At 41.8% G+C, this 60,948-nt stretch overlaps 4 protein-coding genes and 1 long non-coding RNA gene across 5 annotated transcripts; 1 reads left to right on the plus strand and 4 right to left on the minus strand.

The window, feature by feature from the left end:
* Window positions 1–14,081: 14,081 nt before the first annotated feature.
* LOC141942182 (alveolar macrophage chemotactic factor-like) lies at window positions 14,082–16,002 on the minus strand. Its single transcript, XM_074865124.1, has 4 exons — window positions 15,922–16,002; window positions 15,622–15,748; window positions 15,449–15,532; window positions 14,082–15,233 (listed from the first exon to the last, which is right to left on the minus strand). The coding sequence occupies exons 1-4, from the start codon at window positions 15,989–15,991 to the stop codon at window positions 15,215–15,217; spliced, it is 300 nt and encodes a 99-aa protein (XP_074721225.1). The 5' UTR covers window positions 15,992–16,002; the 3' UTR covers window positions 14,082–15,214.
* An 892-nt stretch (window positions 16,003–16,894) lies between these two features.
* LOC141942186 (uncharacterized) lies at window positions 16,895–45,485 on the plus strand. The gene is made up of 3 exons (XR_012628558.1): window positions 16,895–16,969; window positions 30,401–30,512; window positions 45,409–45,485. It is a non-coding gene; the product is annotated as an uncharacterized LOC141942186 (long non-coding RNA).
* On the minus strand, window positions 40,680–43,942 carry LOC141942183 (interleukin-8-like). Its single transcript, XM_074865126.1, has 4 exons — window positions 43,787–43,942; window positions 42,910–43,045; window positions 42,106–42,189; window positions 40,680–41,520 (listed from the first exon to the last, which is right to left on the minus strand). The coding sequence occupies exons 1-4, from the start codon at window positions 43,845–43,847 to the stop codon at window positions 41,490–41,492; spliced, it is 312 nt and encodes a 103-aa protein (XP_074721227.1). The 5' UTR covers window positions 43,848–43,942; the 3' UTR covers window positions 40,680–41,489.
* A 4,951-nt stretch (window positions 45,486–50,436) lies between the features above and the next one.
* LOC141942184 (interleukin-8-like) lies at window positions 50,437–53,565 on the minus strand. Its single transcript, XM_074865127.1, has 4 exons — window positions 53,490–53,565; window positions 52,564–52,702; window positions 51,412–51,495; window positions 50,437–50,810 (listed from the first exon to the last, which is right to left on the minus strand). The coding sequence occupies exons 1-4, from the start codon at window positions 53,551–53,553 to the stop codon at window positions 50,735–50,737; spliced, it is 363 nt and encodes a 120-aa protein (XP_074721228.1). The 5' UTR covers window positions 53,554–53,565; the 3' UTR covers window positions 50,437–50,734.
* Window positions 53,566–56,289: 2,724 nt separating this feature from the next.
* Window positions 56,290–59,057, minus strand: LOC141942185 (interleukin-8-like). The gene is made up of 4 exons (XM_074865128.1): window positions 58,938–59,057; window positions 58,624–58,759; window positions 57,738–57,821; window positions 56,290–57,130 (listed from the first exon to the last, which is right to left on the minus strand). Exons 1-4 carry the CDS (start codon window positions 58,999–59,001, stop codon window positions 57,100–57,102), a joined length of 315 nt encoding a protein of 104 aa, XP_074721229.1. The 5' UTR covers window positions 59,002–59,057; the 3' UTR covers window positions 56,290–57,099.
* Window positions 59,058–60,948: the final 1,891 nt, after the last annotated feature.

The raw sequence follows: 60,948 nt of genomic DNA on the forward strand, positions 1-60,948 counted from the left end.
CACCCTGTGGTTCTTCCTCCGCGACCATGGGGAAAACATGAGAAGGTGGCTTGGACAGCCCACTTCCGCCCTAGCTGCACAAGTACAGCAACTGAAAGGGAAGACCACCATGAAAGGGGAGTCTTCCAAGAGAGATGCAGCTCCAGTGTCTAGTCAGAAATCCCCTAGACAGAATAGAATGGCCAACACTATGCTTGACCCTCTTGAGGGGACCAGGAAGTCATTCTTGCAGGAGTCACTCTTAGATCAAGTGAGTGATGGTAAGCAGGATTAGAGGGGCCCTGCCTCCAGCCAGGTGGAGGAAAGGGATAATCGGATTTACTGGAAGGTGTGGATCCGATGGCCTGGCACATCAGAACCACAAGAATATAAGGCCTTGCTAGACACTGGCGCACAGTGCACCCTGATGCCATCAAGCCACAGTGGGGTCGAATCCATCTGCATCTCCGGAGTGACAGGGGGATCCCAACAGCTGACCCTATTAGAGGCTGAAGTAAGCTTAACTGGGAAGGACTGGCATAAGCACCCCATTGTGACTGGCCCAGATGCCCCGTGCATCCTAGGTATAGACTACCTCAGGAGAGGGTACTTTAAAGACCCAAAAGGGTACCGGTGGGCCTTTGGTATAGCTGCCCTGGAGGAGGTTGAGCAATTGTCCACCTTACCCGGCCTCTCAGAGGACCCCTCAGTGGTGGGGTTGCTTAAGGTTGAAGAGCAGCGAGTGCCAATTGCCACCAAGACAGTGCACCGGTGGCAGTACCGTACTAACCAAGATTCCCTGGTCCCCATCCATCAGCCGATCCGTGAACTAGGAAGCCAGAAGGTGATCAGCAAGACTCATTCACCTTTCAACAGCCCTATATGGCCAGTGAGAAAACCTAATGGCGAATGGAGACTAACTGTGGACTACCGTGACCTGAATGAAGTTACGCCAGTGATGAGTGCTGCAGTGCCGGACATGCTAGAGCTCCAGTATGAGCTGGAGTCAGAGGCAGACAAGTGGTATCCACGACTGACATCGCTAACGTGTTTTTCTTGGTTCCAATAGCACCAGAGTGCAGGCCACAGTTTGCGTTCACTTGGAGGGGTATCCAGTACACCTGGAATCGATTGCCCCAGGGGTGGAAACACAGCTCCACCATTTGCCATAGACTGGTCCATACTGCACGCGAGAAAGGTGGGGCTCCAGAACACCTGCAGTTCATTGATGATATCATTGTATGGGGGGACACAGCTGAGGAAGTCTTTGAGAAAGGAAAGAAGATAATTGAAATCCTCCTGAAGGCTGGTTTTGCCATCAAGCAACAGAAAGTTAAGAGGCCTGGCAGATCGACTACATCACACTGCCACAGACCCGCCGAGGCAAGCGCCACGTGCTCACAATGGTGGAAGCAACCACTGGGTGGCTCGAAACTTATCCAGTGTCCCATGCCACTGCCTGGAACACCATCCTGGGCCTTGAAGACCGAGTCCTGTGGCGACACGGCACCCCAGAAAGGATTGAGTCGGACAACGGGACTCACTTCCGAAATAACCTCATAGATGCCTGGGCAGAGGAACACGGCATCGAGTGGTTCTACCACATCCCCTACCACGCACCAGCCTCCGGGAAGATCGAGCGCTACAATGGACTGTGTAAAAACTACACTGAGAGCAATGGGGGGTGGAACCTTCAAACACTGGGACATGCATCTGACAAAGGCCACTTGGTTAGTGAACACAAGAGGATCTGCCAATCGAGCTGGCCCGGCTCAGTCAAAACTTCCACGTGTTGTAGACGGGGATAAAGTCCTTGTGGTGCGCATGAGGGAACTGCTGGGAAAAATGGTCTGAGTTAGTCCTGCACCAGGCAAAGGCAAACCCATCCACGGGATTGTCTTTGCTCAAGGACCTGGGTGCACCTGGTGGGTGATGCAGAAGGATGGAGAGGTCCGATGAGTACCACAAGGGGACTTGATTGTGGGTGAAAACACACCGTGAGTTATACTGTGCTTTTGTCAATTTTTCTTTGTCAATGCTAATTGCTGAATGGCAGCTGGATGTGACGCACATGGTATAGAATAAAGGGGTGGATTATGTCCTGGTTTAGCCAGGATAGGGTTAAGTTTCCCCAGCAGTGGGGGGGAAGCTCTAGCTGGGTTATTCAGATACCCTGCGGACGTCACATCCTGGCGCCGAAGCGGGACAAGGGGTTACTGCGTGTACTGTGGGATTTGCTCTATTCTCACTGCTGTATTGGTAGCTATTTTGCTCTGTTCATTGCTATTACTGTTATTGTTATTGTTGCTGTTTGTTGTGTTGCTGTTGCACTGTTGTATTAAACCTTTCCTTATCTCAGTCTTGGGGCTTTGTATTTCACTCCCTTTGTGGGGGAGGGGCAGTGGCCGCATGGTCTCAGACCCCGGCAGGGGCTAAACCACCACAGCAATGTGGAATATGGGCGAGAACTCCGAACATTTTTGTCTGACAGATAGTATTGCAGTCATTTGGAAGCTGCTGGTTTTCCTTATAGCCAGATTTCACCATCTGACTGAACCAGTAACACTGATCATACCTTCAGCTTCTAGGTGGTTCACGTTATGACCCAGTGGAATAGCCAGTTGGGTATAGAATATCTATCATTTGAGTCATTTTGTGATTTCATAATATGCAGTTGATCTAAGTAGATGTGTGCAGGTATATATATATATATATATAGTTTTAATACTGTAAAATCCACCCTTTGATAGACATTTATTTAATTATATGTATATATGTAAGTAAACCCTCCAGTTCTCTGTTGGTTTTTGGCATGTAGCTTTGTCCAGCTTACATTCTCCCCTAATTTCTTCTCTCTTTAATGTTTGCAAAGTTGCATAATCGGATCGTTTTTCTCAGATGCAGGACATCTTTCTAGCCCTTTACTACTCTAAATTTCTGCACTCATCTGATGGATAAGTCAGGCAAAATAAATTATTTCCCTGCAAAAGTTTTTAATATAGTAACACTTTTTCCCTTCAAGAGCAACAGTAAGAGGATGGTATCACTAAAAAAAAGTAATTTCTCCTTTTCTGAGTGATGTAACACTTTCTCATAAACACAACAGCCTAAATATTTGACTTCAAAATTTCCGCATTACAAAGAGAAAAGCTATTTTATACATCACGAAGTTTTCAAAATTCAGTAAATTTTTTCTCTATGTCCACTACTCAAAAAAGTAACATCCAGTTATTTGCTAGGTAAAGAGGAAGAAATAAGGAACAAGGACAATCCTTGTTCATATGAATTTGCTTTCCAATGATCTCGTTCAAAGAAAAGCTAGACTGTTATGAGGATGAGCCACCTTTCTTCACGTGTCACAGGAGAACACTATGACTCTTAGTTGTGTCAACAAGGCCAGGATATGGTTTTATCTTCAGATAAGGTTCTATTGAACTTCAAGAGCAAACAGCAATTGATTTTTCTGTCACTAAATAGGTACTGTTCACCTAGTCATTGAAGATATTGTTTGGACTAGAAATGTGCACTGAAGAAGAATCCAGAGGTGGAGATTCTTTGCTTTAAAAGGTGTCAGATCTCCTTGTTACAGCTGGGACCCAAACAATTTCTTTTCCTGGAAACTATTGTTGTAAACTTCATGTTTTCTTACCACAGCATACACTGTTGCTCCCTCCCATCCAGCAAAACATGTTTTAACTTTAAACACAGCCCAGCTTTTAAATTAAACCAGAATACATGTTCCTGCAGATTGCAGGGGCTTACTTGGATTCAATACCTGCATCCTGGGATTAATCTCTCTTCACACTGGCAGCTCCGAGTGAAGGTTTAAAAAATGTGCCTCTGAATCTAAAAGCACGTTTGCTCAGTACAAAATGTCCCTGACACTTCAGGGAGAGCTGGACTGCAGGTGTGCCCGGGAAGCCCTGGGCATGCACAGAGGTTACTGCTTCCCTGCCTCCCAGCTAGCCAAATGGGCACAGGTAGACAGCTCCATCTTAACATGGAATTCACAAAAAAACTCAGCGTATTTTTCAACAACAAAATATTTTTATTACATTATATTTCATTACATTATCATGAGAAATCCACCTTTTTACATAAATACATTTTTCCAAAGCAGAATAAGAAAAATTACTTATTCTCTATGAATTATGACAGTATGTCATACAAGTAGACATAAAATATCTAAGCCTCTTCAGAACATTTACTGTTCCTTTACATCTTGTGTATAAATATGAAATAATTAAATGTAAACTCATTTAAAAACAAACAAACAAACCAACCCCAGCATTATCTTGTTAGAAACCAAAACAATTTCAGTATGAAACCCCACAATTTCATGGAAATTCTTAAACTGTCGTAAGTATTGAATAAAGTGAGACTTCAGGGGCAAGCTTTCTCCAATTCCATTGCGCAGTATCTTGTCCAAAAAGATCCTAGATAAATGCTAGTAAGTTACAGTGGCAAAAAAGATTTATCAAGACATTCTGAGCCCAAGGCTCATTTAGGCACCTGAGGCAGCAGATTGAGTATGGCAGCACAGCCCTGCGCTTGCTTCAACCAGTTTTTATTCCCATGTAATCCTGAACGGGCACTAAAATGCTAACTGCACTCAAATTTAGCAATCTCACTATTCCTAATGGAAGGATTACTCGCTATCCTCAACACTACCCACTCAAACCTCTGTATATCAGACTACCTGCAGACATTTGCACAATGGTCGCCACAATGGACTCATCTTATTTTTGGATATTAATGCCGTATGTAAGAACTTGTTGGCAAATAGTATTTGGAGAGAAGGAGCTTGCACAAAGGTGGGGCTACTCAAATTGTGAGAACAGCAGCAAGGTTGCCGAGAGGTGCCTAGCAAAGCCTATGCTGTCTTATCAAACCGATCCAATCACTTTAGCTAAGTCAATAAATACATACATAGCAATAGGCAATAGTAGGTATGAGGGGAGGGGAGACTCTCAGAGGGATTGAACTGGAGAGTTGGGCTATTTTCTTCCAGCATCCACTTCCCAGTATCTTCTGTCAAACACAGGTAGCTTCATTTGGAGATGTTTCTTCCCTCAAAGCTGGTTATGTGAACTGAAATAGGCAGAATTCAAATTATAAAGCCAGTCAGGGAATCCTTCCTTAAGTCTTCTTGCATGCTCCAGCTAATAAGTCCCACAGACCTATCTTCTGGAAAAGATGCCTGATGGTGATGGTGGACCACACTGGCCTGATCCTGCAGCTAGATTTGCATTTAATCAGGCATTTGCTGTGGATACTCTGCCTGACCCACAGGGTTTTCTTGTCCCAACAAAGATGCCACTTCCTGGGCAAGTTTGTGGCATAACTAACCAGATTTCCCCATAGAAACCAATGGCAGAATGTGGCTTGTTATTCCGGTGACACCCATACTGGTTTCAAAGCAGCCAAAAGCTAAACTTGGCCTCCAAAGGGGCTCGCGTTAGCCTCGGCTGCTGCGCGGGGCACGTCCCCATTCCCCCACGGAGAGCAGGCACGGCCCCGGCGGTACCTGTTGAGGATCCTGGTGACGAGGAGCTTGACCCAGGGTGCGGAGGGGCTCAGGCAGACCGTCTGGCCCTGCTTCGTCGTGGCTCTGTGGGGCGAGGGAGGGGCTGAACCCGGGGCCGGAGCCGGGGTCGGGGCCGGGGTCGGGGTCGCGGCGGGCCGGGGCCGGGCACTTACATGACCTCGGGCACGGCGCAGTGCGGCCCCTCGGCGACGAGCTCCACGCGGGCCAGGCGCCGCGGCGGGATCACCTCGGACACGGCCCGCACGCAGCGGCAGCGCAGCTCCCCGGCCAGCGGCGAACCTGCCAGGCGGGAAGCGCCGCCTGAGCCCCGGCTCCGGGACCCCCGCGGCGCCCCCCGCCCCGTCCCGCCCCGCCCCCCCCGCCCGGGCAACCCCGCGCAGCGCTGCCGGGCCCCTCCGCGGACGGTGGGGTGCCCCCGGCTCGGCCCGGCGGGCCAGCCCGCAGCCGCTTACCGCGGCAGGGACCGGCGGCCAGGAGGACGAGGAGGAGGAAGAGGAGGAGGCGGCGGAGGTGCGGGCTCATGGCTGGTGCTGGTGGCGGAGGTGCAGCGGCAGCCGGCTGTGCGGCCCCCTTGTCCGCCGGTGCTTTTATCCCCCACCGGCAGCTGTCGGGCAGGAGAAACGTGATTCACACGCCGTCGCGCATCTTTCTCTCCTCCCTTGCACATCCTCGGGCGGCTGCTGCTCGTCCTCTTCCGTGCCGCTGACCCGCCCGGTCGGCCCGGCCCGGCCCGGCAGCCTGCAGGGTGCATAAACGGGCTGCGGGGTCGGTTCCGTGCCCCGGCCAGTCTCCCGGCCCCGCTGCTTCTGGCCGGAGGTGTCCGTTCAGCTGTCTCCACTCACCGGGAGCCCAACAAATGCCAGACAACCAGCAGCGGGAATATGTACAGGAACGGACTGTCGTTTAGACACCAGAATTTGGAGGTTAAATTTAGCCCAGACCAAGTTTTCTTGAGGTTTGTAAACCTGAAAGATGCTAGTGGAAACTGAGACATAAACTCTTTTGCATCTAGGGATCCTTTGCATCCCTGGGCTACCCAGGGAGGTGGTGGAGTCCCCATCCCTGGAGGTGTTTAAGAGTAGGGTCTACTTAGCACTGAGGAATATGGTGTAGTTGGGAACTGTCAATGTTGGGTTGATGGTTGGACTGGATGATCTTCAAGGTCTTTTCCAACCTAGACAATTCTGTGATTCTGTGATTCTGTGATGAATTCACATTTAATCTTAGCACCTGGGTTTCTCTATCAAGGACACAGTAATTGCACTGTGGGTTTAGTTGTTAGCTGAAAAGCAAAGAGCCCTGAATGTTATGCAGAGCAGTGAGTGGTAGGGGCCCTGTGCAGCTCGCTGGAAACATGTCAAGGCTTGAAGTCTGCCAGAGGATCCAGGGATGCCTCTGAGCAGCAGATGCAGTCCAGCGGTGCCACAGCCGTACCACCCTTTCTTCCCAGTCTTTGGAGATCATGCACTGCTTTATTTCAGTCCTCCAGCTTTTCTTTGGATTGCTGTTGTTCTTTCTGGGACAGTGAAGAGTGATTTAAAATTTTCCCCTAAAATCGTTACAAAGATGTAGTAATTGTATTAAATTTTTTTCCTTGGTCTGGGCAGCAAAAGAATCAATTTGATATTAGGCAATGGACACCTCATTCATTTTAACGCAGCCAAGGGGAGATGACAACACAGACTGATTTATTAGTGCAGTGTCTGCAAGCTTGTAATCTCTCTGCTTAATTTCAAAATATCCCCAGGAAGAGGGAAGCTGAGAACAGAAATAATTTTGTGTTCATAATTAGTCTGTCAGGTATTTCCCTGCACACTGACCAATTTGACTGCCTTGCCATTAATGAGCTGACTTTTCTCCTCTTGGAGCTGGGTGTGAACTCACCAATTTGGTCATTGCCAATGCAGTCTCTGTGGCTCTAGGTCCACCAGACCTGTAAACCTTGGGGCACTTGACTATTTCTTGCTTTTGCCGTGCTGCAGGAATTACGGAAGTGCTAAAGTAATCAGGAGGGGAAGATCTCAGAGCAGTGGAGGTTTGTATTTATCTCCAAAGTGCCTGTTTCTCATTGTGCTCTGTCTGCCAAAGAGCAGGGAACAAATACCTAATTCCTACCCATCTGTAATTCCTTCTGCCTTGCTCATGAGTTTTCTGAAAGAACTGTAGGTTCTAGCTCAGTTGGTAAGCACCAACTATCAAACGCTAGCCTGGATACTAGTCCTTGCTCCTCAACACCAAAACTCAGCTACAACCCTGCCTATTATTATGAGATTTCCTTAAGAGGTGTCGAAGGAAAAATGGCATTTTCATGCTGATAATCCTGTTTCTCCAATACAAAAATATTCAGAGTAGAACCTGCAGTGGTATGTTAGGTGTGCCAGATGCAAAGGTATCATAAAGACAGGGACTAGTTTTAAAATGTAAGGAATGGAGTCTGTGTGAACCATTTTCTGGTTTTTTTTCTCCCTCACCCCCCTGCCCCCTATATAAACTAATGTTTCATGGCTTGTGGCTGTTTATAAGATAGAGCATTATGTGCTGGCTTTTGTTTATTTGGGAAAAACCTTCCTATGCTATCAGTTTGTTTTTCTTTTTGTGACAATGTTCTGTGCAAACAGGCTTTCTGCTTTGGAAAGCGCCAGCTCAATAGCAACCTGGTTCTGAACACAGTCACCTCGGATTTCAGGGTAAAGACTGAACTTGTTGCGTGAAGTCCTCATCGTGCTGACGTCAATGGCAATGTAGATGAAGCCAGTTTTCATCGCTGACTTCAGTTGTCACTTTAAATAGACCAGGTATAGAAGAACAATTGGGACTGACCTGCATTTTACCCCTTTTCTGAGCAATTCATGGAGGGCAGAAGTGGCTGAGCTCTTAGAATATTGCTATGGATTGTACGTTAAGGGCCCATCTCATGGAGAAAAAGCATTTCTCTGTAGGGAGTGGCCAATGCCTTGTGTTACATAGAAATCTGCATTAACAGAGCATATTTCGTTAACTACTTCAGTTTTATCCAAATCTCTCAGCAGGAATTTATGTCCAGGAATAGGCTGAGCTAAGTGAAATATATAGCAATAGCAATGATTACATTAGTTTGGCAGTTAAACATGCAAGTGATAAAACAGCAGTGATGAACTCCACATACAGGGAGAAACTCCTCAATGGGCCTTCTGTCCTGTGGGTTTCAAACTGTCAACTCCAGCAATAGAATCTTAAATTGCATCACTTTCCTCTGCCTTCTCAAACATCTGGAAAGCTGCTTCCTATTCTTTCTTGTCTCCAGTGAGAGATTTCATATCAAATAGTCAAGAGGGCCTTAAAAAAACCAAGCTACCTTCAAGTAAAGCTATGCTTCTTGTGAAGTGGAAAAGTTTCCATCTTTTTGGTAGAACAGTTATGTACAAAATCCAGAGGATAGGTGTATGTGGGATTTGGAACTTAATCTGTTCAGGACTGATAAAATCAAATGAACAATGTGCCCATGTTCTCCTGGGCCTAGCACCACCTCCCTGTGCCGATACAGCTTTTCAGAGCAATCTGTTTCATTATTCTTCAACTAGGAAAAATTCATTCACATACATTAATTTGCCACTGACTGGTCTTGATGTGAATTATAACATGATTCAGCATTAATTCAGCAGATAAGCTGTTAAGGTATACTGCTTTTAAAGGGAGATCTGAGCTCTGAGCAGCTCATAACAATGAAATAATGATGTGTCAGGGAAGCAGAAACTCACTGCAGAAAGAGGTGAAGAAGCTCTGAGATTACTTCACCATGCCAAAAGGAAATACTCTTCAATCAGCAAATGTGGCTTGTTGACAAATGTGTAACATCTGCAGTGCTTATGAAGAAGCTTATTTGCTCAGTCATTTTCCTGTGATGTAAGTAACCGTTTGTTTGACGTTCACAAGAACATTTATTGATGGGTTAGAATGTCTTCATTCTCTGACATACCGAACTCCTCAACAGCTGGCCTGACCTTTAGTCCAGGCTAGAGTTTTGGGAAAGTCTTGTGCAAATACCCACCCTACCAACAGAGCGAGAGGAAACTTGAGATGTACGAAGATTTGAAAAAATGTCTCACGTGTCCAGGGCATTGCTCAGTCACTTCCCTTTAAGCTGTGCTAGGCTAACCCTAACATCTGGCTCCATCAGGGTACACTCAAAACAGTATTATGAGGACCATGTTTTAAAAAAAAAGGCAATAAGAGGTCAGATGAGCATAATTTATTCTGTCCGTCCCTGTGAAACAAGAACACCTTATGCTGTTTGCATTGGTGCTCAGAATATCATGCAACTATTCCTTTGTACTGGAGCCAATACAATAATCTTTAATGAAGGCCATGACTAGAAGGCAGCTGAAATTATGAGTATGTGATCCACACTGTCACTTTTCGATAGACTCTCAACAAAATTAAGAAAATATAATATACTTATATAATATATTTATATATTTATATTTAGTAAATTATAATATAATTAAGAAAATAATTAGGATCATCCCAAAGGAATCCTCTTTCAAGGATTATGCCCTGGGCAATTAGCTCAATTTTGCAAACAGGATCAGCCCAACCTCCTGGCCAGACTTTTCCGGCTACAGGGAGATTCCCCTCCCTTTTCTAATTGAAACAACGAGTTGGTCACACTTGGTCATTAGTTACTGGTGAGACATAAGAGAGGCTGACTGGTCCACTGCCAGTTAGCATGATGAAAAGCCATAGGTAGGTATGCTCTCCTCTTGCACTGGTGCCTTCAGGAAGTAGGGATAAGAAAGGGAGGCAGATCAGATAATTTTCTTATGCTAGTCAGCGTGAATCAGGGAAGCCTGAGGAGAAGAACTTCAAAAGCATTTATCTGTGATGAGTGTGTCAGGAGGTCTATCTGATGACACAAAGAGAACAAGAATGCATGTTGTAACGTAAGGAAAATGTGCAATCTGCACAGCTCATCCTGTCACTCTGCATGGATGATATTTTTAGGAGACTGAAGGAAGGCCCAGTAACACTAACCTCTCCTTGACACTGACATGGTAGACCTAACCATTGCTCCCACTAGGTGAGGATTATTGCAATGGATGATTAAGGTGTTTTGAGCAAACAAGTAGCAGAACTGTTGAAACGAGGTTTCAATGGACTTGAGTTTTACAGTTGGATTCTCAGATGTCTAATGAAGTACAGGATCCAACCAAGGAACTTTCCTCAATTAAGGCACTCATAATGTCTCTTTCTCCCTCTGCCTTAGATTCTCTAGCATGTTATGAAAGTGTGTTATGTGCTTACGCTGCAGTCTCTTCCTCAGTGTCAGCACAATGGCATTTTCTACAGCTACCCATAGACTTTCAGAAAACATCTAGAAAGTGTCTATCCTTGATCCTAATACTTTGAAAATGGCCAACACTCAAAAGTTGCCAGGGGAACAGAGGGGTACAGAATAATCAAGGGAGCTTCATCACATAATAGACTATTTACTAAGAAAACTAGGCTAGATGCTGCCAAACAGATGTGGAACTAGATTTCAGTACTGTTCCACTCCCAGGCAGTCATCCAAATAATCATATTTGCAAAACAGCTGTGCAGACAGAAGATCCTCATGTTGTCTGTGGCAGCTCCAGAGGTGTAGCAGGGGTAGCATGAAAAGGACAGCCAGCCGTTCCAGACCTATTTAAATATTTGTGTACTGAGGAGATCATAGAATCCTAGAACGGTTTGGGTTGGAAGGGATCTTAAAGATCATCTAGTTCCAACCCCCCTGCCATGGGCAGGGACACCTTCCACCAGACCAGGTTGCTCAAAGCCCCATCCAACCTGGCCCTGAACACTTCCAGGGAGGGGGCAGCCATGACCTCTCAGGGCAACCTGTGCCAGTGCCTCACCACCCTCACAGTGAGGAATTTCTTCCTTATATCTAATCTAAATCTACCCTCTTTCAGTTTAAAATCATTACTCCTCATCCTATCCCTACACCCCCTGATAAGGAGTCCCTCCCCATCTTCCCTGTAGCCCCCTTTAAGTACTGGAAGTCCGCTCTAAGGTCTCCCTGGAGCCTTCTCTTCTCCAGGCTGAACAACCCCAACTCTCTCAGCCTGTCCTCATAAGGGAGGTGCTCCAGCCCCTGATCATCTTCATGGCCTCCTCTGGACCTGCTCGAGCAGGTCCATGTCCTTCTTCTGTTGGGGGCCCCAGAGCTGGACACAGGACTGCAGGTGGGATCGCAAGAGAGTGGAGTAGAGGTGGAGAATCCCCTCACTCGACCTGCTGGCCACACTTCTCTTGATGCAGCCCAGGATACAGTTGGCTTTCTGGACTGTGAGCACACATTGCTGGCTCATAGTCAGTTTTCCATCCACTAATACCTCCAAGTCCTTCTCTGCAGGGCTGCTCTCAAGGCACTCATGGCCCAGCCTGTATTTGTGCTGGGACTGCCCCGACCCATGTGCAGGACCTTGCACTTGGCCTTGTTGAACTTCATGGGGTTCACACAGGCCCACCTCTCAAGCCTGTCCAGGTCCCTCTGAATGTCATCCCTTCCCTCCAGCGTGTTGACCGCAGCACACAGCTTGGTGTTGTTGGCAAACTTGCTGAGGGTGCACTCAATCCCACTGTCCATGTCACCAACAAAGTTGTTAAACAGTGCTGGTCCCAACACCGACCCCTGAGGAACACCACTCGTCACCATTCTCCACTTGGACTTTGAGACATTGACCATAACTCTCTGAGTGCGACCATCCAGCCAATTCCTTATCCACTGAGTGGTCCATCTGTCAAATCCATGTCTTTCCAATTTAGAGACAAGGATGTCATGCAGGACCAGTGTCAAAAGCTTTGCATGAATCCAGGTAGATGGGGGGAGGGTGTGGAGGTGGAAAGACAAACACTCAGATAAGGACAAAAATGCTTAAATCCTGCTGCCACTCTCAAAGTGAGTTGAGAATCACTGTCAAGCTTGTGCTTTCCCTCAGTTTGTCCTTCACAGTCTCTTTTGGGCACCTAGAAGTGCCCCACTAGCCAGAGGATTCCAGACATCGCAGCTGGATGAGAGATGTGCTGAGACAGCCACATCTCCTCTTTGCTCCACCAAACAGCTTTGGAAATCTGCCCACTTTGCATCTCTGTTGTGAACTTTCTGATCTCCAACCTTTTTTGACTGATGTAAGTATGAGGAAGGGAGGAGTGTGCCTTCCTTCCCTATTGCAGCAGCAATATTTGCTTGGAGCAATGGCCTTGAAGCCAGATTTGTGTTAAGGCAGTATGTGTATGTCCCGAACAGTGACAGGAGCCTCAGTCCTAGGCACTGTGCAAGTGCAGACCAAAGGGGTCGTTCTTCCCCAAAAAAGGCTTCCACAGCTGAGTCACCACAACCCGTATGAACTGGGAAAGGCGATGTCAGGTGTTGCAGACAACAGATACTGTAATACATCCGCAAGGCTCTGATTGCACATCTGGAGGGTGGATTCATTACTGGAACAACTAGGCAATTTGCAAAGCAAGTTCTGTAGGCACTTTAAATTCCACATTCCCAATTTCCCTTTTATTAAGGAGAACATCCAGACTGGTCATGTTTTTCACAGAAGCTGGGAATTAACTTTATGAAGCCATCACAAATGTCAGCATGACCAGTATTTACTTAGGAGAGAGTTTGCCTGGGGAACAAATTAGCAGCAGGCTAATCAGGGCTGAAATAGGTAGCATCACCCTTGCTTTACCTACAGCCTCCTGCCTCCTGTTGCATTTTCATGGAGAACATGTCAGAAAAATACATCGTGAAAACAGTGCTGCTCCTTTGCAGTAGGTGAAATGACAGAAGCGTGTCAGCAGACAGAAAGAAGAACCTCTTTGGCTTGAGAAATCTGAGACAATCACACAGCTTCATATTTAAACTAGCATTGATCTGTTATTCGTGATGAAGTTACACTACCTGACCTCCATGCCATCCAGAACTCAGTTTACTGGCTTCATTCAACCTAAACCAGCTCAGAGTTGCTCCCTGCCCTTGGCCTCCAAGGGGTCTGCCAAAAGGTCAGGGATTCTTCTCAGCCTCTCCAAGTGGCAGCACCAGCTCATTTCAATCACAGAAAGAGCATGGAAGGGTAAAACATTTTCTTGTCACCTTGATAAGAAAAGGTCTAAACCATTTGGCCATATGAAACCTGTCCTTTTCCTCAGTTCAAGAGGAACCAGAAACTGGCACAAAGATTTAGGGGATATGTGGGAGAGTTGTTTCATTGCTCCACATGCTGTTGTCTCTAGCCCAGTTTTCAACTTCTAGGTGACTGCAGTGAAATGGAAAGGAGGAAAATAGAGCCCTGGTGCTTTTCATATCGCTTTCCCAACTAATTTCATTTCCCGGCAAATAGGACCAAATTAAAGAAGCTCTGTCCTCCTGCTCTCAGTCCAGAACTCCCATTAAGGCAAAAGAATGCCAAGGACTGTAGTTTTGGAATGGTGAACATGTATCGATGGGCACGGCTTATACAAGCCATTAACTAAACTGACAAGATTTGATGTTGTAAGATCTGTCTTTTATGTTAACACATGGAAACAGACACCAGACAAGTGTATTTAAATATTTATTTTTTAGAAAGCAAAACTATGTACATAACAGGGGAAAATTTCTTAATTAGGAAACATATATAGTAATTAAAACATTAGAAAAAATCTTCCATTTGATTTACAGGAACCTATTACAGTTATTCTGGATGTATGATGATAACTCTGCACAATAATTATGCATATATAACTATGAGGGTTTCCTCAGCATTTTGGAAAAAGAGTAGATGAATAAAAATCATATGGTCTCACAATTATGACATTTAACTACTAGTATTTAAAAGTGTTTAGATCCCCCTTCTGCTGGACAGAAGCATGAAGAGCAGAGGAAAATGCATATACACAATTCCAAAAGGAATTTGGACTAGAATAAATAAACATCAACAGAACAGCATGTTCACTTACATGTAACTTTATATGAATTATGACATTATGCCATACAAAAAAAGACATCACATGTCTAAGGTTGCAAGGAGCAAAACCCACCAGCTCCCTCCGAATGCAAAGGCAGAAGGTAAGCAGTGCTGTGTGTACCAGGACTTCTGGCAGCAGAAGGGAACTGGCCGCTGCCAGTGAACTTGCATTGCTGAGCTAACCTTTGGCTCCATCCCAGCTGGCTGCACGGCTTTCCCACAGTAGCTGGGAAAGTTTTTTTCCAGGCACATAGGTATACGATGTGCAAAACAAAACAAAGATGTGTTTGGGGAGGCAGCAGTTCCCTTCTCTACTCAGAGCTGCCATGTAGAATAAATGTTTCTATGTGAGTTGTTACTCAAGACCTTACAAAGGCGTGTTGCATGGAAATATACTTCACACTGATGTTGGAGCCCAGGCAGATTTTTTTCCTGTGAAAGGACTCAGGATATTCCCTGTATTTTATCTCCTGCACAACACCCCAAAAGCAAGGTTTTAAAGGCAGCAAGGTAGTACGGCACTTAGAACTGTGCTTTTCAATATCCGAATGAAGGATACATTTTACATAATACTTGCAATATTTAAATAAACACAATCAGCTACCATTACGTTAAATAGTATCCTCAATAAATAGGCTGAGCTCAAACGCAGCGTGTTTCAAGAGAAGAAAGCCCCGAAGCCACAAGCTCAGTTGTCATCTCCCCTCTGGCGAGCTGCTGTCCCCCGTCAGTTTTTCTGTGTGGAGCTGAAAGCCAAAAGCCGAGAAGCCGGAGATGAGCACTGCCCGCCGTTCCCTGCGAGCCCTCCGCTTGCTCGGAAGCGGGTGCGGAGGAAGCGAAATGGGCTTCCCCTCGCTTTACCGGGGTTCTCTGCGGGGGCCGCAGCCGGGGCCACCCCACTCCCTCCCGGGTCACCCCCGCGGCGGCGGTGGGCGGAGCGGGGCCCCGACCCCGGCGGTACCTGTTGAGGATCCTGGTGACGAGGAGCTTGACCCAGGGTGCGGAGGGGCTCAGGCAGACCGTCTGGCCCTGCTTCGTCGTGGCTCTGTGGGGCGAGGGAGGGGCTGAACCCGGGGCCGGAGCCGGGGTCGGGGCCGGGGTCGGGGTCGCGGCGGGCCGGGGCCGGGCACTTACATGACCTCGGGCACGGCGCAGTGCGGCCCCTCGGCGACGAGCTCCACGCGGGCCAGGCGCCGCGGCGGGATCACCTCGGACACGGCCCGCACGCAGCGGCAGCGCAGCTCCCCGGCCAGCGGCGAACCTGCCAGGCGGGAAGCGCCGCCTGAGCCCCGGCTCCGGGACCCCCGCGGCGCCCCCCGCCCCGTCCCGCCCCGCCCCCCCCGCCCGGGCAACCCCGCGCAGCGCTGCCGGGCCCCTCCGCGGACGGTGGGGTGCCCCCGGCTCGGCCCGGCGGGCCAGCCCGCAGCCGCTTACCGCGGCAGGGACCGGCGGCCAGGAGGACGAGGAGGAGGAAGAGGAGGAGGCGGCGGAGGTGCGGGCTCATGGCTGGTGCTGGTGGCGGAGGTGCAGCGGCAGCCGGCTGTGCGGCCCCCTTGTCCGCCGGTGCTTTTATCCTCCGCCGGCAGCTGTCGGGGAATTTCCCGGGCGCGGAGCGGGGCCGGGGGGGGCTGGCTGGGCTCCCCACCTCTTCTGCCTCGGGCCAGGTGGGGCGGCCCCCTCGGCCCTTCCCACCGCCGGGTGTTGGGTGCTGAAGGAGCGGGGCAGGGAGAGAAGGGGGCTGCACCCTGCCCCGAGAGGCTCCTGGGGCTCTTCCAGGTACCGGGGAGGGGGAAGGACGGCACTGCACAGTCCCCAGATTCGCTCAGGGGCTGCTTGGGATCTCGAGGAGACTCACCCCGTTCTCTGGAAGAAGCTCAGGCTCTTTTGTGGGGCATCTCGGTTTGCTTTCAGTGAGTCTCAGTGCAGGGTGCTAAGCCGAAGGAGGGTTTGGGCTGTGGAGCTGGCCTTGCTGGCTAACCCCGTGCAGCTGTGCACTCTCATCCAGTGGGGGTTGCTCTCCTGAGCACCCCTTTCTTCACAGCCATTTGAAAACTGCCTATCTGGTTTTCCTGCAACTTGGAGACACTCAAATTTCCATACCTACACTCCACTAATATAAGCCTTCTACTCCACACCTATGCACAGATAGGTCACTCTCTGTCCTCATGACTGTCAAATCATTTTGGTAACTTTTGTTTTAAAGCAGCAAAAGAGCAGTTTTCTGGGAGCTTTTAAAGAAAAATGGATGCAATTTTTCTGAGCTTTATTTACACATAGGTTTAGTTCAATTATGAATAGAGCATTTTCTTTTGTAATTAGTTTTGGTATGAAATATGATTTGCACATCTTTTTGTGGCCGATCCTCCTTCTCTCTTCCACAGGTGCCTGTGAACACGAGTGGAGTTCAGCAAATCACTGGCTCAGGCTGCCAAGTGTCTTGCCCAAACAACTCAAATGCCTTGTGTATCCCTAAAGCTTCTAGGTCAGTTTTTTTGTACCACATACCACATGTTGCTTTGATTTATGACCTGTTTGTATGGCTATGCAGGAATTTAAGATTTGCAAGTGTGTTCTTAGATCTCCCTTCCCCCTGCAACTTTCTAATCTTTATTAATAAATATTTCTTTGCTGTAGAATATACATCTGAAACCTCAAGGGCTAATGCAAAATCAGATAGAACCAGTCAGTTTTCAGTTAATCGTTCCTGGTTTGTGAAGAAGAGATCAGCTCATGAATCATTATTAGAATGACTTGAAACCAAGGATGTTATAGTGACTGTTTTGAACTGGCTTGACTTGATTTTCTGGGGAAAATTGACATTGTTTCCTTATAAGAAGACGTCAACACAGAGGTAGCTGCTTGCAACTAAAGTATGTAGATTATATTTACTTCTTTTTAGAGACAAGCCAAGTAATCATTGTATTATAAAGACATTAACAGGAGAGAGCAGGAATTAACTGTAGGTAAAACTATACTGACAGGGATGCCAAGATGGGAAACAAAATAAGGTGATTTTTGAAATTACAAGGATCACAGTACAGTAATCCCATTAGAAGATTTACTGTGTGAAACCAAAACCAAGTCAGGACTCAGAACAGGTAAGATGTAGCCTGTGAATCAGTCCTAGCGAGAGCTTAACTGAGTGTACCTAGTGGTACACAGAGACTCTTATTCCTGAGCTTTGTCATCTGCAGATCAGATATGGCCACTGGATTAGTCTCTTGGGAGATCAGCTGTGTGGGAAGATTGTATGGCATAAGCAAATGGCAATTGTCCCATGTAATCAGGAAATATCTAGTGACTAATTTGCACCCCTTTCCAGTTGCAGTTTGGTAATGACATCTTTGGAAGCTGTTGGCTTGTAGATTGGTCTTGAAAGGAAATTACATGATCAAGACTCTCTGTCCTGCTCTGTCATTCCCCCCCACCTTCCAATGTTACCCCTCCAGTAAAGTTTGTATCATTTGGCCAACTTAATAAAGATTTGACAAAGGTCTATCAAGGGATACGAACCAAGTTAGTGCAAGTTTGTGGGGATTTGATGTTGGATGGAGGGAGAGGGAGTGCCAGACCAGCACTGCCATGGAGGGAAAATGTGCAGCATAAGCTGTGCTCTTTCCACCTTGTCACTGGCCAATCCAGATGTTCCTGCTTGCAGCCAGTGCATAGCTTGGAGTTAGCTACCTCCTGTGCTCTCTCTTGTCCATCTGTTTAGGTACAATTACAACATGAAAAACGCTGGGTTGGGGAAATGTAGGGTGGCTTATCTGGCCTTGGGGAGAAGTGGAGAGGTTACAAGAGAAGGAGCTGTGGATTGTAGTCTACTAGAGGACATAGGGGTTGTGTGGGAGTCCAATGGGTGTTATATTGAGTAGCCTGGAAGTAGCATACATCTTTAGATCTGGGCCTGTTACCTTCCTGTGAGTTATATGCTATCTCACTTCTTTTTTTTAGTTGAAAACTAATTAATTATTTTTAATGAAAATGAATTCTCCACTAATGTGTATATGAAATATACATGCATAAAGCTGATGCATCATTTAACTTGGGCTTCCATCTTCAAGACAGAACTTTGTAGCAGAGGTGCTCTTCCAGGCTCTGTTTTTGCAGCCTGAGTCACCCTTCTAATAATAGTAATAGTAGTAGTAGACCCCGGTAAGTAGTGTTGTATGGTTTATTTGAAACCAGTAGAGTGGCAACTGAAGAGGTTAGAGGCAGGGGCATACGTTCCTTGAAAACTAGAGAGATTCCTTAAGAAAACCATAAGAAACACAGCTGTTAAGAATGGACAATTGCCCACAGGTGCTTAGGGGCAACCCATTAAGCAGAAAAGTTGGAAACCTTCCCTGGGATCCCCTAAGCTCCCTTGAGATCATAGGGATGGAGCCACCATTCCCTCCAGGCTATAGCACCATGAGCATTGCACTGTGAGTTCCCAGTATGGCTGCCCCAAGGAAGTGCCATGTTCTTTGCAGGACAACACTAATGAACGCAGTTTTTATTTGCATATGTACATTACTATGTTGATAGGAACACACACACTTGAGTGACCTTAATCTATGGGAATCAGGTGCCCTACTGCAGCCTCATAGACCTCTGTGTGTCCATACTTAGTTTTCTCCTAAATATACCCCTCACAAGCTGAACAGCAAAACTGAGGCTTATGCTGTATTACCAGGAAGAAGAATTTGCCCAGCTGTAGCAAACTGAGGCAATAAACGGTTAGGATGATGCACAGATAATCCAGTGCAGGTCATTGAAACTGTCATTAGCAGATCCAGCTCTGAATAAACGTGGAGAGCAGATCTGTTAAGTAAGAAATCGTCACTCATACACAGTCAGATTATGTGCTGTTCTTGGACAGTACACATGAGTAAGGACAGTTTACGTGACAGTGCTTGGTTTTATGCTTGGATGACTGTTCACAATATCTGAACTGTCAGACTCATTCCACAGTGGTTACTGCTGAGGAAATTCCAGAAGTCTCCTGGGGTCTGAAGTATGAGGCTATTTTGGACACAGGGCAGCAATGTGTGAAACTCGGCAGTCAACTCTCCAGCAGAGGCATGTGCTGAGATGAGCAGTAGTCAGAAAAGTAGTGAACACGCTGAGATGCAGTAGGCATTACAGAGCTTGATCCTGTGAGTCAGTACTCATGCAAACAGGCCTGGCACAAGGGAAATGGATATCTCTAGGAGTATTTCGGAAGGCAAGACCATCTGCCTGAGCAAGGCTTTGTACCTGCAGACTTCCAGATCACCTCTAGCTACCTTCCATGTGAATGGAGGTGGGCTCTCTTCAGTCCAGGTGACAGCAGCAACAAGGCTGAGCTGTAGATGAACTCCTGGATTCTACCCTTCCCTCTGGCCCTCCTCACCACCTTTGGCACATTTTCTTTTGAAAGTAAGAAAAAGACAGGGAACAGGTAGCACCACATCAGCCAAAATTTAGAAAGCTGAGTTCTTCCTTGCCTGCTGTTATATCTCTTTCGTTATAGATAAGTCTGTCATGCATTGGCTGCAGGTGGTACAGATGTGCTTGAGTTAAGTTTAAATTAGTTATCATGAGTGGCAGCATCAGTATAGCTGTGACAGAACTCACTAAAGTGTTTGTCTTGGCCTCGTTGAAGTTACCATTCAAGTTACCCACCTTGCTTAGGTTCTTTGGTAGGAGCTGCTGTGTGAAGATACTTTGAAATCCCTCAGTGTCTTTAGCGTGGGCCTCAGGGTTGCTGGAGCATAGAAAGCTGGCCCAGCTTAGGCAGGCCCTAAGGAAATGCATACAGAGAATTACTAGCCACATGACTTAATCTTCTTTATGTTATCCAGTTGTTAATTCATTAAATGCAGGAAGTGATTCTGTTGCTTGGTTGCAGGCTTTGGCTGCTTGCCTTTCCACAGCAGGTATTTGGCTTGACATCTGTAGTGACAGCATGCGTTCACTGGCGGCAGGCCCAGAAAAGCTAAAAGACAGTTAAACAGGAGACAATGTCTCTTTCGTTTCAACAAGTGAGGACTTTTCCTAACTGCACAAAAATGAGTTTGGAGGATATATCCCAGATGCAAGTCTTAGGTCAACTTCTTAACATCACCTAGAAACTGTTTAACACGGGCAGTCTCTGAAGGGGGAGGGGTTTTTCCTAGCAAGTCAGGTGTTTCCTCCAGTGCTTTGATTAGGAATGAATTATATTCTGATTTGTAAGTGAGAGCTAGAAAAACATCAAGTCACTGCTACCTACTAGTGAGTGGCTACAGTCAGAGGGTATATAATGCTGGTATCTCCTCTTATCTTTGTAATTATGTTACCTTTTTTTCCTGTACCAATACTATGTTTCATAGTATTCCCTAGCTGTGATAGGTTGCTATCCCCTAGCACCTATGACTCCTCATGGGGATCCAGCTCTGTCACAAGGTACATAAAACCATCTCTGCTCTTAGAGAGCCAACCAATCTCTGGGAAGATTTGCTGGAGGTTGTAGCCAAATTTCAATATCATGCTACGATTTTGTGCAAAATATGATTTATATCTATCAGATGTTTTATTTGCTTGAATTTCCTTGTGTGTTTCTCTAGTTTCCAGTCCTTTTCCCCTTGTAAATAATACCTGAATATGTAAGAAATATGTGTCCCATTGTTCAACTTGTGTCATGAAGGATCTCAATTCAGTTTTGTCCACTGCATTGGGGCCCACATCACACACTGTTGTGCACTCATTTCTTTAATACCTTTTGAGATGTTAAGATTTGCATTTAAAATGATGACCTATAGCAAATGACGGTCAGTATTTTCTTACCTGTTTTCCTGGATCTTCACCCAATTTTAACATTTGGGAGTCCTCAGGTCTGTCTTTTTCCGCTCAACAGAGTTAGAGGTTCTCTTTCAGCTGTGCTTACTGGTGACAGTAAGAGCATGAAGAAACACCATGTGAATAGCTGCAAAGGAATGTGTTTGTATTACTCAAGCATTACCTTAGCAAATATAAAGGGTTGGCTTTGACTTTAGTTCATCTGGTAATTGCTTCTCCATTTTTCAGTTTCAAGTGCCAACTTACCTTTTCTGAGATAGCTAATGGGATTGTAGTTACTGCCACGCTGTGACCTTACTTTGTGTGACTCCTGGACATACAACAATTTCAAAAAGCACATAAATTGACTAGCTGGTGGTGAACTGACTGGTTCTGGTATTTTATACCTAATATACATAAAGATAAAAGGGGCTTCCTTTTGAGGACAAGAGCAAATTGTCCAAGCAATTTGTTTTTACCCTTACTGAGGAGAAGAACCCCCAGGCTTTTTAGGGGCAGGTGTGATCCTCTATAAAAATTACAATTGGGTGACTCCTTCCACCCCCACAGTTGAAAACTCAGTTGAAAAGATTTTGAGGTCATCATAACTCCTGGAAGGTATAAAGAGCTCTTCTTGGCCTTACCAGCAGCTGAAAATGTTCTGCATCTTATGAACTTCCTACAGGTTTTTGCCCTTGGATCTGTAAAAACTTCAGGAACAACTCTTTATTTAGAAGGTGGATCTCTTGCTGTGGGTTCTTAAGTCCAGCTTGTCTACCAGAAGCAGGCAGGTTTTCTGATTGCTGAGAACAGATATTGGTTCTATGATTTGCACATTAGTTCAGGTATAATTATACTGAATGTGCAGCTAGTCAAACCACCACATGTATCTAGCTCTAACATCTGACAGCAGGACTTATACTTTGCCACTGCCTTGTACAGGCATGATACAGCATATCCTGTAACAGTTAACGCTTGTTCCAGTGGTGTTATCTAAAGCATGGGAGAAAGGATGCAGAGCCAGCAATATGCTGCCATTGTGCTGATACTTTCTAGGTAATAGTATTTTGCAGTGGTGGGTAGAAATATGTGGGGCTCACCACAGAGCATGATCAAAAGACTGATTAAAAAAAAGTGGCGTTTTTTCAGTTTGAAAAGTTGAAACAGTATTTTCAGTTCAAGCTGAGCAGCTCACAAGCAGTAAAATGCATGTTTCATTTCAGAGCATTGTTAACTGAGATGAAGTTTTTGCTTCCCAAGGGGGGATCCCTCAAAGAACCTGTGAAAGCAAAGGTCTCCCATCCTTATACTTTAAGTCTGACAGTAAAGATTTCCCTCAACTTGGACACAAGTTGTTTCAAAATAAATACAGAAAAAATTGTTACATCTGCAAATAGTTGGAAGTAAAGCAAATATAGGTCTCTTAAAAATCGAACTATTCACCCAATTAAAAAATGAACTATTCACCAAATAAAGAAACCCAACCTAAACCAACAAAACCACCCCCCAAACCTGGGTTAAGCTAATTTGAATCCAGCTAAATTTTCAAGTTTAGTGGAGCTGAGTAATTTTTGAGGGTGTGCTTTGAATAGTTGTGGTCTTTTAGTTGAAGCGATGACATCAGTTGAGAAAGCAAACACAAGACTGGTGACCACATGAAAATGGGAACAGTTGTTAGAATCATCACAAAATCTTTGAAGTCTTCTCTTATGACACCCACACTTTAATCCTTTATGTTACTTTCATTGGTTGTGTTGCAATGAAGGAAAAATGAAGAAGTTGTACTTGACTTACACTCTAGAAGATAGTAAAGCTGTTACCTCAGGGAGTACTTTTGTAAAGCACTTGGAGTGCTATGTGCAGGTTTATTCTTCAGTGTATTTGGACTCTGTAGTAAAATCAATTACAGTGTTCCTGGCAACAAAAAATGCCTGTTATTTAGTTGAAAGGAATAAAAAATTATATTGGTAAGTTTGCTTAATTCTCAGTGAATTACCCAAAATAACATACAAAGCAGCAAGAGGGACAAGTATTCATTTCAGCTTGTTAAAGGGAGGTGTTTAGGGAAGACGTGTTTGCAGGAAAAACATTGATAACATTTTTTGTAAATGGGATCATCACTGAGGTTACTGTCAATGGTTATCTTCCCCATTATCTTGTATTTTTTTTTTTTATTTTTTAAATTTTCAGATTGCTTGACTTCAGATAGCCTCAATACACACAGGGTACAGAAATATGCAAGGAGACTGTCCTAAACATTGCATCAACAAATGTGAGCACACCATTTTTTCTTTCTTAAAGTTGCTAGTGAGTGCTGGTGTCAGGAGTACACAGAGAGGGCGGAAGAGTAAGTTAGCTAGAGGGATTCTTTAGAAAAAGGCTACTGAAAAAAGCAACTTTTGATTTGCTTGGAAGTCAGCATTTTTACCTTTGGTTTTCTTCTAAGTAGTCAAAATTCCCATAAAATTAAATTGATCAGGACATTGACTGAAAAGAATAATTTCGCTTATCTCCAAATGCTGTTTTGCTGTGAGATCAGAGTAGTTTCATTTAGATAAACAGTTTGCTATTAGCATTTGAATATATGCTTGAATTTGACAAAGTCATTGCTTTGTAGTGAAGTTTTTCAGTTTGTTTGAATCTTCATTTTTCTAGTGGAGCACTGTTCAGCATGCTTTCCACCTGGACGGCCCTGGCTTGTATCCGTGCTACACATCATTTGAAACAAACTGTACTCAGTACTTCTCATTGAGAACTCACTCTGGTAGACCTTACTGATCCAGCATTACCCATTGGCTTCTTATTCTGTTTCTTTTAATAGTCATTTTAGTATCAGAAGACATCTGCATGCCCTCCTTTATCCTTTCCTCTAAGCAGGCATAGTATTATGAGAATTTTTCAACAAGGAAATTATTCTATAGCATTTGGTCTGCCAACAGGTCGAGCATGTGCAGACAGATGTACAGGTCTTCCCCATGTTTCTTACTCCATCTAGTCTCCTGCTGACTTCAGTGAAAGGTTTGGGTATGCAAAAACCATTTATTTATTTTTTCTGTGTGTTAATCTTAACTAGCAGTGGGTGAAGCTACAACGTTCAATATGAACCAGCTATAACAATGTCTGTTTTCTTTGTCTCTCTTGTTATTAAAATTGTGTTCATGGTGAGCAGTGCTTACATACAGTGCTTCTCTTTTGTAGAATGATGGTCTTTGCTGCCAGAGGTGAAGTACCAAACAGAGAAATCCCAGAGCAAGAGAGAAGCGGGAGTTAGTGCAGCCTTGTGCACTCTACCTCTTGTAATAGGAGCCTGAGGACACAGGGACTTCACCTGTCTTAACTTTCTGGAAAAGGAATTAGCAGAAAGTGAGGAGTTGATAGAATTTTGACAATAGGAATTCAGTGAGTCAGCAAACATGGTTTTATTGGCTTGATTACTGGTCTGCTGCTGGCAATGTCTGGCTTAGTCAGCCATGTACCAGCCTGACTTGCTGTGCATTTGTTTATTGCTTATTGATAATTAAAACATGAAGCTTTCAGAGCATCGGATTTCTTCACAAGTCAGTCATTCTTCATTATTTGTGTTGGGTGGCTTTCACACAAAGATCTGACACCTGCATGGACAACTCTTACTTTTCAGTAGGAGCAACTCAGCTGCATAAAAAATGAGTTAGTATTTAAGGAAAGACTGTGGAGATTGATGGTCCAGAAGTTCTGGGGGAAGTACAGGCTATAGTTCAGATCCTTTTAATGAAAGAGAATAGAGACTTTGTGCTCACATTGTGGACTGTGCTTGATTTTAAGAATGCCTTTCTGCTTCCAGTTACAGTATGCTATCTACATACTTCTCGCAGACCCCACATGGCACAGTGAAGTGCAAATTAAACTTGGGCTCTGGTGTTCTGCTTGCAAATATAGTGAACAATTGTTCTGATTTGGCAGGAAGAAGCAAGTAAAAGTATATAGATTGTATTTAGATTTTATTTGCACTGATTTTACACTGGTGTTGTTAGGTTATAGTGCTAGGTGAAGCCCAAACACAAGCTGTCATGAGGCATGGTTTATATCCTTACTGGCTGATGTTCAGTAAATTCTTAAAAGCAATGGCATATGCTGGTTCCTGCACCTGTGTTTCATTCTGCAGCAGCAGGGTCTCCACTATCCCCAAGAACTGTTGTGCTTTTCCAGCAGCCGCTCAAAGTGTCGACATGCAGATATGGGATGTGTTTTATGAAACTAGAATCAATTAACTTGCTGACATACTCTTGATTCTTGCTTAGCCTCCTAGATCTCCAGGTCTGATGAATAATTACTTTACAGGGCTATCTGCTAGTCTCCCAGTAACGTAACTTTTTGGAGGGTCAATCCCAGACCATTTTGTGAAGCAGTTAGCATAGCAGTGCTAGTTAGGCAAGGTACTGGTGCTATCGTGATTGTGCTGGGATTTGCGAATAATACTGGGATCATAGCATTGCAGTTTGTAACTTGTTGGAAGGTTGTCCCAGGATTTTGATGCAAGGGGGTATGATTTATCCTGACCACAAGGGGTTTTTTTTCTATGCAAAAAGTAACAAAAAGGTTAAAAACTTCTAGAAGCTTCTGCTGGGTGAAATTATTTTGTGGAGAAAACCTTAGATTTGGGCTTTAGGTTGTTCAGTTGATACTGTTCCTAACTGTAGGCATTAGCATCTACATCTGATGTGACAGAAATTTGGAAACATGGGCAATTCAGTTCAGGAGCTCTTTTTGTCAGTGAAACTGCTGAGTAAATGTACTGTTGACCACTTTCCTTTTTCACTCAGCCAGGATACTAGTTTTGCAATAAAAGCAATTCCAAAATAAGTCTTGTGTAACAGGATGAGAAACTTATCAAACTGCACCTCTGGAATTCTATGGAGACTTGGCCAATCCTATATAGCTTCAAATTTCTTCTTGTACTGGAAATCCCCTTCTCACTGATTGTTCTTCTGGGGCAAATTACTTTTTTTAATCTGTTTGCTTTTTTAATTTGTGGTGTCTCTGACCAGCAATTTAGATCTGGTGATTTCTAGACTAAATGAAAACTTAATGTCCCCCACAGTTTTGAGGGGAAGATCAATTTGCCCATCTCCTTAATTTCTGCTCCATTCTGAGCTAGCAAGCCTGAAGCTAGCCTTCCCCTCACAGCAGAATTTTAATGTTTGCTGTTCCAAAAAAAATGTTTTCACTTCTAACCACACACATCTTGCAGTTTTCTTTGAAAGACTTCCAGCCCCAGTTTTAGAACATCACAGTTTATTTTGAACCTTCTCCATCTCTTGGATTTCATGGTCTCACTTTCTTTTGATTTTAATTGCTTTCTTCGGTTTCCTTCCAGTCCTGCTCCACACCAACCCACCCCCACCAGCTCCTTCACTTACCTTGTTCCACCAGGAATGCTAGCTGGCAATGTATCTTCTTTACAAAGTGAATCTACTTCTCATACCAGTGTCACCCTTTCTTGTTACTGGTGGTTAATCAAAATTTGAGGGTTCAAAGTGCTTTTTCAGTCTGAAGAAAAGATTTGTTGATGGAATTAGATATTTTTCATGTAACCCCGTGTATTTATTATAATGGAAAAAAACATTCCTTTCTTAAGGAGCCAAATGCCAGATGTAGTTTTCCCACTTCAAATTTCTTTTGTCCAACATCTGGTGAAAGCCCTGTCTTGGTGTTTTTTCCTACTGCACTAAATTCCACCTGCACTAGGCTCTTTTGTTTGCAAGGTTCTTGTGTGCTTGCCTGCCTGTTATCCCTGCCTGGTTTCTACATGCGCTCCCTTTCTCCCATTGATTTCCAGCCAGGCAGGAAGCATTGGTGCGAAGCCAAGTTTTGAGCTGGCTCCCGTGGCTACTGTCCCCAAAGCTGGGCTCAGCCTGTGGGTCTGTCAGCCTGTCTGGGGCACGGTGGAGTGGCCTGCACAGTCCTGTTTTGCAGCTGCCACAAACCACTGGCAAGACACTTGCTGCATCACAGGAGGATTGCATGGGCCTAAAAAACTTTTTTTTTTTGTCTTAATGCTCTGACCTTAATTTAAACTGCAGAACAGTTCTGTGAGGCCTGTCTTTCAGCTTTTCTTTTTGATGGTATTTTCTGAGTGTTTCTGTGTCCTGTATTTGGATTACAAAATGTGAGAAACAGTAATCACCCAATTACCTACATAATTACATCTTGAGCCCTGTGTAGTCTGGAGCTATTAGCATTTCCCACCCTGAACCTGGAGATGTGACTGTTGAATTCCAATCAGTTTGCCTCTGAGGGCAGATGAACAATGTCTTGCTGTCACCACCTACCTCAGGTACTGTCTGTGCATTTTCATTAATAGGCACGAGTTTCCTGACAATGGGGAAAACCAATTCCCCTGAATGTCTCCAACCAAACATTTGTTTGCCAACACCCTGCATTTGGGCGGTTCTCTGGAAGGTTTCCTGCATTGCATCAAAGAAACAGTAATAGCAAAGCTGTTGGGGTGCAGAGGGATTCACAGAGCAGCATCAGCAGGGCATTCAGCGCAGGGGTGAAGTGGTAAACTACTGGGTGGAAGGGCTGTGTGTTTAAGTTACAGTGGCACATTGTCATTTATTCTACAGGTTGTCTCCTCATCAGTTGTACAGTTCATTTTTCATTATGCATTTAGTGTGAAAACACCATCTGTTTGTTCTAGGCAGTCTCTCATGTAATTATTCAGAGAAAGGTAACTGAATGCTAGTGAGGGCTCTCTCCTGTGTCTTGTGCCACTTTTGTTTATTCTTTCTCTATTTCACCTATGTTTTACTTGAAAACCAGATTCTGTCTTTTTCCTGGATCACATAGGGGGACTTTGAGAATTAAATTCCAAATATGAAATGTTTTCCAGATTTCATTTCTTGGGGACATGCTAATAAAATTTCCCATAACATAGGGAAAATAAAAAGCTGCCTGCCTCTGCAGAAGTAAGAGCAAGAAGTGGTCAGCTTCCCTGCTTAGTCAATTCCAGTGGGAGGAATGGCCCAGAAACTTTAACTTCTTAGCTGCAAAATCTTCACAATTTTTCTTACTGCATACTGGGTAGATCCTGAGGCACCTGTGAAGCCTAGAAGCAAAGAGATGTATTCCCCCAAATTTGTATCTCTAAGATACTGTCACCTTCCAGTGAACTCTGGCTTGCTAGGAAGAGTTCAGCTACACTCTTGTTTATGAACAGCGGAGTTCATAGTTGGAAAACTGTGAGTGCTACTTAAACAAATAATGGATGCACACAAACAAACATGGCTGCCAAACCCTCAGCAGCACAGCATCTGGAGCAATGTCCTGAAGACATGTTCCAATAAATCATATGGGGCTCATGGTATTTCAGAAGGGCAGTGACAGCTGCAGCTAATTGTATTTTCTAATTAACTCGATGAACACATGTTTTAGATGTTCCTGTCTCAGTAAAAGAAATTAGATGCAGATGATATTCAACATGGACTATAAGCTCTCTGCTATGTTGCAGAGTGCTAAAAAAAATTGGCTTATCTTCTCTCTTGCAGATGCAAAACATAACTGAGTGCACTCATGAGATCTTTAGTGATCTCAAATATTCCACTTTTAAATAAGTACACAGAATCTGTATTTCCTTGTATCATATTTGATCTCTAGCAATGCTGCCAGGTGTGTTCAACTTACAATCTTTTCACCCCATAGGACCTCAGAAAAACAAAAGATCAGTTTTTAAAAAGTTTTTTCTCTGTTTTCAAAATGCCTTCTTTCTGGAGTTCTAAACTTACGTGGTTACTTATAAAACTGCTTTAATGTTTGGTGGGTTTTTTATCCAGTAGATGGGCCGGATCTGGGGGGGTTTCTAGAGGTCAGACCTAAAAGCAGGATTTTCACAATGTCCCAGATTTTAGGCCTTATTTTGAGGTGCCTAGTTGTCCCCTTTCACAGACACTGAGTCCGTGTGCTCAGGCTTCTGGTTTTCAGGGCCAAGTGAACAAGTTCTTATTTGTATTCCCCCCCTCAAAAGACCAATTTCCCTTCACAGTTCATGGTAGAACCTGTAGTTAACCTACTGACACCTGCAAATAACATCACCAGGTTTTGTGCCAAGTGACAGACCTAAATTCAGGGTTCAGAGAGGTAAATTTAGGGAACCGAAGGAAGTTGCAATGAAGTCAGATATTATTTTGATTAAATTGGCTTTGCTTACAAGGAAAGGACAAAGTTATTTCTGCCTGAACGCTAGTAGCAAAAAAATTGTTTAGAGTTTTTTCCAGACAGCAGTTAGCCCAGAATGTCCCTAGTGTTTTCTGAGGAACATATTCTCAGTGCTTTTCTTGGCTGAATGTACGTATTTGTTTATATCCTGCTTCATTTCCATCTCCAACCTTGTCTTCCTAGTATATGGGAAAGTGATGTTTTCCCACCTGGTGCCTGATCCTGTTCCCTGCATGTCCAGGTTTCTTTCCTGTGGAGACCAGGATATAGCAGGGAATTATGAAAATCCAGATGTTCTTCTGACAGGGAGTTGGGATGCAGCTGGATCATCTGTGCAGCTCCAAGAATTGGGAAGGGCCCTCAAAACCGTCATTTTAGATGGAGCTGCTGGGAATGGGTATTATCCAGTCTGGCTTACATCAGTCAGCAATATCCCTTTACTTGCATGTGCTTTTCATAGGTCTTTGTTTTGCTTGGTGAAATGGGCTTTTGTTTTGGTGCTGATTTTTTCATCTGGAAAAGATATTACTTGTTCATAAAAATTACTACTAATGAAGGACAGTGACTATATTTATTAGCTTCAGTATGATTTAATCTTAACCCATGATGCTGTATATACTGTATTTACTGTCATTTGTCTTCTGAATCAGTATCTCAAAAGCCACATGGAGGGTACTGGGATCTTGATGCCATCCACACATGTTATTCTTGCAGTCCTTCTGCCATTCCTTCTGGTGCATCCAAACCTGGATATTCCCCTTCATTCTCTATTCAAACCAGTTTTAATGTTGGTATCACAAGCCTGTACAGTGTGAGGCAACCACTGATATAAAGCCGCATGTGATGAAGAAATCCTCATGCTCATCTAGAGCTCTTTGCAGAGTACGTAAGTTTTCCAGAAGTCATTTCTCACATGTTGTTTCTGTGGCATTTGCAGGGCTAACCACAGCAGTTATTAGAGCCATTGATGTAGCAGGTGTAAAGAGGAGTCCAGTCCCGGTCTTGAGAAGCATTAAGGATGGAAATGTACCAGAACATGCTTATTTCAGGTAGGTAAGTACATATTTGGAGGCTAGCTCTGCATGGAAGCAAGGTGTCTGTGGATTAAATAAATCAAGCAAGTCTTGCTCATAGAGCAAGTTTCATTGTTTGAAAATAAATATTCTAGAGACACAGAACATCCAAAGTACTTAGATATCTACTTCCTATTTACATAATGGAGCTAGGTGTCTTGACAGGCTTTGGACAGTGGATCAAAACTCAGCTTCTGGATCTGTTCAGCAATCTAACCTAACGCTGTGGAAAAGGTTCCCACCCTCAAAGTACGGACGGTGAATTCACTTGTCAGGCTACTCCTGAGGTAGTGCAGTTTTCAGCCTGACTTGTTAGTATGAGATAGATTATTTCTGATTTATGGTAGATGATGGACTGTCAGGGATATCCCATCTATAGCTGTGTAGATGGCTGCAGATGGTACGAGCCTCGGGAGTAGCAGAAATACCCACTTGCACAAAAAATTGGTGGATGGCTATTATCAAGTTAGTGTATCATGGTCATTTTGCCCAACAAGGGCCTGGAATTGCCCTATTTTCTGTGAGAGTGTGTGACACAATGCAAGGGAGCTCAGAAGAAGCAGAGCTGCCCCTTGATATCTGTCTTCAACAAATTACTGTGAGATGGCGTGAAACCAGAGAGATGAAGGGGAAATTGCTGCCTTGTTTACAGGCCGCATACTTTATTATCAGGCTGGTCAATCAGAAATGCCTATCCCTAGGATAGACACATACCTGGGGAAAGCCCAGGAAGATATTCTCATTGTGTTTTGGGGTGGAACAGTCTCTGGACAGGTCAGTGGTGAACATGCAGTATTGGCTGTCTTAGGTTTTCACTTTTTCAGCTACCTCTTAGCCGAGGCGACAGGAAAGCAAAAAGTAATTAATTATAGCACACACAATACGCAAACATCTCTGGGTATCCTTGGATACAAGCTTTTGCCTGTATACTGCCAACAGGTAATGGAGTAGATGCAGTGGGGTTGTGCTTGACACAGCTTCCCTACTGTGAATGCAGCAGTGATGCTGAGCAGGATGAGAGAGAGTACAAATTAGGAACCTTGAGGAAGCAATGGTGCTGAGGGAAGCGGCAGCGCCCTTTGGCTTTTTTAGTCATTGCAATAACATAGCTCTGCTTGGAGAAAAGAAGGTGCCCCTAGGGAATAATAAAATGACTCAGATGCACCAGCACCTCATGACCACCTAGGAACCACTCATTACTCTGTACTTATAAGACCTGTGAACTCAGAGCAAAGCTTGAAAAACCACTTTCAGATACCTGACACAGTAATAGTGCTGAAGTATAAAGGAGAGACAAAATAAAGAAAAATCCAACTGATGATGAGATCTTGTTCCTTTTCAACTCTGCGAATCTGTGAAGGGCAGGTCATGTGGCACATGGATTGAAAAGGATTTGCGCAATGTCTCCAGAATACTTTTAGCATTCAAAGCAGGAGGAAGGGAGGGTGCTTTTCAGAACCAAACCCACCACATTTACTGTGAAAACATCAGCCATAAGCATACATGCAATATACCAACTGCCAAATAGCACAGATTAGACTTGAATGGAACAGTGCAACTGACTGCGTTGAGTATATATGCCCTTCTCATTATGGTTAGGGGTGTTTACTGAATAATGTCTTGATTTCTATGGTTACCCCAGAAATGGGGTGGGGTTCAAATACCTGCTATTTCTAAACCTTTTATTTGCCATCCCACAGGAAAGGAATTTGCACTGTGGTAGAATTTATATTTCTTCTTCTGTTTCTTTCAAAGCCAGTTACTGTAGGGTGCTATGGGGTTGAAAATCTTTGGTCTCATAGAAACATACAGAATACCTTGTAAAGAGCCTAGAATCTGTTAATATAGGGCTATCAGGAGTAAAAATAAAATAAAGTTAAATGTAAAGCTATAAGGATTGCATAAAACCTTTGCATTGACTGGTACCAGTTCAGATCATCACAGGGCATCATCATTCCCCAAACTCAAGCTATTAATGCTGTAGCTCAAATCCTGTTCTCACTTCACACTACTTGTAAATGTGGACAAACTAGTGTGTTGCCATTATGTGATGAAACCAGAGTACTACAATCCTAGGCCACTGTTAAGAGTAGGTAGGAATGGTCTTTGTGTTGGTTTGAATGGTCCCCATCCCAGTACAGATATTCACTCCTAGCCTCAATTTCCTTGTGCTGGTTACACCAACACAGGTGTTCATAGAATGAATAAGTCAAGAGAAAGCTGCTAACTCCTATTTTGTGCCACATTATTGTTCAGTTACTAGTTCCTAATTGTTAGGTGCCATGCAGCTGCACAAACATATGTGCCTGCATGTTAGGCTACTGAAGGGTTGGAAGAAATGAGGAAATGTGGAGATAAGATAGGAGAAGAAGGGGGATAGCAGCTTCTGCTGAAAACAGCAGTGATGTCAAAAATTATTTTAAATCTCACGTAGAAACAAATGTGCTGGTGTGGAGCTGCATAGGCACTTCACCAGGCAGAAGAGCTGAGGCTGGCCAGAAAGGGGAGGTTAGACAAACAGAAGAGGTTCAAGCCTCAATGATTTTGAATGCGAATGTGAGAGTGGTGAAGAAAAGGTAAATGACCTCATAATATAGCTGGGACAAAGCAGCTTTTTTGCTTTTTGGAGCACATGAGGACCATTGTATCTTGTGGCCTATCTTGTGGATCTGGCATTGTTTGCAAGCTGATATAGGTGGGAATCAGAAACCTCCTACAGTGCAGTGATTGAAATCGGTTGGAAGTAATTTGATTAAGTTCAGTTGCACTTTAAGTGCTGGGGAAAAAAGTTCCCCTAGATATGTATCTGCATCTTTAATATCAGGAGGGAACAGATAGTGTAAATCAGGAAAGAATTCATGTAGGCAAACATGTTTTCTCACTCAGATCAAATACTTGGCATTCAGAAATACTTGGTATGTGGCCATGTAATTTACAGCCTTTTTTAAAAGTAGGAAATGCAGGATTTCCAGCACTGCAGCTCATCTTTGATTGCAGGGTCACAAAGTACACTTCCTATCAGTGATATCTGATTGTTGATATGGTAAAAGGAAGCAAACTGAGTCACATTGTTTTACAGACCAAGCCTATATGCTTAAAAGCAATCACTACATTTCCACAGAAGAACATTGCTGGGCTTCAGATTCCTGTCAGCAAGGCTGAAACATTGACTTGAAATTAATTCTTGCATGTCTTTATAGATGGAAACAGTTGTTTGTCAGCAACAGATAGGATTTGTAGCTCTTAAGAAGTAGAATAACAATTTGTTAGCAGCAGGACGTTGAATTGGTGTGAGAGGGTTTTTGTTGTTGCTTGTGTCCCTATATATATAGGGGCAGTCTGTAAAAGCCTAAGATGAGGTTAGTGCTGGAGTTAGTGGCACTGTTATGTCATGTCCATACTGCTTGGGGTGAAATTGGATTATCACAGGATCCTGTGAAATAATATCACAGGAATTAATTTTGCTCATTTATGAGTGTCTCCAGAAATTTTGAGCAAATGCTATTACAAGTATCATACTTTGTCTGGTTTCTTGACACTTAATAATAGTTCTATTCGACTGGACAATAAGCTTTAAATAAGTTGTTACCTGGGAAGGTATCAGTAAGCAGGTACTATCAGACACTAGCACTCAAAGTAATCCTATACAAACTTGATTCAGGCTACTTGTCCAGAATATTCTTACACTCTAGCCAATTTTAGAGCAGGGATTTCCTGACCTGGATGACATTTCTGTGCATCTAGCAGTCCTTAGTGGATTTTCCTCTATGTTCTTGTTGAATCGTCTTCAGTCTCTGTACACTTTTGAAATACACCAAATCCTTTGGCAAGAAGTTCCCCAGGTCAAGTATTTGTTGCATGAAGAACCACCTCTTATTGTTTGTCTGAACTTTGCTATCTTTAGCTTTAGGTTCTTATATTAGAAGAATATTCTCATATTGACAAAAATTGAATAAAGGATTGCCTCTGATCCTTGTTCTAAACTGCCTCAATATTAAAAAAAAAATCGAAAGCACCTGGAACCTGATATAACCACAGTTTGTGGCTAGTTATATTGAGTATGTATTAATGCCTTTCCAAATATTTGTTATTGCTTTGAAGTGTGTATATAGATGCTTCTTCCATTTGTACAATCCTTTTTTGTATAGAAGAATTGTTACAGTGGAAAAACAAGTACAAACCAAATTTTGTGGCTCTGTCATACAAAGTTAAGAAAAATGAACACTGTGTAATGTTATCTTAGCCAGAAGGAGGTCAGAGAAGTAGAAGATAGGAGACAAATAATTTTCTAATGTGAGTGGACTGTTTCTTTAAATATATGCCAGGAGTTCAGAGTAAGTACTGAGCAGGGTAGGTAGCTTTCTCTGGGAGAGTAGGCTGCTGAAACTGAAAATAATTTGTCAGGTTTTTTGTCACTGCCTATGTATACAAACAGAATGGTTGGTCGTGTCATAAAAAATTCCTAAATGTTGCAAAAGATAAAATCTTCCTGTGAGTAGCATGTCACCCTAGACTTTATTGAACTTGCTGTTCACATTAGAAACCACGCTAAGGACAGAAATGTAACCAAACATAGGACAGGCACAAATTTATAGAAAAAAAATAATCCATTTACGTTGTATCAGCAGTATAGTTTCACTTACTGATTTCTGTAGCTTATTTTCTTGGGTGCTGTATTTCCATGTCCAAGACTGAGTGGTGGCAGGTGATGTTTCAAGTTCTGCTCTTTGGTCCTTTCCTGTGCTTGGTATATATTGCTTCTTGGTATCAATTGTTATTGTTTCCAAGTGGTAGGGGAGTCAGGAGTGATGTGTGCTAATGGAGTGCCTTAACACTCTAATCCACTGCCTTTCCCAATCCATTTTGGGTTGGTATGTGGCCCAGGAAGGGGTGGGGTGGAATTGTACCAAGCACTGAGCAGCCCAAGACAGGTGGGGAGTTGCACCACCACAGAGGTGTAAAAAGTCCTGTCAAAAGTTAGCAGTAATCACTGCTGAAGATTGCTATAGTTTGAATGTACATTGGCAGAACTCTAAGAGAGATGGCAGTCTAGAGGACAGGTGAATGTGTGCCTCATATGCGTCCTCCACTTCATAAAATGGTAAAGAAGGAAAGAATACACTGCAAATAGTTTCAAAAAAAGTTTCCATTTAGAATTATAGAATCCTAGAATGGTTTGTGTTGGAAGGGACCTTAAAGGTCGTCTAGTTCCAACCCCCCTGCCATGGGCAGGGACACTTTCCCCTAGACCAGGTTGCTCAAAGCCCCGTCCAACCTGGCCTTGAACACTTCCAGAGAGGGGGCAGCCACAGCTTCTCTGGGCATCAACAACTTCTCTGTGTCATCAGTGATAGATAAACTAATAGAAAAGCTCAATCCATACCCTTGAAATAATCACTGCTATGAATCTGCTGCTCTGTCCAAAAAGAAGACAGATGAATACTTGTAACATAGAAAGAGGATTAAGCACAACATGGACTTGAGTTGAGCCAAGGTACTTTGTAAATAGAGGTTTTCTTTGAAGATAGTTATTAAGCCATTGCAAGGTAATAAAAGCAAGTAAGTCTTTTGCACAAGTTCTTAAGGTATTTCCTCATATACTTGTTACGCTTTGTGAAGAAGAAAATGCTGATATATCAAAGCGTTTTCCATGAAAGTGAATTTCTCATATATAAGGTTTGTATTCCTATCATCTGCCTATGTTTTAGTTTCTCTTTAGTCATTCATTATTTCCTGGAGGGAAATTCTCCCTGGGACCACCCAATTCCTTTAATTTGCCAAGGATCCTGTGATAAGATAGATGACAGTAGAAGTGAGGTGAAATAAATACAGAATAGCTTAGGTGGCAGAGGCTTGAGCACAAACCCAAAGTCCAAGTTCTATTACAGGGAGCATCCTCAAGTCCACTGAAACTCTGGGCTTGCATCCCCTGTGGAGTAAACACAGCCTTCTCATCTTGTTTGTCCCTTCAAGGTAACCTGAACAGTGTCACATACACAAGTGTAGTTCAGAGGGCAGAGGGGTGAGCCAGGAGGCCAGGGGCCTGGCATTTTTCTGTCTTAGTCCTGGGAATGCTAGTAGTTCATTCAAGATCCTCTCAGCATTTTCACACTCGTGTCTTGATCCTATTTTCATAGCAAAACAAAACTGTCAAGAAAGAAGAGATGTCAATCCAGGAACCATAAATACACTCATTGCCCTGACTTAGCATAGAAAAAGAAGAAATGCATATCTGTGCCACTGGATATGAGAAGTTCCCTTCTCCATGATATCCTTATGTAATGAAAAGGTCAACAAATGCGATAGAAACACTTACAGAGAAGGTCCCTAAAGGTAAATAGAAGTGGTGAGCATTTAAAGCTTTTAGAATTTTGTTGACATTTTGGTTTTAGCTTGGACAGTTAAATTCTGAATCTCTTGTCTGCTTGCAATCTTGAAAAAAAATGTGACCTCAAAAAAAGGAAGAAAAGAATTGTCAATATTTTTGAAGTCTCATTATTTCTGTGGAAGCACGTAATACATATCTTTGTTAAAAAAGCCACGCTAAGAGTGTGGACTTACTCACTTGGTCCTCTTATGAGCCATGCAACTTTCATCATTCTGGAAAATAGTTGTAAGGAAAAGCTAGAAATCATTAATCTCAGGAGCTCCATGTGAGTGTTGCTTCAGTGCTTAAAAACTGGTTTTGGCATTTTGGCATTTTATATTAGCTGAGTCAAGAAAGCTGCTTAACTCTCCTCTTTTTGCTTCCTTCTCAAAAACAGAAGGTTCATTTGAAGGTAAGGTGATTAACTGGTCCAAATGTGCTCTCAAAACAAGCTACTTCTCTAATGACCTCTTATTTCCACTGATTTTTATAAGGATTATAGGTATAAAAAATAGTTATCTGCAAAAGAAAAAAAATATTAGATAGTCCTCAGTTTACCTGTCTTGTAGTAAGGAATAGGAGACATTGGTAGACTGATACTGGAGTTGCCAATGCACCCTTTGGAGGGAAAAGTCTTACTTCACATATCAGCTGGAGTAATTGGCTGAGTCCATGGAGATACAGGCAAGTGGCATCTGGTCAACCTAGTACAACTTTTTATTCCAGAAAATTTGATCATGTTTCTCGTGAATTGTAACTTTTGTGGAATAAGATAGTTGGACCTGTCAGAGGTTGATAATTGTTTAAAATAAATAATATTTGTTAACGATGCAAAATTATTGAGCATTAACTATGTTGAAATCTGCCTGCAGAAAGTTATGGAAAGATGTCACAATGCTGCCTGTTTCATGAAAGGGTGGATGAAACTTAGTATCAGTGAGCTTAGTTATACCTACAACCTAACTGTATATGCGCAGAAGGAATTGTAAATTAGCTACTGTCACTGAGGAAATAGATCTGGCTGTCACAGGTTTGATGTTTTTATAGAACTGTGTGCAATGTCTTATGGCAGTCAGAAAGGCTTCTAGAGTTCTAGGAAGCATTTAGAAAGGAATTATGGGGGAAAAAAAGAGGAAAATATCATGTTGAAAGCAACCAGATGTATGCACTTCTACAGGGTGTGATTAAGCAGTAGAAGTCATTGTCACAAGATGATGAGCAGGCCAAAAGATGATAGATTTGAAGAAAATGCATTGTAAGTACTGTAGGTACACCACTGTAATAGTACAGAGTTTGCACTTCACTCTTGCTAAGCATTAGATCTGACTAAAGGAAAACAGCTTATTCCTTTTGTCATTTCCGAATTGCACTTATATTCTCAGTTTACCTTACAGATTCTTCCATGCATAGTATCTTTCTCTCTAGAAATCCACAGAAATTGTGGTCATCTGTGCACTGACCGGCACTAATATTTATTATAAAAATAAATAACTGCAGGTAATATTAAAAATACATTTTCACGATGGTTTTCAACAACAAAGATTTCAGACATATTTTTATAGGTACCAAAATTCTTGTTTCACTTTTGCATTCAGAAATTTTCCATGGCAGTCTGTGTAATTTCCAATGGATCCATTTCCTGTGGAGTCGCTCATAATATCTTGTTATAAACAAGAACAAATACAATGCTTGGAACAAGTCTGCAATATCAAGCCAGTGTATGTATAATTTTCCTGGGATTTTCCCATGTTATGTGATAACATAAGAAATGTGATCATTTCCAAAATGAGAAGCAATCTGTAAACAAAAGTAAAGCATGGATAATGCATCTGTCACCTGATACATGACCAGGATGTTTGTATTAGTCAGTATTCAGCACAGTCAGAGAAGTGGAGGTCAGCAAACCAGCATTTGTGTTCTTTATTGTCCTAAGGAAGAGTTGAAAGTATTTTTCAGGGACTTTCCAGTATTTCTTTCAATGACTTCCTCTATGGTTTGCAGCATTTATACATTAGAGAGAAATACACTTTTGGTATTATAAGAACAGTAATGTTGAAACTGGAGGGAACAAGTTACAGTTTGTGACTGAAAAGGCTCTCAATGCAAGAACAGAGGTACAACAACCGCACATGGGAGGCTGAGTTTGAGGACAAGGAAATGACACGAGGTGGTTAGTTGGTTGTTGCTACTGTCTTCTTGCCCCAAAACTGAAATTATTGGTCAAAGAAGGAATTGGAAGAAAGATGAAGTAAGGTACCAAGAAAATAGTTGAGGACAGAAAGGACATGTAAACCCCTCTGCTACATTTAATTGCAAGGAGGGCAGTAGAGAAATGAATGGAAGGTGATGAATACACATGGCAGCTGTAACATGGAATGGCCTTCTGACAGGGTTGTAGAAATACAATTTCAATGCTAAATAAAGTGGCCAAGGGGAGTAGAAGCTTACATGAGATTGGCAAAAGGAGAAGATGGACAAAAGTGTGTAGTTAGCTGCAGTGAAATCTCAGGGTCCTTCCTTTCATTGTGGTGTGAATGTCCTCGCTCTTACTGCCTGGTCAGCTTTCTGGTATGTCACACAGAGATACACACACAAACACACACATAAAGACTCTTACTAAATAGTCTGCATGTTTTCAAAGGGTGCAGTTTTCTCCCATGGCTTCTGCATGGCCCGGTACCTGGAGGGCCACAGGGCACATTGTTTAGAGTTCAAGTGGCTGCCACAAACTAATGACAAAATAATGTGGCTCGAGGAGAGGACTCATGTCAGTCTTACTGCAAAGGGTCTTCAGGAAGAATCAAGCCAAAGACAGCTCTCTTATGATACACAGTTACCTGGCAAAAATCCTTCTGCTGTTTTAAGGGTATCTACATCATAGGTAAAAGGGAAATAAAAGTGTGCATGCCTCAAATAAATGGGTATACACTAGTTTAAAGCAATAGGCTTTAAACCTATGCCCTCTCTCTCTTATTCTCAGTTCCCTTCCTGAAGATGCCCAGCATGTCGCTGGCTTTCATTTGACTGCCATTGCACTTGGAGCTGATGATTTCAGAGAACTGTTAAGCATGGACGTTTTATATTACTCTCTTATGAACTGCTCTGGAACTCCTATGAGAAGGCACATTGCACACTTGAGAGCCGTGCTCTCCAGCAGCCCCATGGGACGGGAGATGGGGTGGTAACAGTATGAAGCACCCCAGTTTATCTGCCAGAATCCTTCCTTGGTGTTCATATGCTCTCTCCCAAAGGGGTCAAGCATCAGTGCCTGTGCATGATGGGGAGGAATAGTGGGGCCTTTTAAAAGAGGCAGTCATCATGTACTCAGCACTCTCTGTTTCAGGGATCAGAGTAGGAAGCACTTATTACACAAGGGCAAAGGTTTGATATTTGGGTACCCAAAGTAAAGGTCACAAATTCCCATTTTGATAGTCAAATAGTGGCTTCTTGATGTAGTAAAGCTTTACAGCTCTGGGGCTGATCTGGACACTGGCAGTGTCTAGGCATCTGAGGGGAAAATTCGCTTGTCTGCAAGGTACTTAAATTCCCATCCCCAAGGACTGGGAATAGCCTGAGGAGAGGAGAGTGAGCATTTTGCCTGCCTTAAGAATTTGTTACTGCATTCAGTCACATCAGGTTACAATAACAGTGTGAGTTATGGTGCCATGTACTAAAAATTTTCATCTCAGTTCCAGAAATCAGTCTGAGGTGGCAAAAATGAAGCCAACTGTTTTGAAATAAAGCAAATGAAAATGTAAAATAACAGATAACAAACAGATTTTTTGCAGAAAATATTTAATAATACATTGTTAGGAATAATTACACTCTCACAAGAATATTCTGTGTAAGATGCAATTTTTTCCATTAGCTAATTGAGTAACTAATTAGACATACAACCAAGTCCTTGTACAGAGCAATGAGATTGTGAATATTTCTTAAGAAATAAATAATAGGAATGGAGAATCTAGTAGAAATGAAATAAATTATCAGCATTTTCTCTCTTAGATAGAAACTACTCAATAAATACATTTATAAATACCTCGGAAATCACAATAAATAAATACCAAACCCACTGTCTTACAGATTCTGTGGGCTAGATTTTTAAAGTTAGAAATCGCTAGTTCACAGTCTAGGCAGAGTCTGACTTTGGTTCAGGAAACTGTTGTTGACACAACATACTAGTGCACTCCAGGGGAGCAGGAGGAATTACCAGTTTGCTGGTGTAATAGCAAAATAGTAAGGCTTAGTGTAAATAAGCTGTGCTGCAAGTGCATTGCACTTAACTAGTTGAGTTTGGCTGAAGTGGCTGCCAAGGGTTCTTCATTTCCTTTAGCAAACCACTTTTCCTATTCAGTGTCTTCAGTGTCAATGAACAGCGTGTCCCACAGACAACACTGACCATTCTGAAAGACTTTCTTAAATAGATGCAGTTAAATAAATAAATAAATAAATAAATCCCTAATTAACACAGTAACACTGATACAGGAGGTGGAAGATGGTACACTGCTTAAATGATGCTTTTCCCGAATGTTTCTCGTAACAGAGGAGCAGGAGCAGTTCCCAGATTTTTTCTGTCCTGGCGTTTCTTAGAGTGGTGAGTCAGAATTGAGCTGAGCCCTGTTAAGAGGTGAGGGAAGAGGATAATTTAAAAGGAGGTTCAAGAACAGCTATCATTGTTTAGCATTGCATGAACAGTTAAGGATGAGTGGTCTGTTTCCAACTTTATGTGCTATCCTGAGGCACAGAGAGAATAAAGTTGATGTTTTGAAAGCAATTACTGAAATCCCAGGGTGTGCCTATCTTGCGCCTAGCTAGAAGACTTCTGCAGCATGATTTTCTGCATTTACTTGCATCAAGAAACTCTAACTCAGAAATATGCATTATTAACATATGCTACTGTAAGTAAGGGGAAGATTAATTTTCTAAAGGCTCATTTTTCAAAGAGAGCCAAACACTTCTGTGTTCGTTTCCCTCCAGATGGAGTTGCCAGTACTCAAAAGTTTAGCAGTGACATATTGGCTTGAACAAGGACCCTGCAGCAGAGTCAGAAAGACTATGACTAACTATAATTAAGCAGCAAGTTTCCTTGTTCTCTAAATCTGATTAAGAGAAAATGTGAAGCATCACCAAGAAATCCTACAAATTGGCTTTTTGGGGAGGTTTACCCCTCAACTGCCCAAACTGAGAGGAAATGCGACTTACTTGGCCAAAATTGCCTTTATGATCAGCTGTACCCAGGGAGCAGTGGGCTCCAAGCACACCTCTCTGCCGTCCTTCAGAGTAGCTCTGCAAAACAGGGAATAAAGAAAAGTCAGAAAACTACTACATGGATTTATTTTACTCACAGAATGTAATATTGTATTTTTAGATAAGTTAGTTTAAATTCATCCCAACTGCTCTAGGTTGCCTGCTCTCAAAGCAGTCATGCATTCCCAAAAATCTTTCACAATATATATGTGGGTATTTGGTTTGAATTTGTTTACATTAGTAAAGCTTTCTTACACAACGATTGAAACCTCCACTGGTGAAAAGGTGTTTCAGCAGTGTAAGGATTTCAACATTTTAGTTCTCCTCCATGCTATTCAAGACCAGATTAGTTTCATTGTTTCTCTAAATCTGTTTGTGGTAACTTAATTTTTCTCTCTGAGACTGATGCAGAGTATTTTAATAAGAGTTTTGCCTGCCTAATAAATGCAGGATTTAAACTAGGTTATTATCTCATGGGTTGAGAACTGACCAGTCCTTGAAATTCATGTTCTAGCACCAGAAATATTTAATATGTCCTATGACAGATAAATAATGATCAGTTCAGGAATATGTAAGGTCATAGAGATGGTGAAAAACATGCTGCATTACTTGAAACTTCTCTCAAAAGAATAGCCAAGTCCAACTACATCATGACAGCCTGCTGACTGTCATACTTGTCATGAAGTGTAAAAGTCCCTGCAGTGGCAGCAGCAGCAGAGAGTAGGTGAAGAGGAGGGAGGTTCTTGCAGAGCTACTTACATCACTTCAACGTTCTTGCAGTGGGGACCGCTCTGTGTCAGCTTCACATCTTGAATGGACTTAGGAGGGATGAACTTTGAATGAGTGGCTATGCACTGGCACCGGAGCTCGGTTGCCATCCTTGCCAGGCTCATACCTGTGAGCAGGAAAGGAAGACTGTGGTTTGAGAGGTGATCTTACCATCACTCTATCTGACATAAAGTATGACTGCTCTATTTTAACAACATTCTCAATTAAATATACTGCATTGTCCTCATGGTATAAAGATCAGTTCCTCATTTGTTTTGGAGGAGCTGATGCCCAAGTACTTTTAAAACTAATTCAACACCTCTTTTTAAAATAAACCCACATATTTTGTGGTTACTTGTACTGACCACAGTTAGTTGCATCATTTTAATACCCAGCTCGACTAACTATACAGAAGATAGAGCCCTAGATTTTTTCATTAATTGGAAGCTTGCCTATGCTTCTATGTTCGTATTGTTTGTTCTCCTTTCTCAGCTGTATATTACTTGCCTGAAGCAGTATGATCATTAAGTAACAAATATGAGATCATAAACTGTTCTTTGTGTGGGAAGGGAGAGAAACATTCAGACACTTAAGAAGGTCCTGTCTCTAGCTGCATACACTTCAAGTGAAACATAGAAACAAAGCAAATTTAAGTTGCATCCTTAAAATTTTTCCCACAAGATGTCAGTAACTCTTCAGTACAAGGGCTACGTGGTAGATTTCTGACTGAAGAGAAGTTGCTGAAAATCTCTCCAAAGAAACTAATTTGCTGAAACAAATATAAAGCTATCTCTCTGCAAAGACAAGCATCTTGGTAGATGCCTTGATGATACTACAGCCATGGGGATCTTGGGAGGGATTTGCTTACCTTGAGACATAGACGCTGAAATCAGGAAGAGAGCCAGGACAGCCACAAGTTTGCCGTTCATGATTAGACAGGAGTTTTTCGCTGGGTTGTTTAGCTCTGGTTCTGTGGAGCAGTGGCCTCTTGTCCCGGAGGATTGCTGATGTCTGATCTGGGTGACCCATCTTGCTTATATACCGTTTTGTGCCCAGTATGTGTGCTCTGCTAGCATGTAGATTGCGTTAGAGGAATTTCCCAGATGCAGTCAAAATGAGTCACATGACTGTTGTGAAACTCCTTCCTAGATGACAAGGAACTATTCTGCTGAGAATAATATAATGTATTAATTTATTAAAATATGTAAGCAATAGCCATGCATTTCCATTTCTTTTGTAGACTTTTGAAAATTTTGTGCTTTTTCTAATGCATACCCTTATTTAGTAATATAACTTTATGATGGTTTCAGTTATGTTTGTGTTATAACTTTTTATCATTTTCTTCAGGGTGATAACTGTTCTTCTTGGGGATGCTAGATCTATACTTGAGATATTTAATTTCTTTTTTTATGGTGATGGCTTCTACTTACCTAACTTTAAGTCACTGGAGTGGAAATTGGGCAGTGCTGAAATCACTGAAAAGCTTTTTCACTGGTTTCAGGATTTTACCTCAGCATTATTTTGATGTTAACGATTTTAAATTTTTGTTCTTTTCTTTTTTTTCTATTCAAGTAGCATTTTACAAAGTAAAATCATCCCTAATATTGTCTGTTCAGTAAAGGAATTGAGGCTGCAGTATTCAAAGCTTCCTGTAGGAAGCAGATACTAAATTCTGAACAGCTTTGAAAATCATGTCTGCATTTTTCATGTCACACATGTAAATGAACGATAAACCGAGGAAGTTTTGTATGCAAACAAAATAGCATGACTTGCTGAACACAACTGCTTTTGTTTCCTTTGTAAGTCTAGATATTTTTGGTAAGTCTTTTCTGTAATCTTTTTCAGTGACCATAACCCTAGGTCTTAGCAAAGGGAAATAACATTAAGTATTATGGCACTGCTATAGATATTTCTGTTAAAGAACCTTGTTGCATGAATGCTGGGTGTTTATTTGCTGTAGGCAGAGATATTGCCTTGCAAGGGAGACAACTTCAAGGGAAAACTTGGGCTCAAATGCTGATCTGTTGCTTAAATGAAGAGTCATTTTTTTAACACATCTGGAGTTCATGTGATTAGGAGAAGCCATTCTGTTTCGGTGCCGTAAGAACGTCCCTTTGACCAGATGGCTTTTCCTGCTTGTCATCTCCAACCTCAAAGCTTCATGTTTCTGTGGTCTGTAGCTTTATAGAGGTACTTGTCCCCAACTCTGAGAGGTTTGTAAAAACTCAATTACCCTTAGCATGTAAAGCATTATAATTTGTTTATAGTAATAATTTAATAGTTTGCCCATAAATTATTATGGTTTACTGTGTATCATTTGTCATTAACTTACTTGATAAAAGGAAATATGTGGTGAAAATTCATCTGTTTCCCATCACAGTGTCAGCTGTCCCAAGAAAAAATATCACCAAGTTTGTCTCTCCTACCCCTTACTGAGCATTGAGTCAACAAAAGATGCTGGTTCTGACTTCTAATGGTTCTTTTCCTTAGCTGTGTGACTGAGAGAGCTTTACTCAAAAATACATCTAGTTCTCCGAAGGCGTGAAAAAGGACAGGATTTTACCAGGTACTAAAGGTTATGTTTTATTGTTTATGTTGTATGTCTTATGTTAAATTAACAGGATGGTTGCACTGGTGTCAGATTGTTGATGCTGGAGCTTTAACCAGTTTACTCGGAACGAGGTTTTGCTGATTCTCTTCTTTTGGGTTCTCTCTCTTTCTCTCTGTGTCTCTACATGTGTATGCACACATACAGGGTAATTAAAAGTTGATTAGGGATCTCACTTTTCTTAGTTACTATTTTCAGCTTTTGTATCTAATATTGGTGTGTGCCGAAATGTCATTAATGTCTGAGGCAAAAAAAGAAAATTCCCCCTCAAATCCCCAAGTAAAACCAATGACTGCTTGTCCTCCTTACCACTAGACTCAGCTATTTCCTGAGTGTGGCAGTAAGGGATTTGCAGAAATCCCCAGGTCAAAAGTGAAGGCAAGAGCCTACTCCACCTATATGATTAACCCTGCCCCTGAGCTAAGTATCTGTCTAAAAGAGCAGGATGTTTGTAATGAAATAAAAATCCACTATGTTTTCTGAGAGCTAAAGCATCTCCTCCACCTCCACTTTTTCTCTGATATGACACAGTTTCATCGGGACTATGTGAAGGGGGTGTAATAGAGACAATAGTGGCATAAAACGGTTGAGACATGAGATCAAGCCCGAAGGCCAGGCACTCCTAACCTGTGCTTCTGGGAGTGCCGTGCTTTGCCCAGGTTCTCCCGACATCCCTTCAACACTTTGCCCAGGATCTCATCCCAGCCCCTGCCTATGGGAACTCCAAATCCATTATCTGATTTTGGCAACATGTGTTTTCCTGCCAGCCATCAGAGATGACTTGTGCAAATGGAATTGCTGCTCCTTTTGAAGGATAACGTCACTGAGTGAGCTGATACAGCTGCAAGCGGAGACCTTCCATGCTTAACCCTGTTAAAAGCACGCTTGTAACGAACAAAACAACAGTTATGCAATAGTCCAATTACTGAAAGACTGCTGAAAGGGGAAGTAAATACCTCCCTTGCCTGTGTTTTAAGGCAGGGTATAGGATGTGTTCTCTGTCCTGCAGGATGGAAACTAGTGGTTTTTCTTTTTTATGACTCATTGCCTTGTGTAATGAACACAAAAGTCAAAAGGAAATCTTTTGGGATCTTGACTGGGGTTGTTTAGAGTCTGAATGTAGCAAAGGACCCCCAAACACAAGGGACACAGTGAGGGGGATTCATGTGTTCTCTAGTGACCAAGACCATCGTGAGGGATGGAGTACAGCTGGGCTTCTGTCCCTTACTGTTTTGAGTCGGTCCAGTTCCAGAGGAATGCTCCAGCCTCTGGGCTGATAAAGTTACTCTCTCTAAGAAACTTAAGAGTCTGTCTTGTTTTAGACAAATTCAAACCTCTCACTTGAGAAGTTGTGCACACAAGACCCCAAAGACCTGGGAAACAAAGCTTTCACTGGAGTGAGAATTCAGCCTGTGCAAGGTGAACTCTGTCAACTCCTGTCTCCTGTGCGTCCTCTCTACCAGCTCCTCTTGTTCCCCAGGGAAAAAATCCCACTTTGTTTTCTGAAAGCACCTCCTTTTCCCCACAAAGGGCTTGGCCTTCACCTGCCATTCCACTTGACCCGTGGAGAGCAGAAAGAGCAAATACAAGGGCTGGGAAATAATTGCTTCTGCTGCTTAAAAACTGGGCACTATGTTGTGCAAATGCTTTTGGAAGTGAGGCAAAGCATAGGGAGCAGATACATAAAAAGCAGAAAGTCTTCTAAACATCTGGCTTTTGACTTGCTATATGAGGACATGATAGCAAGGAAAGGAGAAAAGTTTAGGGTCAGTTTGTGATTTTTTTTCAAACTTAAGTGTCTAAATATAGATGGTTGTGTAACGTTAGTCAGATCATGGTAAGTGCTGGACCTTCCTGAACCCCTCTGGAATCACAAAATAGCAGTACAGCTTTTTAGTTGATTTGCCTTTTAATGTATGTATTTATAAATACGATAGAATAAGTATATATTTATGTGACTGCATATTTATTTATGATATATGTTTCAGCTCTGCTTGAAAACAGTCAATTCTTTATTGTAGCTTTCAGTTAAAAATTTGTTGTGGGTTAAATGAAATGTTTCGTTTGATCCAATTCAATATGAAAAGTCATTAACAGTATAAGGTATCTATTAATATTAGAAAAGGATACACTAATACTCATTCTAATATTAACATCAAATATTAGCAAATATTAACAAATATTCAGATTAAAAATAAATTCAATCTACCTGGTATTAACAGAGAAGATACTAAATCCAGCTAGAGAATTGAAACTAGCAGCTGGGGTTTTACCTGCTCTGTGAAGGCTGCATTTATTGCTTGAGTTGCATTTCCTTTTCATGAGTTTGGCAGGAAGAATTTTCTGACTGTGGAAACAAGATGTGGAAGTGGCGGGAGGAAACACATGGTAAGTTTTAAGAAGTTCATGCTGGGAACTTTTGATTAAATTAGAAGTGGTCAGTAGACATACGTCATGTCTACTACTTCTCTGACTCTTAAAAGGTTGCCTGCTGTCTTCTTACTCTCTGATTAAACGACAGCCAATGCAGCTTGGCAGATGCTAACCTGTACACTTCCTGGTAGTGCAGTCACGCTGAGGTGTGCATAGAGATGGAGGGTTTCTCTGTAGCACTCAGGTGAATGCAGGTAGATAGCCTGCCTGTGAAAGAAGTGCAAAAATGTAAACACCTGAATCTTGAATAAAAATATACTGTTTAGTATTATAAATGAGATCTGGTTTGCATAAAAGCTGTTATATATAAACTTGCTGATCCATTGGATCTCAAGCTCCTGGACAGGTCAAATCTTACTGTTTCCCAAAATGAGGGGTGGCAGCAGTGGGAAGGAACAATCAATGTATTTAGTCAGCTTACGAATGCAGATTTGAGTCCAGAGTTGCTCTGGGTAGGGGTTCCAGTGGGGGTCAGTCCCTATCAAGAACAAGACTGTCCTGAGAGTTTCTTACATGTCTGTTTGCAGTCTGATGTTCGGTCTAGCCTGCAGCTATCCCACAAGCCCCAAACCCCATTCTCCCACCCTGAGGCTCAGAAGATCAAACTCCATGGGGCAGTCATGATATTTTTATGTGCAGTCCTCCATTGCTCTGACCATGTATCTCTGGTCTGATGATTGCTGCTAGAATCTGCACTTTAGCACTCTCTATCCTCAGAAATTAGATTTATATTGCTGGGCATAAACGATGTGTAGCAAATCATTAAGGGAAAACATCTTTAACACCCTTTTTGACTGTAGAAAGAAATTAATAATAAATGCAATGGGAATTAACACATTAAACCAATGTTTAGTCTTATAAGCAGTCTCCTGGACCTTTGAGCAGTAACCTTTAACATAATAAATATGTAAGCTGCAAAATCCTTTTGCAAAGCAAGAAGTGTGGTCTATTTTATCAGATAGAACTAACGTGAGAGAAAAAAAAATGGAAAAAAGAAAAAATGCGTTCTTTTCAGAAATATGACTTCTTTTTCTATATATGTGTCTCTCCGCCTGCATCTTCCTATCTATAAGTGGAAAATACAGCACAATAAATTTCACTTCAGAAATAACACAGGTAATTTATTATTTCTAATTTTAGCTGCTTCCTTCTGAAAGCCATTAGCTCATAGTCATTAAGCTACCCTGAGGCTGGCAGTGACTTAGAATGGTTGATGAGACATACCAAAGCACCTCACAGGAGGTGGTTTAGGTGTCAGTCCATGCTTACTTGCTTGCAGCTGTGCTGCAGGTACACCCAGTCACATACTGCTAAAGTCACTTATGAACACTCTTCATTTCCCTCAGTCAGTCACATTTTAATCAGCATTCTCTATTTCAGTGAGTGACACGTCTCATAGATAATTTTAAAGATATGATGCAAAAAAAATATTTTCTGGGTACTCATAGACAATGAAGTCACCTTAAATCTTTGTAGAAGGTGTTGCTACAGCTGTCAGGAGCAGCTGGTGGAGGATCTCTGCCACTTTCTCAAAGATGGTTCTTTCATGGAGAAATGGGTGTGAATTCATTTCTCTCATGGCTGCCCAGAGGTATCTCACTTTTGAATGAAAGATCTGGTTTGCTTTGCTTCATCACTTCTGTGTGGAGCATTTGTTCATTTTTGCTGCATTACCTTCAGCCTTTCCCAACTCTACTCTGTCTTCCTGAAGATGGGAGCCAGAGGCTCCACCGTGCTCTGCATGTGGGTGAATCATGCAGTTACACAGTAGTTCTTATGCATGCCCTAGTAACTCCTAAAGTTATGTTTGGATGGGTTGGGTTTCTGTTTTTTTATGGTTTGTTTCTGAAGTTTTTGTCACTGCTGAGCCCTGGTCTGATATTCCTATCGTACAATTTAGCATAATCTCAAAATCTTCTTCCTATGTGCTAATAGTCAGCCTAGAATGCCTCATTTTTATATGAGCTTTGTAATTTTTTCCTCCTATGTGAATCATCTTTCCTACTTCCTGCAGTGAATTTCACCTGGTAGTTTATTGCATACTCAATGAGACTCCTAAGGTCCTTCTGCAGTTTGTCATAGTTGAGCCTAGTCTTTACTGCCCTTCATTTAGTATCATCAGAATACTTCAGCTTGTAGCAAATGACCTTCCTGGACAAGTTGTAGATATGCCAAACCAAATCGGACCCCACAGAGCTGGTGTAGGAATCAATCCATGGGTGATGTCCCTTTATCAGAAAAAAGCTGACCTTTTCATTCTGTCCTTCATTTCTGTGTATTCACCTGTTATGTATCCATTTCCAAGATTTCCTTCTTAGTCCCATTATTTCTGATGTTTAGTGAGGGTTGTGAAAGGATTTCAGAAAGACAGTTTGACTATACCCGTTGGACCTTCCACATCCATAGGCTTGTTGTCACCTTCAATGAACTGAAACAAGTGCATGAAAGAAAAACTTCCTTCAAAGCTACACAGACTCTTCCTTATTATATGTTTATTCATGTGTTTACTAATTGTATCCTTTCTATTTCTACTTTAAGTAAGACCATTTAGGGGTAACTAGTTTCCTCTTCTTTATTCTTGTCCTTACAGCACTAAAACACATTTATTAAGCTTGAACTCCTTGATCCATCACAGATAGAGTTTTAGAGATAGACACAGCAAAGGAAATAGGTAGAATCAGCAACTGAGTCAGGAATTAAAAAAAAATCAAATGTAATGTAGCAGAAGGGGGATCTGTTCCTTGACATTCTCATCAGCAAGTGTTTCCTCTCATTTCATATCCTTGAAGAACTCCAAGGTATATTTTTCTGTGACTTTTCTTTGATAGGTGACTCAATATTGTCTCTGGCCCTGGAATTAAATGAAGGATGAAGTGAAGTCAGAAATTTATTAATGAAACAATTACCATTAATACAAGCTACAGGGAGAGCAACAGGTGCTCACAAGTTGTTAATGACCTATTTTAACTGTATCAACGAACTGACATATGTGCAAAGACAAAAAAAGTCTGTGTTTACACAAGTACTACTCCAACAGAAAAGACTTCCATATACCTATGTCCAAATTGTGCGAAGTAGAGACCCGATTGTCCCCATTTACAGCAGTGAAAGCTAATAAGCCTAGAAATGCCAGCTGTACATCTGAATTATACCCAGAAAGACGAAGTGAGTCTTTTAGAGCTTGATTTTTGGAAGTGTCAAACATGCACCCAGATTGTGCTGTCTCTCAGTGGATGTGTTGGTGCATCATACCTGTGGCCTTTTGGGTGGCATAACACACAGGAGAAAACCAATTTTAATCCTCAGGCGTTTAGAAATACAGATTTAGAGAGAACTGTTGGAAAGAATTACTAATGCCTGAAGAGAGTATACATTTTCATGCCAAGAAATTAAAATCTGCCTTCTAAAAATAGCTTTCAACTGAAGCTGTTCTTGTAAGGAAAACAACTTACCTAGCCAAAATAGCCTTTACAGTGAGCCGAACCCAGGGAGCAGTGGGCTCCAAACACACTTGTCTGCCACCTTTCAGTGTAGCTCTGCCAAGAAAGAAACAAAGAAGTTAAGGCTAGGTGAATGCCTCCCACTCTCCAAATGTTTTGAAATTTATCTCAGCTATTTGTCAATTAAGTAACTGGAGAACACGGTACAAACTTATGTTTATTAAACTTGTTTGATATTTTCCAGCTAGTATTTCTGAGAGAACTAGAGAAAAAATATTCTCCTATGCTTTTTCTATACTTGGGCATTTAAGTTTTGTTTGTTTTTTTTTTTTTTTAATGAATGATGTCAATATAGGTGCTTATGATGCAATCTTTTTAATGAGCCTGATTAATTTTTTATTTGGTTTCTGTTCTCTATCTGGCCATAGTTTAGCAGATCTTTCAGGAACTTAATTATCTTGGAAACTTTTTTTTTTAATCAAACCTGGCTGAAATTACCAACTACTAGTGAGGTGGAACTGAATGACACACAGTGCTGCTCAGAGGGTATGATCATACAGGTATTATTTGCTTATGATACCATAGTGAAAGCATAAAAAGCAGAAAGTTCCCCTGTTTACATGAATGCATTGATCCAATTCATGTGAATAGTTCCTGATATGATTTTAAATGAAGTTTACCATATCTTTCACTTTGTGCTCACATGGATTTCACAATCTAAGTTCCGCACTCCTCACACAGGAAAAAGCTCAGTATGCAATTCTGACATAGGGAATAACTTGTGGCATTTCCAGCTTTGCCATGTGCAGACCAAGTTACTGGAAATTGTTTGAATTCATGTCAATGGGATCAAGATTGTATCTTTGATTGATTCTTCATTGTCTAAATCATTAATTGTGCCCTGAATGTGTTATGGGGGTCTAACTCCCTCTTGTGATGTTGGTCACGATTAAGATATTAGCATAGAGAGGCTTTTTAAAATACTGTATGGAAGTGGCTTGTAACATTGGCAGGAAATTAACTCATTCCTTTGGATAGAAGGCCTAATACCTTATACTTAGTGTCTATGATATGTAATTCCACCCAAAGTAAGTAACTAGTGTGTGGAATGCCAAGTCACTCCCTCCTGTTGAAAGCAAGATGACATTTTGCAAAAGTGCTCACATGATTTCCACATTTTTGCAGCGAGGTCCTCTTTGGCTTAATCTCACGTTCTGAATAGCCTTGGGAGGGATGAACTTGGAATGAGTGCTTATGCACAGGCATTGGAAGCGTCTTCCATCTGTCTTCGTCAATGCCTTACCTGTAGAACAATATAAGTAAGTTTTGTCTAGGTAAATGAACAATCTCATTATTTGCTCCTATGAAGCAAAGAGTAGTCCCTTCTGTCAGCCTTATTCTTGTTACTCAGACACTCTGGTTTGCTGAAGACTTTGGGATAAAATTAACTGCATCTGCACAACAGCAGCAGTTATATTTTCAGAGCTGCTGGTACACAGATGCATTTAAAGTTAAACTCGTATCTCTAAGTGAAAATACTTAGATGTTTTCATAGTGCGTTTGTGCCTGGCCGGATTCTACACCTAAATTGCAACACTTGAACAAAGTAGATTAACATCATTAGCTATGTCCATATATTGTTTTCTAGTTTCTGCCATAGTCATCTGCTCGCATTCTTTATTCTTTTCTGCAAATTGTATAATTCTTGCTTTGAGGAAGCACTATCATCAATCTGCCTATCAAGAATAAAAGTACAAACAGGAGAAAGTTGTCATTTGGAAAAGGAGACATGCATGGACACGTTTAGAAAAGAGGTCTTGTCTTAATTCAAACATTTATTAAAATCTAGGGTAAGTTATTATGGCACAGGAATAAACAAATTTTCTGACAGAAGCATATTTTACCCCCGGAAACGGCCACAGCAGATGCACAGATGCAAATACAAATGATACTTTTACTTCTGAATGACAATTTATTGAAGATGCACATCTCTTGCAAAAAGTCAGTATTAACATAGCATAAGCCCACTTGAATTTTCATATGTATATTTATTCTTTGGTTATGTGAGTTTTAAGAAATCATTTTCTTACCTTCTGACCGCACCATTAAGACCAGATAGAGAAACAAAGCAACAGCAACAGATTTGCCATCCATTGCTGTGCAGAAGTTTGCTTCTTGAGACATGTTCTCCTCTGGTTCTATTACACATCAGGTTTTATATTGGAAAGCACTCCCAGCAGCCCAAGGACAGCACAAGTACACTCCAGTACAACACGGTTCTGTACCTGCAGGTTTCCTAATACATGAGTGTGTTGCATAAGAAATCCAAATCTCTCTGAAGTTTGTTCCGTGGCACTTCAGAATTCCCTAAGTTACTTCTGCTGCTGTGTATTTTAAACTACTTCTTTAAATTGTGGTTATTATCCATCACTTTCTGTTTGCACTTCTTCATGGGAAATTGATTTTAGCCAACAATGCTGAGCTTGCACTTGAAATCAATACAGCATTACCAGACATCCCCCAAGTCAAAATAAAGAGACTTTTTCCCCCCTCTCTGAATGCAGAATTTCTGATCAGCTCTTTGCATTGATTTTAAATGCCTTGTGCAAAAACTTTTACCCAACATAATTATGGGAATTTTTAATCCCAATCTTATGGACTATATTTTGATATGACTCTAATGAAGTTATTTAGCCAGTGTCTTATGAAGGCAAGACATAACTAGTTTCTCTTGTTCTCTGAAAGGATTTTTTAATTTTCAGTTTGGCTAAAGGAATTTAGATGCTTAATTCTGTACTGGAAAGCTTCTTTAGTCATTGAACAGGAAATGATGAGTTTAACTGAGGCATTGTCACCTAAGTCACTTAGGCCTTCTGAAAATTTCATTTGCTCAGGATATGAAAAGAGAAAGTACTTAACAAGAGCTGTGGTAACAACTGATTAAAATAAGCACATAGGAGGTTACTTGTTTTTCTTTCTAACCTCATGCATCTAGAATAATCATAGGTGTTTAAAACAGAAGATAAATACATGTGATAAGTGAAATCTCTCGATAATTCCTCAGGAATCCATTTCTAGAGTGTGTATTGTTCACTCATTGGGTTATTGGGTATTCTTATTTTTGTGAGGTGAAAAAAAGGTGGTCTCAAGGAAAGAAACAACCAAATTGTGATATGCTGTCCATGTGAATTTTAGTACTTTACAAAAATTAAGAAAGCAATTGGGTTTTGAAAAGAAGGAGCCTGCCAAATGAGAGCCTTAGTATTGTATGTAGGGGAGATGGTAGTTTATCCTGGACATACATAGCTTTTGTTCACTGGGGAACAAGACAACACTTTGGATATGTTAGCTAAGATTGTTAACTAGTTCATAACTGGTTTAATTGTTAAGTGTCTCAGTGTAAAAATATTTTGCCAGAAGAATTAGTAATTTCATGGAGTCTGAGTTCAGCTTTGGAGAGACAGTATTAGCAAAGCAGAAACAACATGGAAGAACAGCCCACGTTTGACAAAGGTAGTCATCAAGTCAGAAGAGCTGCAGTGCTTCTCTTAGCAGCCTCTGAGAGCACTGAAACACATTTTTGGAAGCGCGAGGGTTGTTGTCGTATTCCTAAGAAAGGTATTGTCTGAGTGCACACAGAACAGAAATGCAATATTTTATCATTTCTAGCCAACTTCTGCATCATGTTTCACTGATGAACGATAATCTATGGAGAAAGAAGGGGTGCGGTTCAGCCACTGTGCAGATGCCCTGCTTGGGGTCCTGGAAGCGCAGCCATTGCTGATGTTTTGGACAGAAGAATTTAGAAGAGCCCTGCCTTGGCTGTGATTCAGCTCCCAGTAACTTGACTGGGATTTTGCTGGTGGCAAAGGTTACGTGCATACAGTAAGTATCTGTATAGCACTGAAACTGGTGCCAGTCCTTTAGGGTACACGCATGCTTTTATGGCGTGCATGTAAAGTGGTTCTTCCCCACCTCTCCCCATTCTTGGCTGGTGTTCCTGATGTGTTAACCTCCAGATTAGATCTCTGAAAGAAGCCAACTTGTAAAAATCACTCAGAAAACAGGAAGACTTAGTGTTGTAAGCCAAGTCTGAACAAAACCTGTCGCCTTGAGAAACTTTGTCTCCTTTAGAGGTCTAGCAGGCTGTGTAATGCAGTGCTCTGGGACAGGGGCAGGGATGGGGATAGGGAGCAAAGTGTGGTTGGAATAGTTGTCATCTTGCACAAGAGCTTGCTCAAACAGTACCAGAAATTCCCTTTTTATCTTGCACCATAAGCAAACATGAGCTCTTTGTGCAGAATACGGAGTGGCTTGTTATTGGAAAAGACTGAAGCAGAATGAATATCAAAACATTTGTTCAACTTTCCCATTTTCTCAAGTGTTTGCTGCTTATATTCCAACCATTCCTCTGTAAATTGCTGTGTCACAGCCAGATGTGTGGCTGTACAACTGGAGCTCTATTTCTTAGGATTTTTTCTGGTGTAGTCCTTACTCCTCACTGGAATTAAGGAGGATGCTCAGTGACTTCCTTGATGTTTATCAGATTTCCCTGCTTATTTAAGTTAATGAAAAACCTTGTTCAGTGCCAGATTCTCAGCTGACGTGCTGTCTGAGCACCACCACTGCTATGGCCTTGGAATTTCTGTGACTAACCATTATTTATCCATTATTTTCTATCTGTGAATTTTATCAGCCAGACCTCTGAAAACACTGAGTCTGGCAAGAGAAGAGGAGGAAAGTAGATCATTTTTCTAATTCCTCATATTGCAAACCATCTGCACTCACCAGAGACAAGAATTTGCTGTTGTAATTAGCTACCCCCCATGACTCAGCCACCACTTGCCCTTCTGAAAACCCATTATGTGATACAAAATGAAAGAAAATGCATCCTCTTTTTCACTTCTGTATTTCAATATGGAAATTAATAACATGCAATATTGAAGTGAAAATATTTCAACAGCATTTATTAGGTACATAAACATTATAAATAAATAAATAAATAAACAGATAAATAAATAAATAAATAATGAAGACCAACTACATTCTTATGTAAAAGTAAATAAAGTAAAATAAATTAAAATATGAAATTACATAAATAAAAGTGCTTTTTTCTAACAAAAAAATGGCATTAAAATACATGTTTATGCCTTCACAAACACTAATTCACAATAAATAATATCTTGAAAATGATGGCACAAAAATTGATGTCTCAGAATTTTGGCTTCCTAATTTTGTAGGTTCCCCTCTTCTAGTCAGTAGCATACTCTGAGTGGCAGTGACCTAGGTACAGGTGATGCTACCTCTCCATGCTTTCTTGGAGAGTAGGAGTCACTCGTCTTTTCCTAAACTGTTAGCCAAGAAAGAAGGTGTCATTTAGTGAAAGCTCTGCTGAGAGTGCGCTGCACAGATTCAGCTGTGTTTAGCAAAAATGACTCCTGAATTGTCTCCATCTCCTTTCACAATCCATTTTTTCTGCCAGCTTTTTCTGGTGGTAGTGGTTTCTCTCCTACATAATGAGACCTCTTTAAAAGACTTAAATTGTTGTTGTCAACTACCTACAAAACCAGGGAATCCATACTCTCTAGATGCTGTTAGAAATGTGAATTTAGGAGGCAGGAGGAGGTGAGCTGCCAGAAGCTGGATGAATGTCTCCCCCATTTTTGCCTTCCTAGAAGAGTTAAGACATTCTTCTTCATCTTAGGACACTGTCTCAGGTTTGGCGTTTGCCCTAGAAAGAAAGAAAATGGAAAAGGAGCCAATTAGAACTTGTCCATGGAACAGGTATCACTCACTGCAATCAGATGAAATCCACCACAAAGGGTTTGTGCTTCGGTGTCCAAACCTCTTAAAAGTTGTTACTGAGCCTAAGGGACACTGGTACATTGTGACCTTTTCACAAGTACTCAGTAACTGTGGGCTTCCATAGTTTGATGCTTCACTTGACAACTCTCGGGCCTGATTTTTCCCCCCATTTATCTAAATGCCATTAGTTTTGCAAAACTGGTTGTTGCTTTCTACCACTGCAAGCAAGAGAAAACCAGCTGGTTAATGCCTGGATTTCCTGAGCACTTGAGCCGCAGGTTTTCAATATGCTTGTGCCTTACAAGAGAAGTAGATAACATTCACATGGGGTGTGCAGCACAATAAGGGATTGAACCTAATGCTATAATTAAAGCTCAAAGCAATCACAGTGCTTTGTCCCAGTTAGTGAACACAAAGAGTAGTAACTGCCTGAGGAGACAGAATTTTTGTGCACTTTACACTGTACATGTTTGCTAGCTCATTTAAAATACCGTTTTTTGATAAGCTATGCTTATTGAGAACAAATTACTCACTTGTCCAGAATTGCCTTGATGATCAGCTTCACCCAGGGAGCAGTGGGCTCCAGGCACACTTCTCTGCCGTCTGTCAGGGTAGCTCTGCAACAGAGAAAAAAGGAAGGGAAAAGGTCTACTTAGTGAATTCCAAGGCAATTTCCCTTTTCTCTCATAACCTCATTCCAGGTGTACACTGATATGTTCTCCCTTAAGCTGTATCAGTTGAGGCTGTAGCCTAACATACAGGGTTTTTTTTTTAAATGGTTTCATATCTTCTCATATCTGTTTGTTTGATTGTGTTACATCATTTGCATGTTACATCTCACTCTTTTCAAAATTGCTTCTTTTTTTTTCCCCAGCTTGCTTTGTATTTGTGATGGTGTTTAACTGAAGGGCTAAATCTTTCCATGTTGATTCAGAACCAGTACTTCCCAGTCCATAGAAATTTTCTTACAGTAAAAGTTCTGGAATTGTGACCAGATAATATGATTTGTATGCTAATGGCGGTTTTTTCATTGACTTGAGTAGAAGTGTGATAATTTTTTTGACCTAGCTATTGAAATTCATGTTTTGATCACCTGCTCAGCATGGTTCTGTGCATTTATCTATCTTCCCATATGCTGGTGGAATTCAGAGTTTTAGAAAGTTAGTTGCTGTCTGATGACTGCAAGTTTAGGTTGACATATTACATAGGGTGTTTAAAAAGTAAAGATTGGCAAAAACAACACGCAATTTATAAGACGTAGCGTATCGTTTGTAAGAGCAATGAGCGTTGCTGTTCTGCATTTTGAGTAGTCGTGCCTGCTGGCCTGTTACATCTTTTAGAGAACACTTACATCATCCTTAATGTCAGATCTATTTCCTTCTTGTTAAGTAATCAGGAGAATTTTGCAAAAGCACTTACATGACTTCAACGTTCTTGCAGTGAGGTCCGCTGGGGATGAGGTTCACGTTGTGAATGAACTTGGGATGGATGAACTTGGAATGGGTGCCTACGCACTGGCACCGGAGTTCAATTGCTGAACGTGGCAGGGCCTTACCTGTAAAACAAAAAGAAAAAAAAAAGTGAACTGTTTTGCTGTTTCCACAGGAAGCACATGTTCTTTTTACTTACATATTAGAGGAGTTATTTGCTGCACTTGTAAGACAGCATAGTATCTACCCTGTCAGCATTTACACTTGAATTAGTTAGGAGAGCTTTAGGAAGGATTTGTTTACCTTTTGTTCCAACCGCTGAGATCAGGAGAAGAGTCAGGACAGCAGCCACAGCCTTGCCCATCATGATGCACGAGTGTTTCTTTCTTGTGTCACTTGGGTCTGGTTCTGTGGTGAGGTGAGCTCCAGCAGCCCCAGGGGTGGCCAGTGCCTGTGCTCTGGGACCTGCTGTGTTTATATACTGTCTTGGCCTCCTCTGGGCACTCTGGCATCATGGGTGGGTCATACAAATGGAAACTCCAAACCTGTAACATGCTACTGTGAAGTGAGTCACAGGGGAGTGGGTAAGCCCCTTTCCCTAGATGACCACCAAATTGCTTTTCATTAACAGAAAACACCTTCTTAATTAAAGAAATACAAAAACATAGAATATGTACAAAATTGCCATGTACTTAGCTTTGTGGAATATATAGGGTTTTTGTAATACTCCCATGATTATTTTCTTCTGTACCTTTGTAATTTTGCTGTTATTATTATGTAACTTTTTGTGACTTTCCACTTCTGGTGAAAGGCATTTGATCTGTGATTTTCCATCTGTGTGTCTTTGGGCTTTAATTTTTTTTTTGCATTTTAAGACATGATAGAAGGTAATACTTTGTAGAAATGATAGGTACTAGAACTGGATTTTAATGAGCTCCCCTTCTCCTTATATGCAATTACATTTTAAAAAATCTTCCTTTATATGCTGAGATAACTTCTGCAGAAATACTTACCATACTTTTTGATACGTTAAAACCTAGCATCACTGAAATAAGCAACAGAATCCAGACTGACTTTGTTATACTATTGCGAACATACAGAATATGTTACTATGATATGATGAATTGCTTTGCCTGATTAGGTGGAATTTTTTTGAGGATCACTGCTTCTTCTGAAGCCAAAACCTCTTAATTGTTTGATGCTTTGAATTTGGGCAGAGGAAGATTCTAAAAGCTGCTGTAGGATTCTGCTTCTGAAATAAATTGAAGCACTTCTGCAAATTTAAATTTGACTCTGTAAAGAAAAGATTTCTTCTGATTATGATAAAATTAAAGGAGAAGTGAAGATGGGATCAGAACAGAGGATTATTCAGGTAAAGTTTTATTAACAATAGAAAATAATGCTAAATCACAAGTGGACTTTTTTTTGGGTTGAATGTGAAGGAATCCTGTTATTGTTCTTCTGCCAGGTGATGGAGACAGTCAAAGGAACAAAGCATAGGACCAGATATGAAGGAATATAGGTTTATTGTTCTCTGACTCATCATGAAAGACACAGCGATTTATGTATGCCACACTGAATTCCACTTAATATACCATATATATCAATGTCTGTAGTTTTCCACAACTAAGTTTATAAATAGTCTTAGAGGATGTGTTCTGAATAGTAACCTAATAAGATGTGTAGATATGGAATTAAGCACCTGTTTTTCCTGTAAATTTTCAGCCTGCAGTGAACATAGCTGGATTAGCTAATGTGAGCACATAAGCACTTAATTACAGCCCTTCTGTGTCAAACCAGAGGTCTGCCTAGTGCATATCCTCTCTTCAACCATGGTCATCAGCAGATGTCTAGGAATGTGTAAGAAAAGATCAAGTGTGTTTGAGACTTATCCCTAGTAGTCTCCCGCTCTGGGCCTGGTTTCGTTTGATGCCTCCTGATTCTTTTGTGGGAAAACAAGAAGTATATATTGATCCTTATCCCTGATTTCCACCTCCTTGATAATTCTGTAGACCTTTATCACATCTCCAGGTTGATATCTTTTTTCAAAATATTGTCCTTTTGCCTGATAGCAGCATAGATTGGGTTGCTTGTTCCTATCTCTGGACTTTTTATTTCCTCCTAACATATTATTTCCATGCACAGCAAACTGTTTACAGAAATGCAAACTGGAGTATCAGCGGAAATGTCTTCTGACCTGCGTACAAGGAGAAAATGGAATTATGAATTGCACTGCCTGAGGAGTGTAGACCTCTTTTCCAAATAAACCTAAGAAACTGTTCTTTGTCTTTAATTTAGTTAATGATTTTCATTA

This window comes from Strix uralensis, chromosome 4 (assembly GCF_047716275.1).
Source record: "Strix uralensis isolate ZFMK-TIS-50842 chromosome 4, bStrUra1, whole genome shotgun sequence".
In the NCBI taxonomy this organism is placed as follows: domain Eukaryota; kingdom Metazoa; phylum Chordata; class Aves; order Strigiformes; family Strigidae; genus Strix; species Strix uralensis.

Bases quoted from the DNA above. Each gene is read 5' to 3' on its own strand.
- LOC141942182 (XM_074865124.1), bottom strand. From the start codon at position 15,991: ATGAGCCCGCACCTCCGCCGCCTCCTCCTCTTCCTCCTCCTCGTCCTC. The intron at 15,749-15,921 runs GTAAGCGGCTGC...CCCGCCTGGCAG, and splicing joins GGCCGCCGGTCCCTGCCGCG to GTTCGCCGCTGGCCGGGGAG. The intron at 15,533-15,621 runs GTAAGTGCCCGG...CTCGCCCCACAG, and splicing joins TGCGCCGTGCCCGAGGTCAT to AGCCACGACGAAGCAGGGCC.
- LOC141942185 (XM_074865128.1), bottom strand. From the start codon at position 59,001: ATGATGGGCAAGGCTGTGGCTGCTGTCCTGACTCTTCTCCTGATCTCA. The intron at 57,822-58,623 runs GTAAGTGCTTTT...TCTCTGTTGCAG, and splicing joins TGCAAGAACGTTGAAGTCAT to AGCTACCCTGACAGACGGCA. The intron at 57,131-57,737 runs GTGAGTAATTTG...CTTTCTTTCTAG, and splicing joins ATCAAGGCAATTCTGGACAA to GGCAAACGCCAAACCTGAGA.
- LOC141942184 (XM_074865127.1), bottom strand. From the start codon at position 53,553: ATGGATGGCAAATCTGTTGCTGTTGCTTTGTTTCTCTATCTGGTCTTA. The intron at 52,703-53,489 runs GTAAGAAAATGA...ATTGTTCTACAG, and splicing joins CTTAATGGTGCGGTCAGAAG to GTAAGGCATTGACGAAGACA. The intron at 50,811-51,411 runs GTAAGTTGTTTT...ATTTAATTCCAG, and splicing joins GTAAAGGCTATTTTGGCTAG to GGCCAGAGACAATATTGAGT.
- LOC141942183 (XM_074865126.1), bottom strand. From the start codon at position 43,847: ATGAACGGCAAACTTGTGGCTGTCCTGGCTCTCTTCCTGATTTCAGCG. The intron at 43,046-43,786 runs GTAAGCAAATCC...TCCTGCTCACAG, and splicing joins TTCAGCGTCTATGTCTCAAG to GTATGAGCCTGGCAAGGATG. The intron at 41,521-42,105 runs GTAAGTCGCATT...ACCTCTTAACAG, and splicing joins ATAAAGGCAATTTTGGCCAA to GGCTCAGCTCAATTCTGACT.